At 41.2% G+C, this 72,089-nt stretch overlaps 2 long non-coding RNA genes across 4 annotated transcripts; one reads left to right on the forward strand and one right to left on the reverse strand.

The window, feature by feature from the left end:
• Positions 1-1,077: 1,077 nt before the first annotated feature.
• Positions 1,078-30,539, reverse strand: LOC130346891 (uncharacterized). Of its 3 annotated transcripts, none has more exons than XR_008885060.1 (5): positions 30,425-30,539; positions 22,683-22,761; positions 18,906-19,051; positions 4,760-4,791; positions 1,078-1,747 (listed from the first exon to the last, which is right to left on the reverse strand). It is a non-coding gene; the product is annotated as an uncharacterized LOC130346891 (long non-coding RNA). The 3 variants fall into 3 exon arrangements; XR_008884977.1 differs by lacking the exon at positions 30,425-30,539 and adding an exon at positions 28,509-28,574; XR_008885020.1 differs by lacking the exon at positions 30,425-30,539 and adding an exon at positions 28,456-28,545.
• A 14,015-nt stretch (positions 30,540-44,554) lies between these two features.
• LOC130300675 (uncharacterized) lies at positions 44,555-50,807 on the forward strand. The gene is made up of 3 exons (XR_008851517.1): positions 44,555-44,803; positions 49,470-49,583; positions 49,821-50,807. It is a non-coding gene; the product is annotated as an uncharacterized LOC130300675 (long non-coding RNA).
• Positions 50,808-72,089: the final 21,282 nt, after the last annotated feature.

Consider the following 72,089-nt stretch of genomic DNA (forward strand, 5'->3'; position numbering starts at 1 on the left):
ATTCATTGTTAAAGAGGTATTCCAGTATTAACATTTTTTTCTAGGCCTGGGAAATAAAAAATAAAACTTGCTTACACTGGTTCCCCACAGCTCGTTGCAGCTCCCTCCCGCCCTTCAATGCTTGGCTCTTCTCCTTGCTTTCAAAGATGAGATGTCTCAGCAGGACCTGTCACTCATCCAAGCACTGGCAACAGCAATGTTTTACCTTGGCCAGTGATTGGCCAAGGTCCTGCTCTGACCAGGAGAAGATTACCGGAAGGAGGTGCAACAGGAGCAATGGAGCAGCAGGGTAGGTATTATTTCTTTTTATTTTTTACCCTTGGTCCAGCTATATATGTTAATACTGGAATTTACTTTAGGTTCCACAGGCTTAGACTATTTTCTGATCATTCGCAAGACTCACAACTTTTGATACCTTTTAGCGTAATGAGGCCTTTATGGATGTGGAGTGTAAAGCTTAGGTCAATATAGTTGCCAGCAATTACTAAGCCTCTGGTCACCTTTAGGAACACATTTTAGCCTATATTGGTATTTTATAACAAATTAAAACATGTACTTAATGTTGGCCTTTGATTTGGCCATAGTTCTGCTCAGAAATATGTTCAGGAGATAAGAGATAGGAGCTGGAGACAGGTAGTCCTTCTGACGGATTTAACTCTGAATGGATAGTGGTGTGGTTGCACCTTGCCGAGGTTATCCAGCATCCACACCATTATCTATCAGACCGACACCACAGAGTATCGGGACAGATGCTCGGCAGCCCAGAGGAGAACGTATAGAGTGCATGCACTCAGAAAGCCCACATCAGTGTTGTGCCTGAGCTTGCACAACACTAGAAGGTGAGTGTGCTAATTCACACTTTTACTCGGCTCCATAATTTCTGTACGCGCATTTTTATATCCGTTGCGATCACCATCATTTATGGCACTTAGATAGCGCCCCCTTTGTTCCCTTTTTTTTTTTTCTTTTCTGCACATTAACTCTGAATGGAACAGAGCAGCCTTCACTATATGTAAAAACCTGCAAGCTGCAGAAGAAAAAATGTAGAAAATTTGAAAGCATTTTAATAAAGACCTACTAAATGTTTTTATACCAATATACTACAATGCAATAATAAAAACAAAATGCATTTAAAGGTGTCCATAGACTTTTAGCCTCTGTACTTAAATGTATAAAAAGTCCTGACAACTACAGTAATGAATAATTCTCAGAAAAATCACACTCTGTGGGAAGTCATGTCCCCAAAGTATGCCTTCTTTATAGACACAAACCTGGCTGGTACAGAATATTTGGGTAGAAAAGGTGGTTACTCTACCACCTCCGATATTAGTTCCTAGGGACCTCATGATCATTCTTAAGAAAAACCTATTAAAGCTTCATGTCAAGCATCGTAATGACCATGAATTTTCCAATCTATCATAAAGAATCCATCTTCTCTCTTCTCCTTTTGTACTTGAAGAAAAGCACATGGGCAACATGAACCCTTATATCTACATGTTATGGATCTCTCTGGTTGACTGACTCTTCTTCTTCCGTGAGTCTGCTGTGCTGTGCTTGGTCTCTTCAGCCAATCAATGCAAGCTGCTCTGTAATCCCCTCCTCTCTGTTTTCATGCTGCAGTCTGATAGGACAGGGGTGAGCACAGAGAAGTGCTTTAGCTGGGACAAGGAAGATGCTGCATCCAGACAGGATGATGTTCTGAGTAGTATGTGGCCCCCTCGTGGTCTTTTTATATAAGCCATGACTTCTATAAAAAGGAGAAAACTTTCTTATTAAGTGTATTATCAAGGTTAATGTTTTGCCAAGATGCACAATATATAAAACGTTTTTGAATCTGACAGTGCCTGTTTAAGGCAGATATGTGCTTCATAATATGGTGGACATGTACAGCAGTCCAGATCAGATGTACAGATATAAGTCCAGTTAAAATTTCCCCCCAAAAAACGATTACATATCAATAGACAAATAGGCACATTAAAGTCAGATGAATATGTAATGTCCGTTTTTGTATTTTTCCGTTTTAGGCCCTGTTCAGACTTTGTTTTTATGTATTATCTGTTTTCTGTGCTATTCTCCCTGGCTAGGGAATAGTTAATGGTATTAGCCAATGAGAACTCAGATAGGGCTATTTAAACCTGAGCTCTGCTACACTCTGTGCAGGTTATTAGTTCTACTCTGACTATGTTATTAGTTTTACCTTTGCTATGAATGTTTTAGTTTGTCTGTATGTCTGAGTTTTAACCATGGTTGATTATTGTTATGATAGATTTTGTTCTGCTTCGTTTTTAGTATATCTGTTGGATTATGTATGTCCTTTCTGCTTTAACCTTGTTATCTTAGTCTGTGTTCACACTGTGACTCTTGCTTGTACCATGTTCAGTATTTAGTACTCCTGTTTAGAGTCCTGACCCGTATTCCTTCATGTTTGGCACACGGTGGAGTGTGCTCGCTGGCTAGAAGTCTATTTGGCGTTTGTATTGATGTCCCTCCATGTTTGGAGTGGGGAGTCTAGTTTGTTCTTGGTTCAGTGTCCAGTGTTCTATGTCTCCTGACCTGTTTAGTGTTCATCTGTTCATTCCCTGCATCTTCCTGGTTTCTGCTGTATACATATTCCATATCTAGTCTTGTTCATTTATTCATATCTGCCGTTTATCTTGATACCGGTTTCTGAACTGTATGTTAGTACACTATATCCTGCCCTGTTTGTATATTTATATCCTTTCTGCTTTATCGGTTTTTTTTTGGTTGTTTTCCCGTTATTTTTCTGGCCTGTCCCCTGACAATATACACTATTATTTGTGTACCTTTATGCCTTGCACTTTAGTGCAGGTAGGGACTGGCACTGTGGTGGTCGATTTGCCGTTCAGGGCAGATGGGAAAGAAGGCAGGGAAAGTGTTTCTAGGGACAACTTAGGGCTCACTCTCCCTGTCCATCTCGTCGGTTATGACAGAATAGTTGCCGATATCTGGGACCTCCATCAATCACAACAAGAAGCTAGCCCATTGAGTTTTTAAAAACAGATATATTTGATCCTGAGCAGGACTGATTTAAATCTAGTGGTCTGGAGGCCAAGCTATGCCCTGGGACCTCTACCACCTTGATTAACCAGAGGTCTCTATTATTATCTACTCTGCCCGTCTACACCCTTCCCAGCATTTGCTAGTTACTCATTATAGGTAGTGCATATACTGCTCGACCGTACATCATAAGAACATAAAGATGCCCTGAGGATCTTATATAGTCCAGGGGGAGTATTGGTGATCATGCATTTATGTGGTTTCTCGCATGAAGTCTAAATAAGTCAGTGAAATGATTGTCTCCATAATTCTCCTTTATTTATACTGCATTAGATATTCAGGTGAGGTTCAGGTCCACACATTTAGGGCCCACACTAACCATCATTTGGCTCTTCAAGTCTTTTGCAGGTGTAGACCTCCTGTTGGCATTGGACAGAGCCTTATGTGTCATAAAAAGGACTGACCACTGGCAACTGAAGACCGAAACTTGCACATACTATATGGACAGGATACTACCTATGTATACCCTTTGAAAAATCTGAATAAAAGATTGGTTCCTATGGGCATGTACAGTATTGTTGGCACCTCATCAATATTAACCAATAAAGTTGGATTTTGTCTAATTGAAAGGCTTTGGTGTCTATAAACAATATATAGCCAGATTAACTTTTGAACAATTATTCGCTTAACCCCTTCCTATCCAAAATAAATAATGTATGGCCAACATATGTCTATCTGTAACGGGTCACGGCAGGTGGCGGATCCTCTGGGCCTGTGTGGATGATGGCGTAAGTCGTGCCAGGGAGCGCAGTCTAAGGCTACCCCTGGCACGACTTGTCCACACAGGTAACTGGGAGGTGGCATGGCACAGAAGGAGACTGGCAGGACGTGGTCAAGGTAGCAGAAGGGCAGGGCAGGCAGCACAGGTGTAGGATCAGGTAACGGGACCAGGATCAGGAAAACAGATATCAGGAACACAGTAACACAGTAGCTTTCTCTAGGGCACAAAGGCAACAAAGATCCGGCAGGGATACAAGGGAGGAGCAAGTACCTATAACAAGAGTACAGGTGAATACACTTAATTAAATGAGTACTGGCCCTTTAAATGTTAGAACTCTGCATGCACTTGCCCTAGGAGGCAGGGGCACATGCGCCGGGGCTGCGGGAAGAGAAAGACCAGGGAAGTAAATGAGGTGCTGGGATTCGCAATGTGTTCCGCAATGCGAATCTCAGCCCCGCCGGCAGCAGGGAGATAAGCAGAGAGCACTCAGGGCCGGCATGTCCGGACAGAGCGCAGGTGTTACACTATCTCTATACAATCGACTGGATGGATAGAAGCATATTGCTAATCATTAACATTGCTTTAAAGTGAATTATGTTCAGCTACAGCTAAAACAGTCATTGGAAAAAGTTAGATGAAAAAGGTCCAAGTACATAATGAATTTATCAGATTGGCCCAACAAATAATCATGATGTGGCACCATAGATTGGTTCTTAGATGGTCATGCTGACTTATCTTTTAAATTTGTGTTAGTAAAATAAATCTAGAAAAAGAAAGTAGGTATAATGAATACCAGAGCATGGTTGGGTTGTTGGGTTCCTGGCCAAAGTCTTGTACAGGAGAAAGGACGACAGGAGGTTCACAGTATAAAAGAAAAACTATAAAGTCTTAGTCAGAAAGTCTTAGTAAGTGCTAAAGCAATTTTACCATCCACTGAAATAAAAGAAAAACACGACTCACCACAGGAATGCTCACGAATGCAACGCCTTGTACTGGAATAAAAAGACAGAACCCAAGTTGTTATCCTAAACCCACTGATGGAATGTGAACTTCTGTACAATATAGGACGGGATATGGTGGCCACAATTCAGTCTAAAAATTGATGCCTCACATGTATAATGGGGCCAAATCTCATTTCCACTTGAAATGTTTAAATTTTATTGAAAATGCTGCTTTTAGGATGGTAATGGCATAAAACAGTACAGACCATTGTTACATATGGTGGTCTTAAACATTATATATGACTATGAAATCAAACTAAAATTGGAATGTAAATCATATGAAGAACATTGGCTAAATAGTCATCAAGACTTGAAGCTTTATTAAATACACTAGATTTCCAATAAACTTACTTGCTTGGCAAAACCAATATATCAGATTATTGAAACGCCGAATTACTGAAAGCATTTACCATCATGCCCACATGAGATGCTGCCATCCATGTCTCAAATAGTTACCCATAACTGCATGGATCTCTAAGTCTTTGGAATGTTGAATACACAGATCTTTGGGTCTTTGGAGAGTTGATTACTTAGATATTCAGGTCTTTGGAGAGTTGACTACTTGGATCTTCAGGTCTTTGGAGAGTTGACTACTTGGATCTTCAGGTCTTTGGAGAGTTGACTTGGATCTCCTGGTCTTTGGAAAGTTGACTACTTAGATATTCAGGTCTTTGGAGAGTTGACTACTTAGATCTACTGGTCTCTGGAGAGTTGACTACTTGGATCTACAGGCCTTTGTAGAGTTGACTATTTAGATCATCAGGTCTTTGGAGAGTTGACTACTTGAATTTTTAGGTCTTTGGAGAGTTGACTGCTTGGATCTACTGGTCTTTGGAGAGTATACTACTTGGATCTACTAGTCTTTGGAGAGTTGACTACTTAGATCTTCAGTTTTTTGGAGGATGACTACTTGGATCTTCAGGTCTTTGGAGCATTGACTACTTGGATATTCAGGTCTTTGGAGCGTTGACTACTTGGATCTACAGGTCTTTGGAGAGTTGACTACTTGGATCTTCTAATATTTTTATATTTCTGAGGAGGGTGGATGGGTTGATGCGGGATAGTTCAGTGCAGTTATTTAGTGCCAGGCAGACCAGTCAGGGTGTCACCCGATGCGGTACGCCCCCCCCCTCGCCGTCACTCTGTAACAACGCTACTGGTAATAAAGGGTAGATAAAGTACTTCAGCTATTAACATAAGGGAAAACTTTTCTGCTTTAAAAAAGCGGGTTTCCCGGGTTTTGCTTACATGCGATTTATTTATCAAGGTCGTGCGACTATTTGATAAATAGGTTGCATGTAAGCAAAAGTAAATAAAAAAAAAATGTCATATAAAAGCCATTCGTTTGAAAAGAATGATAAATCTCCTTCATCATTTATGCAGTGTGTAGTGGAAGTGCCTTGCTGTTCAGGCAATTGCCTGGAAGTATTTTTTTGGTCAGCATGTAGTTTTCATATTTTGGGAATCCTACTGTGTAGAATGGCTATTTGTGCACTCCTTGACAGTACACAATGGCCCTCATTTACTATCGCAAACATGACATTTTTTGTCAGGTTTTGCGCCAGATTCTGGCTCATTGTGCCAGAATTTGTGCCAGAATGTAAAAAACCCAGACTAACTCTCCATTTTGCTAAGAAACACCGAAAAGGGGTCTGTTCCCGTCATTTTCACAAAAACCCAACATATTTACTAAGGATTCCACAGAAAATTTTGTGGATTTCAGCTGAGGAAAACCCTACAGATCAGAGCAGGTGTAAAAAAAAAAAAAAAGCAAAATGTAGGGTAAGGTGCAAAATGTAAATAGTAAATACCGTGGAAAATAAATTGTAGGGAATTAAAACCCATAAGGAAACCTACACAACACTCTTAGTAAATAAGGGCCATTATGATGGAGCCACCAGAAGGTACTGAATAAGGAATCATCCAATTTAAGGCCAGCTACGGGAAGGACAAAGATAAATATTGGAGCTTGCTCTTGCACTGTAGACATATTATGAATTCCCTACATCTTCTTAGTTACCCAAGAAATAAATATTTACAGAATATGTTAGCAAATTTATAAATTACATTAATTTCTCTGTGAGTAAGAACGAAGCGATAACTGGAAGGGAACCATCTGTCATCTAGGAGCTTCTAAAAACTATAATTTAATGCTCTGTTTGTAAAGGAAAACATATAATGCTGAGCACAGGAATAATAACCAAGGATTCAGAGTATACACATTGTGTCACTATAGACGTGGATACATTCTGTGATCTACAGATACCTACCTAAGCTCTACATTGTCCTCAATGAAATATCCTTCAGATGATGGGATAGTTAAAGGGGTGCTCCGCTGCTCCAGCGAACGCTGGAGCCGGCGCTGGGAGCTCGTGACGCCATAGCCCCGCCCCCTCATGATATCATGCCCCGCCCCCTCAATGCAAGTCTATGGGAGGAGACGTGACAGCCGTCATGCCCCCTCCCATAGAATTGCATTGAGGGGGTGGGGTGTGACATCATGAGGGGCGTGACATTACAAGGGGCGGGGCTATGAAGTCACAAGCTCCTGGCGCTGGCTCCAGCGTTCTGAACAGTTTATTCCAAACGCTGAGCAGCGGAGTACCCCTTTAAGCTTTCTGTGTATGTAGCATATGTCTGTTTGAAGGGAAACTCTAGCTAAAGACAACTAAGGAGTCCTGCAGTCCTGGTGTTTTGTAAGCAGTGACAAAATGTGTCCAAATATGTTACGATGAGAGTAGCTAAGGAAGTTGGCAGGGCATGTGCCGTGAGTGCTAGGAGGGGTGGCAACATGCCAACAAGAGGCTATGTTCACACGGCAAAAATTCCACTGCTGCAGAGTCCCATTGATTTCAATAAGATTCTGCTGCACTGTGCACATGATGTTTCTAGCACGAAAATCCAGATTCCGGCGTCTACAGAAGAAACATTGAACCGTTCAATGTTTCTACAGATTCCGCTCAGAAAAGACGGCAAATTTCGAAGTGATCCTAGTGCCGCCGAACGAAGCAAATGTGTGGAATTACCGGCGATATTTTCCAGGCAGACATACCACCCATTTCCACCATGTGAACATGAACTTAGATGCAGGGCTAGGGCAGTAAAACTAAATACTTACCCAGTTAAAGAACCCCCAAACCGCTGTCTACAGATGAGTGACTCCTCCTTCTGGTAGTATGAAATCATTTACTTCCTTTTGAAGTAAAGTAATTAGAATATTTTTAAATATATATATTTTTTCCTAAGATTATTAAAATTTCTATGTATCCAAAGTGCAAAATCAGTAAAAGGGCCCCCACCTATTTAATCTCATTTATAATACTGGTGTCTTATGAAAAGGAAATCATTTTTGGGCACCTTCATGAACCTGGGCCGGGCTTGAGCAGCTGAATTTGGATCCTGTCTACAGTAGCTAGGTCCTTGATGGCAGCTGTTGACCAGCAATGCACTTAAAGGGGTACTCCGGTAGAAAAACATTTTTTTTTTTTTTTTCAAATCAACTGGTGCCAAAAAGTTAAACAGATTTGTAAATTACTTCTAATAAAAAATCGTAATCCTTCTAATACTTATCAGCTGCTGTATGCGCCACAGGAAGTTGTATTTCTTTCTTGAGTTCTTTTCAGTCTGACCACAGTGCTCTCTGCTGACACCTCTGTCCGTATCAGGAACTGTCCAGAGCAGGACAGGTTTGCTATGGGGATTTTGCTTTTACTCTGGACAGATCCTGACATGGACAGAAGTGTCAGCATAGAACAGTGTGGTCAGACTGAAAAAAAACTCCAGAAAGAAATACAACTTCCTGTGGAGTATACAGCAGCTGACAAGTACTGGAAGGATTGAGATTTTTATATGGAAGTAATTTACAAATCTGTTTAACTTTCTGGCACCAGTTGATTTAAAAAAAAATGTGTTTTCCACTCGAGTACCCCTTTAACCTCTTAAGGACCAAGGACATACCTGTACGTCCTGAGTCCTTTCCCTTTCTATAACACGGAACCACGTCATAGCGGGTCGGGCCCGGCCTCTAACAACAGACGGGACCCGTGGCTAATAACGCGCAGCACTGATCGCGGTGCCACGTGCTATTAACCCTTTAGACGCGGCGTTCAAAGTTGAACGCCGCGTCTAACGTGAAAGTAAAACAATGCCGGTTAGCTCAGGGGGCTGTTCGGGATCGCCGCGGCGTGGCGTCCCGAACAGCTGTGGGACACCAAGAGGGTCTCCTACCTTGCCTTATGGTGTCCGATCGCCGAATGACTGCTCAGTGCCTGAGATCCAGGCATGAGCATTCAAGCAGCAGAATCATTGATCACTGGTTTCCTATGAGAAACCACTGATCAATGTAAAAGATCAGTGTGTGCAGTGTTATAGGTCCCTATGGGAGCTATAACATTGCAAAAAAAAAGGAAAAAAAAAGGGAATAAAGATCATTTAACCCCTCCCCTAATAAAAGTTTGAATCACCCCCCTTTTCCCATTTAAAAAAACACAGTGTAAGTAAAAATAGAAATAAACATATGTGGTATCGCCGCATGCGGAAATGTCCGAATTATAAAAATATATAATTAATTAAACCGCACGGTCAATGGCGTACGCACAAAAAAATTCCAAAGTCCAAAATTGTGTATTTTTGGTCACTTTTTATATCATGAAAAAATGAATAAAAAGTGATCAACAAGTCCGATCAATACAAAAATGGTACTGCTAAAAATTTCAGATCACGGCGCAAAAAATTAGCCCTCATACCACCCCATATGCAGAAAAATAAAAAAGTTATAGGGGTCAGAAGATGACAATTTTAATCGTATAACTTTTCCTGCATGTAGTTATGATTTTTTTCAGAAGTACTGAAAAATCAAACCTATATAAGTAGGGAATCATTGTAATCGTATGGACCTTCAGAATAAAGGGAATGTGTCATTTTTACAGAAAAATGTACTACGTAGAAACGGAAGCCCCCAAAATTTAAAAAATTGTGTTTTTTTTTTCCATTTTGTCTCAATGATTTTTTTTTCCCGTTTCGCCGTAGATGTTATTACAAAGTAGAATTGGTGGTGCAAAAAATAAGCCATCATATGGATTTTTTGGTGCCAAATTGAAAGAGTTATGATTTTTTTAAGGTAAGGAGGAAAAAACGAAAGTGCAAAAACGGAAAAGCCCGTGGTCCTTAATGGGTTAAGCCCTAGACCAGTCTGCACTGGGAGGACAAGATGCAATGAAGAAGCGAGGACATGGAAGCAACAATTTCTCAGAGAAGTGGTAGCAACAATGGAGCTACTATTAGTGGGGAAGAAGAGACAGTGAGGTGCAGGTGTAAAGTGGGCTATTGGTAACTTGGTAAGAGTTTTGTTTACAGAATTTGGTAATTACCTATTTTTTTTAAGCAGCCATATTGAAAAAGTGACCACAGGAAGTGAAGTCATATTAAAGGGATGCTCATGGAAATACAGGACAGGGAATAAGAGTCTGTTTGCTGGGGGGTCAAACCGCTAGGACTCCCCTATGATCTTCTGTATAGAGCCCGGCTCTTGTCGCTCAACTTACCAAACTTGTGAGAGCTCTGGTCCCCACCTTTGGAAACCCCATCTCAGCTGGTGATTGGCTGAGCGGACAATCACATGAGCACATCTCTGAAGGTGGGGGCCTGAATGCTTAGGAGAGTAGCTGCTGAATGGTAAGTTCAGCCCGAGAGCTGGGCCCGGTGCAGATCCCTGGTGCTTCACTACTTTCTGGCCCATAATTTTTTTTTTTTTGTGTGGAAATCCATTTTAGATATGACCGTTTCATCAAGGGTGGGATAAGATCTAAATCCTTATCTAATACGTTCATTCTGCCATATCCAATGCATGAAATCCACTCACTTTGTTGGTGATTTATGCAGGATTTTCAGAATGACATCACACACGTTGATCCCGTCCATGCATGGAATTAGACTTGGTCTTAACTCCTGTCTGCGTCCATGAGCTTGTGAGAAAATGTGCAGAATGTCTTAAGGATCTCAGCATTCAAAGATGTAATATTATCGGAGCTCGCTGCAAATGTCATAAGGACAACATCACAGGGGGAAGCGCTTTAACAGCTGGGAGATACAACAGATGTTCCCCAGACAGGACTACTATAGGAAGATGCAGTTTATGCAGGTCATGTTTCATAGACACATAGAGCGTTGCTGCCAAATACTTAAGATACAACGTTTCAAATAGAAGTATGTCCTGCTGTGGATCAGAACCAACATTCTGCTGAAATTTACAACCTAATCTGTTTTCCATCTTGACCCGTGCACTTTGGTGAACTCTTGTTTCCTCTGTGATCTGTGTGACTACATTGATGCTGGCATGGCCATGAACTGGTACTCATAGCATATTATACAATGCCGTATGCTTAGAGATTAATTCTGTAATTCTTTGGCCCGCGGATCTAAAATGTCATGCATTTTCATGAATTATTGCTCTTTTTTCTCCTGGACTCAAAACTAAGAGCATACTGTTTGAGTAAAAAAGGATAGAATTCTGAGAAGCCTGAAGACTTCTACAGTCTTCAATTGGAGTGCTGCGGCACACTGGCATTCTACAAGAACCCGCCAGGTGTGCCATGAGAAGATGGTGACGGGATGTGCTGGGACACCTGGGGTGTATCCTGGCCAGGGGTCCAAGAGCATTCTACCTCTAAGGTTTTCGGGGGGTTCCAATTTCTAGTGATGCTGCCTGCAGCCATTAGAGTCCAGAAAAATGTAACTTTTTCTGGAACAAACACAAAACATCATTGTGAACGTCCAGTAGGTAGGAAAACGTCCTCTGACCGCTAGTGGCCACAGAAAGAAGCTGGAGATGACACTGATTACTGCAGTGAACTTGTCCTGGATCCCCAGACTAACGCTGCTTTCAGCTGTATATGTGGCTCACACACATACAGCAGAAAACCTCCTCTCAATTTAAGCCGCCTAGACTAAGAGGAGACATTACCTCTGCCCCTGCCACGTAGTGCAGGTGCTGATGACATCACTCATTGTCGCTTGCACTGTAAAGGCTGAGGAGATTGCTGCTTTTTTTATTTCAACTTGGAGGGGAGGGGCCCCCCACATACCTGGCTGCCTAACTACGTAGCCCACATACCTGGCTGCCTAACCACCTGGCCCACATACCTGGCTGCCTGACCACCTGGCCCACATACATGGCTGCCTGACCACTTGGCCCACATACCTGGCTGCCTGACCACCTGGCCCACATACCTGGTTGCCAAACCACCTGTCCCGCATACCTGGCTGCCTGACCACCTGGCCCACATACCTGGCTGCCTAACCACCTAGCCAACATACCTGGCCGCCTGACCACCTGGCCCACATACCTGGCTGCCTGACCACCTGGCCCACAAACCTGGCTGCCTAATCACCTGGCCCACATACCTGGCTGCCTAACTACCTAGCTAGCTACCTACATATCTGGCTACCTAACCATATAGTTAACTACCTACCTACCTGCCCTTTTCTGTGCAGGACACGGAGGAGGGCATTATAACAGTTCGGGGCCTATAGATGGGGAGATTATGTAGACGCGGGGACGCCACTGCAAAAATGCTGAGTCTAACATGTTTGCCCTGCAGATGTTAAGAGATTAGTTTTGGATAGAAGAAGTCGTCATGGCGGTCTGATCCGGTTGAAGAAATAAAAGAAAAGAGAACGCCGCCAATCAGAAAAGACGTCTGTGAGTGCCCTAGATGTAATTGTTATCACTTATATGGTGTATATATCCTGCATACAGATGTATCTACCTCTATATGGTCCTGTATATAATCACTCATATGGTATACATATCCTGTGTACAACTGGTCTCTATCTCTATATGGTCCTGTATATAATCACTTATATGATATACAGATCCTGTGTACAGCTTTTATCTACCACTATATGGACGCTGTATGGGGGAACACTGGTCTGCGTATAGTGGTTTTATTCAGTACATTATAGCGGTATTATCCAGTTATTTTGTGGTGGTATATATTTCCTCTATGTATACCGGTATTATTGGCCATGGAAAATTATCTTACCTACATGGCATGAGGAGGGATTTGCGTGGGATAGGGACGCGACATAGGTGTGACCAGGGGTGGAGTCTCACAGGGGGCCCTTGCTTTATTTGGTCCGGGGGCCCTGAGTGTACTCAGTCTGCCCGTTTACAAGGTTTTATGTTTTTTTCTCTCACATGAGATTTATTACCTATGTGCAATGTTATTCTACTTGTTAAAATGAAGAAAAAGAAATTTCAAAACAAAAAACTAATTAACATAAGGACAAACACTTGAAAGTGAGATGGGGAGGAGAGATTCCTAAGAAAGATTATATACAAAGATGTTTTTAAAAGACTTATTTAATCTGTTGTGAACTGCTGTTCATTTAGGGTTTTACTTATCTAATTTTAAATGGGCATTGTCAGATCCAAAAACGTTGTATATGTGATTACTGATGAAAAGGATTAGGCACTGAGTAAAATGTATGTATAAATATTACTATTTTTTGTGGGATCTGACAGGTACACTTTAAGACCTTCTTAGGACCAGATGTTGTTTTTAATATGTCCTGATACATAGGATTATAGAATTCAGAAGTGTACTTTCTTCTTCTTGTGACTGTATGTAACTTCTGCTAAAGAAGCTAGTCCTTAGACATCTGATTTATTCCTTAAAATACAGTCCAATGTTTTTTTCTTTTTGCAGTAATATTTTATGGGTCTTTCAAGTTCAGGCGGCACCTGGTAATGTCATTGACCACTCGGAATTTGGACGTGAAATGTGTTGAACTGAGGAAAACAAATTAACAATACGAACGAATCGGTATTGTTTCCACCAAGCATTTTCCTTCCATTACTCTCCGAGTTGATGGCAATTGTCTACAGATAGAAAACTACAGGGGAAAGTAAGGAAATGACTTAGTGTTAAAATAAAATCGACTTCATTGTAATTAATAAACCATGGAAAATGAATTGCCTCTAAAACAGATCTACTTTTCCTTCTGGAAGAAGCTGATTGTTTGATGCTCTACACATAAGGCTGCAAAAAAGTTCTGACCTGTTAATTTGGTTTTTTAACTTGCAGCTGGAGACAGGAATGTTAATTGAGTCATGAGATCATTGGTCCCTTTACTCAATGACCTCACTTTGATTACATCTCAAGGTGAAAGTCAACACCTCCGAAGAGTTAACCACTAAAGCAGAGATAAAGTGTTTAGTCTTCTAAAAAAAGGTTTCAGATGGGGCATCCATGCAAATTGTAGATATGCCCCCTACTCCAAAAATTTATTAAAATAAATAAAAAGTAATCAATATTTCACTGTTACATTCTTAATACAAAAATCTGTAAGGTCAAACAGCAGAAAAAAACAGAAGATTTAGTTTTTGGATAAAGTCGTGATGTTCTGCAGATCTCTACTTCTGTGCAGAACTGAAGGCTGAGTTGGCGTCCACTCTAGGGAGAGGGATCAGGAGAAAGAGATCCACCAACACTTCCCAAGTTTTGCTCCTACAGTATGTTCAACAATCCACAAATGCCTTCTGTATTTACAATACAACCTGTTAGGCTGGGTTCACATATGTTCGGCGTCCAGCATAGTTTCCCTCCACGTACACCGGAAGGAAAGTGATGCTAGAACGGATCCCGTTCATTTGAATGGGACAGTTCACAATCATCTAGCGTCTCAATTTTTTGAGACGCACCGTCCGGCGTCCAGAAACAATGGACGCCAGACGCTATACAACTGATGACAACTCATGCATGTTGTCATCAATTTTGGCATCAGTTGCGTCGAGATCTAGGCTGAGTTGACCTATGCCGGATGCCAGACATACGGGAGCCCAGCCTTACTGAAGAATGTATACAGGTAAGTCACGCTGCTCTATCCTCGGAGAAGCTCAGAAGATTTATTCAGGGTTTGTGGCTTTATTGTGGCCTTATAGCTTATCTATGCCAGATACCCCGATATCAGCCTGACAAGGAGATCATGTTAGGGGCTGACTTAGTCCAAAGGTAAGAATAGTCCTTCCTGTGACACTCAATGGTTTTGGCATCTTCTCTACCACTAAAGCTTGCATTGACACCGGATCTTCTTGGGTTATGATCTCTTTGGACTGATCATTTCACGAACAGATCCCTTATTCAAGAAGTTCTTGCACAGTACTGCACCTTACCTATTCAGATGCAGGTTTTAAGGAACTCTCCTTTCTGGTTCTACAATCTGTCACCCATCCAGTTTTGTTCAGCCTACCCTGACTCTGTTTACATAATCAGTCCACTGGTGACCTTTTTTTATTCAGAAATGCCCAAAAGTTGTCACACTTACTCCCTGTTCCTCTTGTACTCATACCCAGTATGTGGTAAAAGCTATAAAAAAAACCCTCTTATTTTCCATGCACACTGCACAGTTTCGACTCATACCTGAGTCTATCACAAGCAATTCACAGCGGTGCATCTGAAGAATAGAAATGTAATTAATTAAAGGGGTACTCCACTGCCCCAGCATTCGGAACATTTAGTTCTGAAAGTTGGGTGTGGGCGGTCGTGTCCTCATGGCCACGCCCCCTTAATTCATGTCTATGGGATGGGACGTACGCCCCCTCCCATAGACTTGCATTGAGGGGGCGTGGCCGTGACATCAGGACCCCGCAGCCCGCACCCAGCTTTCGGAACTAAATGTTCTGGGGCAGTGGAGTATCCTTTAAACAACTCAGCTTTCCAAACATTGTATCTCCAATTTCCCAGTGGGCAATGGTGGACTGGTTCTCAATGATTCCTCATTTTATATCTCTGCTGGGGCAACTGGCTAATAGGTTCTTTGGGAGATCTTCTGCATTTCTGGCCTTCTTTACCACATAGTCTTCAGTTGAAGAGTCCCGTTTGTGTCCAGGCTTTGGAGGTCTTCAAGGTATCAGCCCCAGACCACTTAGCAAACAAAATCAGTCCCTGGAACTATTTTTCTCTCTTCAACATAAAATGTCCAGACGGACTGTTACATATAAAAAAAATGCCCGGGATCGTCGCTCTTCATCGCCGTCATCACGTCGCTGCGCACACTGCTCCTATTGGATGACGGCGTGCACGGCGATGTAATGACAATGAAGGAGAGCAAGGGCCATACAGGGGATCCTGAAGAGGACAGTCCAGAGCGTCGGGGACAGGTGGGTGACACTCACCACAGCACATGGGGCACCTTAAACGGCTATCTGGTGGCAGCTGAAGCAGTCTGCACTGCCGGATAGCCGTTTATGCGATGGCCCAGGCATACAAAAGCATTGTATGTTGATGCAGCCTTCAACATGAGATGACCCCTGAGAGGCCATCGTATGTTGAAATTATCATATGTCGGGGCCATCGTAGGTCGGGGGGTCACTGTACATTATTTTGATTCCACTGAGTGCCGGATATCTTCATGCTGAATCCCCACCTCCAGACTTTTCTTATTTTCAGAATAGGCTGTCAATAATAGATTTGTAGGAGTCCAGCTTTCTGCACCCCCTTCGATCAGCTGTTTAAAGGGGCTGCGGCGCTCCTTGTGTTTACAGTCGCCTCTTCTGTGTTTACCTCTTCCCATCCATACAATGGCTGGATGACCCTTTTGCCAACCGCTGGAAAAGCTTGTCGTAGATGGTGCATGACTCACGTGTGTGCTAACATGTTTTGGGAGTTTGAGAGCTAAATATTGATGACTTCTAGGAAAAAATTAGACGTTAATCTGGAAACAAAGAAGTTTGAAGGCTTTTGGTTGAGCAGGGAAGACTGGCACGATTCTTTGGTTGTCAACACATTCCACAAGAGCCAGCGAGTCACACTCAGTTTACTTCTAATCTTTTCCATCCACAAATTCCTATGCCGAGGAGAGAACTTGTGGTAACTTCCCGGAGGCTGCCAGGCATCTGACATTCTCCTATTATAATAGACACCCTAAATTGACTTTGTGTAAACAAAACCATGGTTTATTGGATTAACAGGCACATGTCTTCAAGACTTACAACCCAGAATAGTTAAAACTTCAGGGGACTCACCAAAAGCACAATTTATGTCTTCAGACATAAAATGTCTCCAGAAGGGGGCGCACACATGTTTGAATAACAAAATGCTGTATCTTAATTATTTGACATGTCTTTTATGACATAATGTGCTATTGTCAAGTAAGTTTTGCTTTTTTTGCAGGGTGAGGGGTTAGTGCGTGGGTTGGGGTGTTTGTATGCCCCTTTGTTGACCTTTGTTACCAATAAGAGTCCATATTTTATTGAGTTATCTCAAATGTGTCAAAGGCAAATGTCTTGAAAACTATATCAGAATCTACATAACACCAACCCCGCCAAAGCGAAATTAAAGGGGTACTCCCGTGGAAAACTTTTTATTTTTTAAATCCACTGGTGCCAGAAAGTTAAACAGATTTGTAAATTAAACATTTGAGAGAGCATGGAAAATAAGCGGCACTCACCACAAACAGCTAGCGACAACTTCTTTATTTCTTAGGCGTGCAGTAAAACATGCAGGTGCAGGGAGAAAAGGACGCCGGGGAATCCGGCTGACTGGTCACAGCCGTATCGTGCTTCCGCACTTCGTCAGATGGTCTGACGAAGTGCGGAAGCACGATACGGCTGTGACCAGTCAGCCGGATTCCCCGGCGTTCTTGTCTCCCTGCACCTGCATGTTTTACTGCACGCCTAAGAAATAAAGAAGTTGTCGCTAGCTGTTTGTGGTGAGTGCCGCTTATTTTCCATGCTCTCTCAAATGTTTGATTCATGACTCTGTCCTGGCTGAGCACCCCACAAGCAGCGACATACATACACACCTGTTCCATCAAGAGCGAATATCAGGCTGCATGGTTGGCTGTGCCGAACGCTGTTTCTCACTACAAGCAGATTTGTAAATTACTTCTATTAAAAAATCTTAATCCTTCCAGTATTTTTTAGGGGCTATATACTACAGAAGAAATTCTTTTCTTTTTGGATTTCTCAGATGTCACGACCACAGTGCTCTCTGCTGACCTCTGCTGTACATTTATGGAACTGTCCAGAGCAGGAGAAAATCCCCATAACAAACATATGCTGCTCTGAACAGTTCCTAAAATGGACAGCAGAGGTCAGCAGAGAGCACTGTGGTCATGACATCAGAGAAATGCAAAAAGAAAAGCATTTCCTCTGTAGTATACTGCCCATAAAATGTATTGGAAGGATTAAGGTTTTTTAATAGAAGTAATTTACAAATCTGTTTAACTTTCTGGCATCAGTTGATTTAAACAAAAAAAAAAGTTTTCCACGGGAGTACCCCTTTAAGCTATGAAATAAAGTTGAAAATCCACACCTCTGTGGCTCAGCAACCGCTAGCATTTATGTTCACTGACCAAGCAAGAAGGTGTTAAAAAAGTTAAATATTCTGACCAATGAGCGTAGGTCAAATAAAAAAAAAAACACAAGTAACTTTTATGGTCACATGTAGTACCACTTCCTACGACTAAGGTTGACAAATTCTTAAAGGGGTACTCTAGTGGAAAACATTTTTTTTTTTAATCAACTGGTTCCAGAAAGTTAAACAGATTTGTAAGTGACTTCTATTAAAAAATATTTATCCTTCCAGTACTTTTTAGCAGCTGTATGCTACAGAGGAAATTCTTTTCTTTTTGAATTTCTTTTTTGTCTTGTCCACAGTGCTCTCTGCTGACACCTGATGACCGTATCAGGAACTGTCCAGAGCAGAAGAAAATCCTTATAGCAAACCTATGCTGCTCTGGGCAGTTCCTGACACGGACAGAGGTGACAGCAGAGAGCAACGTGGACAAGACAAAAAAGAAAAGCAAAGAATTTTCCCTGTAGCATACAGCTGCTAATAAGTACTCGAAGGATAAATATTTTTTTAATAGAAATAATTTACAAATCTGTTTAACTTTCTGGCACCAGTTGATTTAAAAAAAAAAAGTTTTCCACGAAGTACCCCTTTAACATAGACGTCAATGCAACATCGCCTCCAGCCCTCCACCCTAGCAAAGTATTCCTAACATTGCTATCTAAAATGTAATAACTTGTTACAGCATCATTTATAATTTGGAGAACAGGTGCTACAATCTCTTTATGTGACCTAGGAGGGAAGCCTTACCAAAGTGGATGTCAGGGAAGGAGATACCGGGTTCCTGGATCTTGTCTCTAGTAAATACCCCCCATTGTCTCTGTCCACAAGCGAAGCTCTTGGGTTACATCACGAAAACAACAGGATTCTATGCCCTATTAAAAGGTTTTGTCCACCTGTTGAGAGATGAGCGATAACAAAAGGATGGAGCCTAGAATACATTTTACGAGAGTGGGGACATGGCAAGGCTGTAAACACCTATTTGTTGACTGAGCAAATGTTTTCGGCATAGTCAGACTAATCCTGGCCGCATCTATGACTATATACAGTGTTGTGTGCCCAAGTTATCTTCTTAATTACTGGAGGCATTGTTTGTCCTGGATAGTACTATGGGTCATGACTGTGTAGGAGAATGAGCTAGGAAAGAAAGTGAACTTCCGCCTCCTAATTAGGATAAAATTCCCAAAAAATTTTCAAACGTATTAAAATCCAAGTGTAAGGTAACAAAAGATAAAAACACACGAACGAACGTCCCAAATTCTTTCAATTTTGATCGCCGCATCTAAAGAGTTAATGCCAGAACGGCGATGTCCAGCATTAGCCACAGGTCCTAGCTGCTGATAGCAGCCGGGACCGTGCGGGTATGATGCACGGTCCTGAGCTCGCTTCATAACCCTCCCGTGCCGCAGCGCCTGGTATACCCGGCGTTCTGCGGCAAGGGCTTAATTCATACAAACTTTGAATCCTCGTTTCACCCCTTCAGGGGTGGAATTTTAGAAAACTTTAAAACACATGTTTCTTTATTTATAATTGTTAGCCTAAAAACAAAGTTTCATGCTTCTAGCTTAAAAAATTAAGGACTTCCATTCAAACTTTCAACCCCTTTTTCGCCCCCTTAACGGTTGAATTTAAAAAAATCCTTTCTTATTCCTCATCTATGTCTTAAACATAACACCTGTGAAAAAATTCAGTTTTCTAGGTCCAAGGGTTTAGGCTGGGCGTTGAGTTAGTGAGTCAGGCCTTATATATATATATATATATATATATATATATATGTATAGATTAGCTGCATAGATTTGGTTCCTGAAGTAGAATATTAACGGGGTATTCTATAGAAAATAAAAATATTATATATATATATATATATATATATATATATATATAATAAACAAAGTATATATATATATATGTATATATATATATACTTATATACCTTCTTGCTACTTCCCCTATTCTTCCAGACCTGTTGCACATCTCTTGTTGTGTTTGGGGTTGCCACATTGCTGGTGCAGGACACTTCTGTTTAATCCACACCAAATAATACATTGGAATTAGTGTACACTTTCTGCCTATGCCCCTGGCAGCAGACACATTTTTTTTATTCTCTTATTTTTGTGAATGTGTTTGCACCCTTTATGTGTTTTGTTTGTTTGTTTCTTTGTTTTTGTATCTCTCAAGCACTATACTAGATTTATATATGTCTAAGGGGACTAATATTTTATCTCTGTAGATAAACCAACCAACCAAGTCCTCAAGGCTCACCAACATTCCATTTTTAAGTGGCTACAGCATTGATGGGACATAGTGAGGAGAATACACAATGATATCAGTGACTACAGGTGACGTCTTCTCTATAGTGAGGAGAATACACAATGATATCAGTGACTACAGGTGACTTCTTCTCTATAGTGAGGACAATACACAATGATATCAGTGATTACAGGTGACATCTTCTTTATAGTGAGGAAAATACACAATGATATCAGTGACTACAGGTGACGTCTTCTCTATAGTGAGGAGAATACACAATGATATCAGTGACTACAGGTGATGTATTCTGTATAGTGAGGAGACTACAAAATGATATTAGTGACTACAGGTGACGTCTTCTCTATAGTGAGGAGAATACACAATGATATCAGTGACTACAGGTGACGTCTTCTCTATAGTGAGAATACACAATGATATCAGTGACTACAGGTGACATCTTCTCTATAGTGAGGAGAATACACAATGATATCAGTGTGGAGAAAACAGAATGATATCAGTGACTACAGGTGACGTCTTCTCTATAGTGAGGAGAATACACAATGATATCAGTGATTACAGATGGCTTCTCTATAGTGAGGAGAATACACAATGATATCAGTGACTACAGGTGACATCTTCTCTATAGTGAGGAGAATGCACAATGATATCAGTGACTACAGGTGACATCTTCTCTATATTGAGGAGAATACAGAATGATATCAGTGACTACAGGTGACATCTTCTCTATAGTGAGGAAAATACACAATGATATCAGTGACTAAAGGTGACGTCTTCTCTATAGTGAGGAGAATACACAATGATATCAGTGATCATAGGTGACGTCTTCTCTATAGTGAGGAGAATATACAATGATATCAGTGACTACAGGGGACGTCTTCTCTATAGTGAGGAGAATATACAATGATATCAGTGATTACAGGTGACATCTTCCATATAGTGAGGAGAATACACAATGATATCAGTGACTACAGGTGACGTCTTCTCTATAGTGAGGAGAATACACAATTATATCAGTGACTACAGGTGACGTCTTCTCTATAGTGAGGAGAATACACAATGATATCAGTGACTACAGGTGACGTCTTCTCTATAGTGAGGAGAATACACAATGATATCAGTGACTACAGGTGACGTCTTCTCTATAGTGAGGAGAATACAAAATGATATCAGTGACTACAGGTGACATATTCTCTATAGTGAGAATACACAATATCAGTGACTACAGGTGACGTCTTCTCTATAGTGAGAATACACAATGATATCAGTGACTACAGGTGACGTCTTCTCTATAGTGAGAATACACAATGATATCAGTGACTACAAGTGACGTCTTCTCTATAGTGAGGAGAATACACAATGATATCAGTGACTACAGGTGACGTCTTCTCTATAGTGAGGAGAATACACAATGATATCAGTCACTACAGGTGACGTCTTCTCTATATTGAGGAGAATACAGAATGATATCAATGACTACAGGTGACGTCTTCTCTATAGTGAGGAGAATACACAATGATATCAGTGATTACCGGTGTTGTCTCCTCTATAGTGAGTAGAATACACAATGATATCAGTGATTACAGGTGTTGTATTCTCTATAGTGAGGAGAATAGACAATGATATCAGTCACTGCAGGTGCTGTCTTCTCTATAGTGAGGAGAATACACAATGATATCAGTCACTACAGGTGACGTCTTCTCTATAGTGAGGAGAATACACAATGATATCAATGACTACAGGTGACGTCTTCTCTATAGTGAGGAGAATACACAATGATATTAGTGATTACCGGTGTTGTCTCCTCTATAGTGAGTAGAATACACAATGATATCAGTGATTACAGGTGTTGTATTCTCTATAGTGAGGAGAATACAAAATGATATCAGTGACTGCAGGTGTTGTCTTCTCTATAGTGAGGAGAATAGACAATGATATCAGTCACTGCAGGTGATGTCTTCTCTCTAGTGAGGATAATACACAATGATATCAGTGACTAGAGGTGACATCTTCTTTATAGTGAGGAGAATACACAATGATATCAGTGACTACAGGTGATGTCTTCTCTATAGTGAGGAGAGTACACAATGATATCAGTGACTACAGGTGACGTCTTCTCTATAGTGAGGAGAATACACAATGAAATCAGTGACTACAGGTGACGTCTTCTCTATAGTGAGGAGAATACACAATGATATCAGTGACTACAGGTGACGTCTTCTCTACAGTCTTCCCTTATCTAATTCAGATGATACTTACCACCAGGTCCAGCTAAATCTTTTCTCTGCAGAACTTGACGCCCAGATGGTTCCTCACTTTGTCAGCGGTGTCTGATCCTCTATATGAAAATGATAATTACTATAATGCTGCCACACACTACGCTCTCTGAATATAATACTGCCACACACTTTATCCTCTGAATAGAATACTATCCCACACTGTACCCTCAAAATATGTAATACTACTACACAATGCGCTCTCTGAATATAAACCTGGCACACACTGTACTCTCTGAATAGAATACTACTGCACACTGCGCTCTCTGAATATGATTTTACTGCACACTGCGCTCTCTGAATATGATACTACTGCACACTGCGCTCTCTGAATATAATTTTACTGCACACTGCGCTCTCTGAATGTGATACTACTGCACACTGCGCTCTCTGAATATGATACTACTGCGCTCTCTGAATATGATACTACTGCACACTGCGCTCTCCGAATATGATACTAATGCACACTGCGCTCTCTGAATATGATACTACTGCACACTGCGCTCTCTGAATATGATACTACTGCCTATTGTACCCTCTGAATATGATACTACTGCACACTGCGCTCTCTGAATATGATACTACTGCACTTTGTACCCTCTGAATATAATACTACCATACACTGTACCTTAAGAATATAATACCACACACTATACCCTCTGAGTATAATACTGCCACACATTGTATCCTCTGTATATAACACTACCACATACTGTACTCTCTGAATATGATACTATTACACACAGCATATAACCTTGCCATACAGTAAACCTTATATGATACATCATACCTCTGAAATGCAAAATACTCTGTGCCCCTCACATATAGTAATAATGCCTCCTGCACTGTGCCCCCTACATATTAAATATAACAATGCCCAGTGATGTCAGAGTACAGTGAAAAAACACCCAATGATGTCACAATACAGGGATAATACAGCCAGTGATGTCACAACACAGGGATAATACAGCAAATGATGTCATAGTAGAAGGATTATACACCGAATGACGTTACAGTACTGGGATAATACTCAGTGATGTCACAATACAGGGATAATACACACAGTGATGTCACAATACAGGGATAATACAGCCAATGATGTCACAGTAGAAGGATTATACACCGAATGATGTTACAGTACTGGGATAATAAACAGTGATGTCACAATACAGGGATAATACAGCCAATGATGTCACAGTACAAGGATTATACACCGAATTATGTTACAGTACTGGGATAATACACAGTGATGTCACAATACAGGGATGATACAGACAATGATATTACAGTACAAGGATAATACACACAATGATGTCACAATACAGGAGTAATACACACAGTGATGTCACATTACAGGGATAATACACACAGTGATGTCACCGTAAGGGAATAATACACACAGTGATGTCACCGTAAGGGAATAATACACACAGTGATGTCACAGTACAGGGATAATACACACAATGATGTCACAGTACAGGGGTAATATACACAGTGATGTCATAGTACAGGGATAATACACACAGTGATGTCACCGTAAGGGAATAATGCACACAGTGATGTCACCGTAGGGGAATAATACACACAGTGATGTCACCTTAGGGGAAAAATACACACAGTGATGTCACCGTAGGGTAATAATACACACAGTGATGTCCCCGTAGGGGAATAATACACACAGTGATGTCACCGTAGGGGAATAATACACACAGTGATGTCACAATACAGGGATAATATACACAATGATGTCACAGTACAGGGATAATACACACAGTGATGTCACAGTACTGGGATAATAAACACAGTGATGTCACAGTACAGCGATAATACACACAGTGATGTCACAGTACTGGGATAATAAACACATTGATGTCACAGTACAGGGATAATAAACACAGTGATGTCACAGTACAGGGATAATACACACAGTGATGTCACAGTACAGGGATAATACACACAGTGATGTCACAGTACAGGGATAACACACACAGTGATGTCACAATACAGGGATAATACACACAGTGATGTCATAGTACAGGGATAATACACACAGTGATGTCATAGGACAGGGATAATACACACAGTGATGTCACAGTACAGGGATAACACACACAGTGATGTCACAGTACAGGGATACTACACACAGTGATGTCACAGTACAAGTATAAGACACACAGTGATGTCACAGTACAAGGATAATACACACAGTGATGTCATAGTACAGGGATAATACACACAGTGATGTCATAGGACAGGGATAATACACACAGTGATGTCATAGTACAGGTATAATACACACAGTGATGTCACAGTACAGAGACAATACGCACAGTGATTTCACAGTACATGGATTATAAACACAGTGATGTCACGGTACAGGGATAATACACACAGTGATGTCACAGTACAGGGATAATACACACAGTGATGTCACAGTACAGGGATAATACACACAGTGATGTCACACTACAGGGATAATACACAGTAATGTCACGGTACAGGGATAATACACACAGTGATGTCACGGTACAGGGATAATACACACAGTGATGTCACAGTACAGGGATAATACACACAGTGATGTCACAGTATAGAGATAATACACAGTGATGTCACAGTATAGAGATAATACACAGTGATGTCACAGTACAGGGATAATACACACAGTGATGTCACAGTACAGGGATAACACACACAGTGATGTCACAGTACAGGGGTACTATACACAGTGATGTCACAGTACAAGTATAAGACACACAGTGATGTCACAGTACAGGGATAATACACACAGTGATGTCACAGTACAGGGATAATACACACAGTGATGTCACAGTACAGGGATAACACACACAGTGATGTCACAGTACAGGGATAATACACACAATGGTATAACAGTACAGGGATAATACACACAGTGACGTCACAATACATGGATAATACACACAGTGATGTCATAGTACAGGGATAATACACACAGTGATGTCATAGTACAGGTATAATACACACAGTGATGGCCCAGTACAGGAATAACACACACAGTGATGTCACAGTACAGGGATACTACACACAGCAATGTCACAGTACAAGTATAAGACACACAGTGATGTCACAGTACAGAGATAATACACACAGTGATGTCACAGTATAGAGACAATACACAGAGTGATGTCACAGTATAGAGACAATACACACAGTGATGTTACAGTACCTGGATTAAAAACACAGTGATGTCAGGGTACAGGGATAATACACACAGTGATGTCACAGTACAGGGATAATACACACAGTGATGTCACAGTATAGAGATAATACACAGTGATGTCACAGTACAGGGATACTACACACAGTGATGTCACAGTACAGGGATAATACACACAATGGTATAACAGTACAGGGATAATACACACAGTGACGTCACAATACATGGATAATACACACAGTGATGTCATAGTACAGGGATAATACACACAGTGATGTCATAGTACAGGTATAATACACACAGTGATGGCCCAGTACAGGGATAACACACACAGTGATGTCACAGTACAGGGATACTACACACAGCAATGTCACAATACAAGTATAAGACACACAGTGATGTCACAGTACAGAGATAATACACACAATGGTGTAACAGTACAGGGATAATACACACAGTGATGTCAAAGTACAGGGATAATACACACAGTGATGTCACAGTATAGAGACAATACACAGAGTGATGTCACAGTATAGAGACAATACACACAGTGATGTTACAGTACCTGGATTAAAAACACAGTGATGTCAGGGTACAGGGATAATACACACAGTGATGTCACAGTACAGGGATAATACACACAGTGATGTCACAGTATAGAGATAATACACAGTGATGTCCCAGTACAGGGATAATACACACAGGGATGTCACAGTACAGGGATAACACACACAGTGATGTCACAGTATAGAGATAATACACAGTGATGTCACAATACAGGGATAATACACACAGTGATGTTACAGTACAGGGATAATACACAGTGATGTCACAGTATAGGGATAATACACAGTGATGTCACAGTACAGGGATAATACACACAGTGATGTCACAGTACAGGGATAATACACACAGTGATGTCACAGTACAGGGATAATACACACAGTGATGTCACAGTACAGGGATAATACACAAAGTGATGTCAAGGGACAGGGATAATACACACAGTGATGTCACAGTATAGAGATAATATGCATAGTGATGTCACAGTACTGGGAAAATTCACAGTGATGTCACAGTACAGGGATAATACACACAGTGATGTCACAGTACAGGGATAATACACACAGTGATGTCACAGTACAGGGATAATACACACAGTGATGTCACAATACAGGGATAATACACACAGTGATGTCACAGTATAGAGACAATACACACAGTGATGTCATAGTACATGGATTATAAACACAGTGATGTCACAGTACAGGGATAATACACACAGTGATGTCACAGTACAGGGATAATACACACAGTGATGTCACAGTACTGGGATAATACACAGTGATGTCACAGTACTGGGATAATACACAGTGATGTCACAGTACAGGGATAATACACACAGTGATGTCACAGTACAGGGATAATACACACAGTGATGTCACAATACAGGGATAATACACACAGTGATGTCATAGTACAGGGATAATGCACACAGTGATGTCATAGGACAGATATAATACACACAGTTACATAGTTACATAGTTAGTACGGTCGAAAAAAGACATATGTCCATCAAGTCCAACCAGGGAATTAAGGGGTAGGGGTGTGGCGCGATATTGAGGAAGGGATGGGATTTTATATTTCTTCATAAGCATTAATGTTATTTTGTTCCAGGAATGTATCTAATCCTGTTTTAAAGCTGTTAATTGTTCCTTCTGTGACCAGTTCCTGAGGTAGACCGTTCCATAAATTCACAGTCCTCACGGTAAAGAAGGTGTGTCGCCCCTTTAGACTAAACCTTTTCTTCTCCAGACGGAGGGAGTGCCCCCTCGTCCTTTGGGGGGTTTAACCTGGAACAGTTTTTCTCCATATTTTTTGTATGGGCCATTAATTTACTTATATACGTTTATCATATCCCCCCTTAAACGTCTCTTCTCAAGACTAAACAATTGTAACTCCTTTAATCGCTCCTCATAGCTAAGATGTTCCATGCCCCATATTAGTTTAGTCGCGCGTCTCTGCACCCTTTCCAACTCCGCAGTGTCCCTTTTATGGACAGGTGCCCAAAACTGAACAGCATATTCCAGGTGAGGCCGTACCAATGCTTTATAGTGATGTCACAGTATAGAGATAATATGCATAGTGATGTCACAGTACTGGGATAATACACAGTGATGTCACAGTACAGAGATAATACACACAGTGATGTCACAGTATACAGATAATATGCATAGTGATGTCACAGTACTGGGATAATACACAGTGATGTCACAGTACAGAGATAATACACACAGTGATGTCACAGTATACAGATAATATGCATAGTGATGTCACAGTACTGGGATAATACACACAGTGATGTCACAGTACAGGGATAATACACAGTGATGTCACAGTACAGGGATAATACGCACAGTGATGTCACAGTACAGGGATAATACGCACAGTGATGTCACAGTACAGGGATAATACGCACAGTGAAATCGCAGTACAAGGATAATAAACAGTACAGGGTTAATATGCAAGTATAGAACAGTACAGGGTTAGAACTCACAATGTGGTGGGGTGAGGATTGGCAGGGGTCAGGGACAGTATTTATAGTGTTACCTATGTAACCTGCCTGTCAGCCATCATCCACTGTTCACTGCACTCTGGTCCTTCCTCTGACCCCAGCAGGCCTCCGTATGAGTCTGTGATCACATGACCAGCAGTGGGAGGAGCTGAGCTGGAGGCCGAGATCGCTGTGTGTATGGCAGTGGTTTCCAAGCAGGTGCATACAGATATAGCAAAACTACAACTCCCAGCATGTCCGGACAGCTTTTGGCTATCTGGGCATGCTGGGAGCTGTGGTTATCAACAGCTGGATGGACACTGGTTGGGAAACACTGCTGTACGGAGGCAGTGAAGGGGTCCATATATATATATGTATATATATATATATATATATATATATATATATATGTATACATACAGTGATCCCCCAACATACGATGGTAATCCGTTCCAAATGGACCATCGTTTGTTGAAACCATCGTATGTTGAGGGATCCGTGCAATGTAAAGTATAGGACAGTGGTCTACAACCTGCGGACCCCCAGATGTTGCAAAACTACAACACCCAGCATGGGGCATGCTGGGAGTTGTAGTTTTGCAGCATCTGGAGGTCCGCAGGTTGTAGACCACTGTTAGACGAAGTTGTACTCACCTGTCCCTGCTGCTCCGGACCGTCACCGCTCGTCACCGCTGCCCTGGACGTCGCTGTCCATCGATGTCGCTGCGTCCCCGAGGCGTTCCCGGCGCACCGGCAAGGCCTCTGCTTCCCCGGAATCCTCACTCTCCGTCACCGCCATCACGTCGCTACGCACCCCGCTCCTATTGGATGATGGGATGGAGTGCGCGGCGACATGATGACGACGATGGAGAGCGCCGACGATGCAGGGGATCCCGAAGAGGACACGCCGGAGCCCCGAGGACAGGTAAGTGATCGTCAGCGGAGCACACGGTGCACCGTAACCGGCTATCCGGTGTCAGCTGAAGCAGTCTGCGCTGCCGGATAGTCGTTTATGCGATGGCCCCGACATACAAAAGCATCGTATGTTGATGCTGCCTTCAACATGCGATGGCGGGGGGTCACTGTATATATATATATATATATATATATATATATATATATATATATATATATATATATAATATTCACCCTCCCCTGGTTCTCCACTCATGGCAGAGCTGATAATGATGCGCACAGTCATGAAGCCACTGCGGAGCCAGTCACAGGGGCGGGGGTGTTCAGGGGGCCAGGATTGCCGCCCCCAAGAAAAGTGCGCTATAGGAAGAACCGGCCCTGGCTGCCGCGCAGCTTTAGCGTGGGGCTAATGGGCTAGCTGCTTTGGGCACCCAGGAATGAGAGGGTCTAGGGCAGCTGCCCCTTTTGCCCCATGTTAAAGAGGCCCTGATTGGATGGCGCCTTTTCCCAACAGCAATTATAAGATCTCTCCCCAGATGTCCAATGGGATTTAGATCTGGACTCATTGCTGCTACTTCAGAACTCTCCAGCGCTTTGTTGTCATCCATTTCTGGGGGCTTTTTGACGTATGTTTGGGGTCACTGTCCTGCTAGAAGACCCAATATCTCGGACACAAACCCAGCTTTCTGACAATGGGCTGTACAGTGCAACCCAAAATCCGTTGGTAATCCCCGCCCCCTCCCATAGACTTGCATTGAGGGGGCGGGGCTATGACTTCATAAGCTCCTGACAACGGCTCCAGCGTTCGGAACAGTTTGTTCCAAACGCTGAGCAGCAGAGTACCCCTTTAAACGAGCTGTAGGAACAGGATCTATCTGCTTCTATGGTCAAAACAAAAATACTCCATAGCACTGAACTTTCCAGGCAGACATTGGGAGTTAGACTTCCTAAATTTCAAGGAGCCGGTGGAACGGGGGGGGGGGGGGGGGGGGGGGGAGCATCTGGTGCTAGTTAAGTGTGTTTGTAGGACGGCCAATGAACACTGCTCAGTGTCTCACCTTTCATTCCACCGCAGTACGGAGGTAAAGTGTACGGAATAAATGCTCTTCAGATTGATTCAACGTGAAATATCAGATCATTGCCCAAAATGCCTCCCCATGGCCTCACATCTTCTGAGAAGTCAAACAGCAAGACACGGCTTTGGTAGAGGGAAAAATCTCACTTTCGATTACACCTCTACACAATGACAGGAAATGAGATCATGTTCAGCAATTACGATGTAGTGTGCACCAGAGCCGTAGTCATATGTCTTAAACAAACCATAAGAATAACAATTGTCAGTCTAAAAAGGAAATAGAGGAAGCTGTCAGCTTGATGGAGATCACCTTTATGTGCTGTCACTTTACATTGTATACTGTCTGCTGGGTGTTTAGGATATCAGAAAAATGATGCTAATAATAATTTAGAATACCTTTAAACTCTTAGGACTTGGTCTATGGTATGTGCATGTGTGTAATGTGTGTGTATATATATATACTGTGTATAAATGTGTGTGTGTATACTGTGTGTAATGTGTGTGTATATATACGTTGTGTAATGTGTGTTTATATATACTGTGTGTAATGTGTAATGTATATGTACAGTGGGGATCAACAGTTTGGGCACCCCAGGTAAAAATTTGTATTAATGTGCATAAAGAAGCCAAGGAAAGATGGAAAAATCTCCAAAAGGCATCAAATTACATATTAGACATTCTTATAATATGTCAACAAAAATTTGAATTTATTTCCATCATTTACACTTTCAAAATAACAGAAAACAAAAAAATGGCGCCTGAAAAAGTTTGGGCACCCTGCAGAATTTATAGCATGCACTGCCCCCTTTGCAAAGCCGAGACCTGCCAGTGTCATGGATTGTTCTCAATCATCATCTGGGAAGACCAGGTGATGTCAATCTCAAAAGGTTTTAAATGCCCAGACTCATCTGACCTTGCCCCAACAATCCGCACCATGGGTCCTTCTAAGCAGTTGTCTAGAAATCTGAAACTGAAAATAGTTGACGCTCACAAAGCTGGAGAAGGTTATAAGAAGATAGCAAAATGTTTTCAGATGTCAATATCCTCTGTTGGGAATGTAATTAAGAAATGGCCGTCATCAGGAACAGTGGAAGTTAAAGCAAGATCTGGAAGACCAAGAAAAATATCAGGCAGAACAGCTCGCAGGATTGTGAGAAAAACAATACAGAACCCACGTTTGACTGCACAATCCCTCCAGAAAGATCTGGCAGACACTAGAGTTGTGGTACACTATTCCACTATAAAGAGATACTTGTACAAATATGGTCTTCATGGAAGAGTCATCAGAAGAAAACCTCTTCTACGTCCTTACCACAAAAATCAGCGTTTGAACTTTGCAAATGAACATATAAACAAGCCTGATGCATTTTGGAAACAAGTTCTGTGGACTGATGAGGTTAAAATTGAACTTTTTGGCCGGAATGAGCAAAGGTACGTTTGGAGAAGAAGGGGAACAGAATTTAATGAAAAGAACATCTGTCCAACTGTTAAGCATGGGGGTGGATCAATCATGCTTTGGGGTTGTATTGAAGCCAGTGGCACAGGGAACATCTCACGAGTAGAAGGAAAAATGGATTCAATAAAATTTCAGCAAATTTTGGATGCTAACTTGATGCCATCTGTGAAAAAGCTGAAGTTAAAGAGAGGATGACTTCTACAAATGGATAATGATCCTAAACACACCTCGAAATCCACGGGGGATTACATCAAGAGGCGTAAACTGAAGGTTTTGCCATGGCCTTCACAATCTCCTGACCTCAACATAATTGAAAATCTATGGATAGACCTTAAAAGAGCAGTGCATGACAGACAGCCCAGAAATCTCAAAGAACTGGAAGACTTTTGTAAGGAAGAATGGGCAAAGATACCTCAAACAAGAATTGAAAGACTCTTGGCTGGCTCCAAAAAGCGTTTACAAGCTGTGATACTTGCCAAAGGGGGCAGTACAAGATATGAACTCTGCAGGGTGCCCACATTTTTTGCAGACGCCATTTTTTTGTTTTTTGTTATTTTGAAAGTGTAAATGATGGAAATAAAATCTAACTTTTGGTGACATATTATAAGAATGTCTAATCTGTAATTTGATGCCTTTTGGAGATTTTTCCATTTTTCCTTGGCTTCTTTATACACATTAATATAAATTTTTACCTGGGGTACCCAAACTTTTGATCCCCACTGTATATATACTGTGTATGCATGTGTGTATACTGTACAACACAATGGGCATACTTTTAAACCCTAACCCCTACATGCAGTATAACCCCTTTAAGGAGTCTGGGACTTCTATTACTTTACAGGCTCTGGGGTCCATATTCATTTTTTTAGGAGGGTCAGTAATCTGTATTGCTTTAAGTGGTCTGTATTTGTGTAGGTACTTGGTAGTCAGCCTTATCTTGATCATTTCAATCATAAGGGCCCCCCAACATATGGGGCCACATTTTTTTTTTTTTTAATATAGGTCTAACATTCTGTCTTAAAGGGGTAGTCCACTGGCCAGTGTTTGGAACTAAACGTTCCCAAAACTGTTTTCCTGCTGCGGGGTTCGGCCATGCCCCTCGTGATGTCATGGTCACGCCCAATGCAAGTCTACGGGAGGGGGCGTGACTCCAGCAGCACGAAAACAGCGTATGTACAGAATGCCTCCTCCCACATGCAGATGACTCCTCCCACATCCTTCCATTACTTGTACTGGGAATGCTGGGGGATGGGGGTAAGAGCCAAGCTCTGAGCCTACAGATCATATCTATAGTGATATTATACTAAAATATGAGGATTTTTTTTCCAGTTTTGGATATTTCCTTTAAGTGGTTTACATCTGACCAGACCATTCATAACATATTACGGCAAGTCATGAACAATATTTATTCAGTGGAAACCACATGAATGCGACCAGTTTGTTTTCTTTCAGGAAACACGCGTAGTACATCATCCTAATTTTTGGGCTGTCCAGCAGCTGAAATGACTCTCTCTCTCTGGTACTGGAGGGGCGAGGGCTCCGGGTCTCTGGGGTGTCCTGTCCTACACATGTACAGGAAATTGAATGCAGAAATGATTGCATATTAGGCTGTTAAGGAAGTGACAGGGCTATAAAGCAGATCTTTCATTGCCACCATTAGAAACATTCCTATTGCAGCGGGTCACAATTTAACAGTGACTTCATGTCGCAATTATACGCGGAGTAGTCGAAAATAAGTATTTTTTTTTGTAAGGGGGAAGGGAGATGGTTTCAAACGTAGAATGCACTGTGTATTTTAGCTTTATATTCTCTAAAGAGTTAATCCATTCTCCAGAGTGGAGAGCACCTAACAAGAGTGTCTCCTTCTGTGGAGGACTCAATTATTTATGCGGAAACTGTGGTCTGCATTGCAGCAGAAAATGCCGGTGCGTTCAGGCGCTCTCCTCGCAAGTGTTGATCAATCCAAGGTTGGTTACAAATCAAATCCAAAATGGGAAATGATATATAGGCAAAAGGATTTTATTTAACATAAAAGAATAAAATGAGGATAGTGAAAAAGGCCGTAACATGGGGGATGGGACAACGCGTTTCGAAGGGCGTGATCCCTTCTTCGTCAGGTCCAATGGTTATGCAGATGGAGATGTCGTCATTTATACCAGGAGGAGTGCCTGTCGTCTGGTCCCGGCTCGCCTCCAGTTGTTGGCGGACCCCCAGATGCTCAGTCTTATTACGATTTATGTTTTGCAGATTGACAGGAGATGGACTTCAAATCCTCACCATTCCCTCTTCATGCGCTGTCCTTTCAGTTCCCGCTCTTTTCACAGCGCTTGCCTCAATCAGGCAAGCGCTGTGAAAAGAGCGGGAACTGATCATTGTGGATCACAGCAGAAAATCACTGATCAGCTTTTCTGGAGAACCTTCCTACAAAATGTGACTGAGAAAAAGCCGACAACCCCTTAAAGTGGTATTCCAGGAAAACTAAAAAATGTTATACCAATATACTACAATGCGTTAATAAAAACAAAATGCATTTTTTTCCAGGAAAAAAAATTATAAATTTCATATCAACTGGCTCCAGAAAGTTAAACAGATTTGTAAATTACTTCTATTAAAAAATCTTAATCCTTCCAATAGCTATCAGCTGCTGAAGTTGAGTTGTTCTTTTCTGTCTGGCAACAGTGCTCTCTGCTGACATCTCTGCTTGTCTCGGGAACTGCACAGAGTAGAAGAGGTTTGCTATGGGGATTTGCTTCTACTCTGGACAGTTCCCGAGACACGTGTCATCAGAGAGCACTTAGAAAAGAACAACTCAACTTCAGCAGCTCATAAGTACTGAAAAGATTAATATTTTTTAATAGAAGTAATTTACAAATCTGTTTAACTTTCTGGAGCCAAACAGCAAACAATGCCTGCTTTGGAAATGTTCTAATATGGTGTCATCAATAAAGGCATGCCCTTAAAGTTTCCCTGTCCTTTGGGAAATGTTTTGACATGTAGAAAGATATCAAAAGTTGTGATTGGTTGGGGACTGGGTTCTGAGACCCTCGCTGATTGCCAGAACAAGCAGGGAGAAGTGCTTAGCCAAGCATTTCTATCCTTGTCTTGCTGTCCTCCTCGTCTTGCTGTAGGAAATGGGCTACATAGACTTATTACAGAATCTGTCTCCTGCAGCTTAATAGGGGAAAGCAGCAAAGGCAGGAAGGGAAGCGCTTAGCTGTGCGCTTCTCCCTGTTCTTTCTAGTGATTGGTGGGGGTCTCAACACCCAGATCCTGATGGCTGTATGTGTGTACATGTCTCTTGGGAAGCAAATGGCACCATAATGAATTATGGGAAGCAGACCATATGGCGTAGGTAGTGTCATTCTCTGGACAATGTTCTGCTGGAAAACCTTGGGTACTGGAATTCATGGGGTTGTAACTGTGAAATGTACCACCTACTTACCCACAAGATAGGTAAAAAGTCTATGATCAGAGGGGGTCCGACTGATAGGATCCCCCAAAATCTCAAGAATGCACTCACGCTTGCACATCACTGCATTCGCTCTTTAAAGGGGTACTCAGCTGCCCCAGCATTCGGAACATTTTGTTCCAAAAGCTTAAAGCAGGGGTTGTGACATCACGGCCACAGCCCCTCGCGACGGCCGTCACACCCCCTCCCTTAGACTTGCATTGAGGGGGCATGGCGTGACATCGCGAGGGGCGTGGCCGTGATGTCACAACCCCCGCCGCCCGCTCCAAGCATTCTAAATGAACGCTGGGTGCTGCACAGAGATCGCGGGGTTCTGCAGCTGGGGCATCTTATACCCTATCCTTTTGATAGTGGACAGGATGTCTAGGGGAGGAGTACCCCTTTAAGGGAACTGCAGGGAGATAGCCAAACCCTTTACTTGGCTTTATCCAGCAGCTCCTATAGGGAATGCATAGAGTGGAGGTGTGCACACATGACCACAGATCCAATTTGACAGGAGACTCGGGACCCCATTCTTTTGAATGCGGGGAATCCTATAAGTTGGAATTTACCCGACAATCTCATCCGCCCTGAACCCCACCCACCCACGCTATCTCAACGGTACACAATATTCCATGTATTTATTATAGATGCAATGGAGCTATAGAAAATCAGGGTGCCAAATTTTTGTCTAAAGTCAATGGTAACACAGTGGCCCTAATTTACTAAGAGTGGATTGTAGGTTTCTTTGTGGGTTTTAATTCCCTACAATTTATTTTCCACGGTATTTACTAAGGTTTCCCTACATTTTGCACATTTCCCTACACTTTGCTTTTATTATACATGTTCTGATCTGTAGGGTTTTCCTCAGCTGATATCCACCACATTTCATGTGGAAACCTTAGTAGATATGTTGGGTTTTTGTGAAAATGTCGAAAAAACGCCCCTTTTCCCCGTAGCCACGCCCCTTTTTCGGGGTTTTCTTAGCAAAATGAAGAGTTTGTCAGGGTTTTTCCAATTCTGGCGCAAATTCTGGCGCCAAATCTGGGCAAACAGAATCTGGTGAACAACCCGACAGAGCATGTTGGGTTTCCAGTAGTAAATGAGGGCCAGAATGTAGTAAGCTCCCAAGCTCCCCTAGTGATGACTGCCGGAATTTAACCAGCCATGATGACATTTTGAGCTTTGAATTAGAAAAACGGACTGAATAATTACTAACTATTTCCCAGATTAACGTGAATATATTTCTTAATGATATTGCCCACTTTGGTGTCTTAGTCTCTTATATCCGCGGAGTTAATATCAAAACAATACCGGGACAATTCCTGTTCAGGTGCCTTGTGATCTACAAGGATTGTGAGGATTATACCTCAAAGTGGAAGGAGACAATGGAGGTTACGTTGTGTCTCAGTCACCTGACCTGACATTTACAAAGCTGCCTGTGTCTATACAGCCATTGTTCTTTTGATTTGTGGCGGAGAACACTCCCTTGCTGGTTCTTTAATATTTTCAGGTCTTACTATATAACTAGTTGGGAGTTAGATTTTATGAAAAGACTTCAAAGCCTCCAAGACCCGAGGAACTGTACACAAACTTAATAGTATCATTGTACTCACAGATTGTAATTTTGCTCTTATAAAATAAGCCTCCAAGTTATAGTATTCAGTTCTATGTCATATAAAGGAGATTTCCATTCATTTTTATTAAGGTGGAGTAACAATTTTACACATCGAGTTTGCATTTTATTTGCTGACCACAGTGAGAGATTCCTGCTAGTTCTGGCCACACGTTATTCTCTGGTCGGTCAACACAATTGGCAAATAAGTGACATCCACTCACACTACGATAAGTTTCTTACATAACTAGAAATATTTTCACTCCTTCCATATATATATACAGTGACCCCCCCCCCGACCTACGATGGCCCCGACATACGATCATTTCATCATACAATGGCCTCTCAGAGGCAGCATCAACATACGATGCTTTTGTATGTCAGAGCCATCGCATAAACGGCTATCCGGCAGCGCAGACTGCTTCAGCTGCCACTGGATAGCCGTTTACGGTGCCCCGTGTGCTCCGGTGATGGTCTCCTACCTGTCCTCGGGACTCCGGCGCGTCCTCTTCGGGATACCCTGCATCGTCGGCGCTCTTCATCGTCGTCATCATGTCGCCGCGCACACCGTCCCATCATCCAATAGGAGTGGCGTGCGTAGCGACGTGATGACGGCGACGTGAGAGCGACGTACCCGGCCGCAAAGACATTCCGGAGAGGCGGGAACACCACGGGGACATGGCGACAGCGATGGACAGCGACATCCAGGGCAGCAGTGACGGGTCCGGAGCGGCGGGGACAGGTGAGTATAGCTTCCTATACTTTACATTGCACGGATCCCTCAACATACGAGGGTTTCAACAAAGGATGGTCCATTTGGAACGGATTACCATCGTATGTTGAGGGACCACTGTATAGCACAGTTTGAAAGCACTTAGCATTCCATTGCATACAATACTTGTACAGCATTCTGTTAACCGACACATGTTATTGGGCTCCCGACTTTACTGCCAGAATTGGAGTGCAGCAGTTAAAGGGGTACTCAGGTGGAAAACTTATTATTTTTTTTTTTTAAATCAACTGTTGCCTGAAAGTTTAACAGATTTGTAAATGACTTCTATCAAAAAATCTTAATCCTTCCAGTACTTATTAGCTGCTGAAAACTACAGAGGGAATTATTTTCTTTTTAGAACACAGAGCTCTCTGCTGACATCACGAGCACAGTGCTCTCTGCTGACATCTCTGTCCATTTTAAGAACTGTCCAGAGTAGGAAAAAATACCCATAGCAATAGACAGTTCCTAAAATGGAGAGAGATGTCAGCTGAGAGCACTGTGCTCATGATTCAGCAGAGAGCTCTGTGTTCCAAACGGAAAATAATTTCCTCTGTAGTATTCTGCAGCTAATATGGACTGGAAGGATTGAGATTTTTTAATAGAAGTCATTTACAAATCTGTTTAACTTTCTGGCACCAGTTGATTTAAAAAATAAAAGGTTTCCACCGGAGTACCCCTTTAACATTTTAGATGCTGTGGTCAGTATGATCGCAACATCTAGCAGGGTGACAGAGGACGTGAGCTCCTTTTGTTCCTCATTTGCACCGATGAGTTAAAGTGGGACCGGCTATGCCTGACAGGCCTAATACATTGCAGAGTCCAGCCCCCTTGTGGGACAATGAAACGAAAGTAAAAATAAAAAGTAAATAAATGTGAAAAAACACAATAAATAAAATACACTACACAATCCCCCTATCCCCCATAATACATGATAAGGGGGTTTATCAAGATTGGAGTCTCACATGCCAGTCTAAATACCCCCCTGCACATATCCCTGCCCTGTCTGTGTGACGTATAGGGCAGGGATATGTGCAGCCCTGAACTGAATAACACACTCTAACCCTGCCTTTTGGGATGACCATCTCCTTAAAGGGGTACTCCAGTGGGAAAAAAAATTTTGTTAAATCAACTGGTGCCAGAAAGTTAAACAAATTTGTAAATGACTTATATTTAAAAATCGTAATCCTTCCGGTACTTATAAGCTGCTGTATATTACAGAAAAGGTTTTTTCTTTTTAATTTCTTTTCTGTCTGGCCACAGTGCTTTCTGCTGACACCTCTGTCCATGTCAGGAACTGTCCAGAGCAGGATAGGTTTGCTATGGGGATTTTCTCCTGCTCTGGACAGTTCCTGACATGGACAGAGGTGTCAGCAGAGAGCACTGTGGTCAGACAGAAAAGAAAGAAAAGAACTTCCTGTGGAATACACAGCAGCTGATAAGTATTGGAAGGATTAAGATTATTAAATAGAAGCCATTTACAAATCTATAGTGCAAAGAAAGAAATATTGTCCGCACTCACCATGCCAATCAGACGTGTTCGCTTTATTGAGAACTTGCAGATTCCATAAAAAGCAAATATCAAAAGACACCCCAGTGCAGGGAGGGGGAGCTGCTCCGGGCAAGGAGTCTAGGAGCGGCTGACAGCCGCTACTAGACTCCTTGCCCGGAGCAGCTCCCCCTCCATACACTCGGGTGTCTTTTGATATTTGCTTTTTATGGAACCTGCAAGTTCTCAATAAAGCGAACACGTCTGATTGGCATGGTGAGTGCGGACAATATTTATTTCTTTGCACTATATATACAAGAGACTGTCTTTTCTGCATGTCCAGCACCGCCTATCAAGCCGCACACCCGAGACTGCAACATTGTGTCAGCTGCATAGTGGTTCTCTAGCAGTGCCCACCCTATTTTTCTCTCCAGATATATTCATTTACAAATCTGTTTAAATTTCTGGCAATAGTTGATTGAAAAAAAAATACCCCTTTAAAGGGGTACTCCGCCCCTAGACATCTTCGGGACCCCTAGAGATCGCCGGGGTCCCGCTGCTGGGGACCCCGGGGATCGCTGCTGCAGCTCCCCGCTATCATTACTGCGCAGAGCGAGATCGCTCTGCACGTAATGACGGGCAATACAGGGGCCGGAGCATTGTTATGTCAAGGCTCCGCCCCTCATGACGTCACAACCCGCCCCCGTCAATACAAGTCTATGGGAAGGGGGCGTGGCGGTTGTCACGCCCCCTGCCATAGACTAGCATTAAGGGGATGGGCCGTGATGTCATGAGCGGCGGAGCCATGACGTCACGCTGCTCCGGCCCCTGTATCACCCGTCATTACGCACAGAGCGAACTCGCTCTGTGCAGTAATGATGGCGGGGTGCCGCAGCGGCGATCCCCGGGGTCCCCAGCAGTGGGACCCCGGAAATCTGACATCTTATCCCCTATCCTTTGGATAGGGGATAAGATGCCAGGGGCGGAGTACCCCTTTAATAGGGTGGCCCAAACCAGGGTGACAAACCCTACACTTCTAATGTGCAGAACGTAGTGATGTCAAAATAATACAGCAAACACAGTCAGGAAAAAGGGTCAGAACACAAAAGGGTTAACAAGCAACAGCTCATTAAAAAGACAGACAGAGAATGCACTTACAAACAAAGCAAACGTCGGACAAGCCATGTCAGAAATCAAGATGGAGCAAAGGTACAAAACACAATAAGCAAAGGCATTGTCAGAAAACAAGCAAAGGGTCAAATCAAGAGAACAAAAAAGCACAGAATCAGCAATCTAAAAAATGTGTCAGTAAACAGGCAGGAGGTCAGAGAAATGTATGAGACAATGGCAGACCAAAAGCTGGTGAATGAGGAGAAATTGTAATCATCAGCAGGGCTGGGATACACTGCTGGGACCTAAAAACCCTGCCTGTGGCAGTGTACACTGACCGATGTATGAGACAATATATAAGGCAAGTATAAGCCATCATCAATTCGGTGAGCAGGGGTGAAATCCCCCCCTTCAGCTGAAACCATGCCCCTCCCCGGGAAGGCAGGACTATTCGGCAAATAATTGCAAAATGTTTGTGCAAAGCTGGATCTTGTGCAGAAATGATGCAATTATTTGCTGCTTTTTTGGCTGTTTTAGGGATGATAAATCCCCCTGATGTCTTTAAAAAAACAAATATATACATATTTGGTATTGCATCATCTGTAAAGAAACACTGGATGGGAAAAACTGCTTCAGGCTCTATCAACACCCCTGGTATGGAATAGGCCACATTGAAGTCAACTGTGAGATTACATGCATGCAACTTAAAGGGGTTGTCCCCTTTGGATAAGCAAATCAAAACTTAGTGATCAGTTGCAAAAATCTGTGGAGAAACCTTGCAGCAAATGTTCAATTTCCCAGCAGTGCCCCCTCAGGATAAAGGAAGTAATACACATTGTTCATTTAAATCAATTGTTCAATATTTGTCTATGTCTGTGTTTCCCAACCAGGGGGCCTCCAGGTGTTTCAACACAACAGCTCACAGCATGCCTAGACAGCCAAAGGCATGCTGGGAGTTCCTGAATGGAGGTCATCTCTAATAGGGTATATGAAAACGGGTTATCTAGACTTTTCTAGATTTGCTTTGGACTTGATAAAGGGAGGAATCTCGAAAGCTTGTCTCTACAAAATGCTGCTAGTCCAATAAAAAAGGTATTACAAGATACTGCAACATTTTATGATTTGCATCTGCATCACTGGACTAATACGGCTACTCAAATTTACTATATATATATATATATATATATATATATATATATATATATATATATATATAGAAAGTCCAAACAGGTGAGATTAGCACTCTGCATGGCAGGCAGGACGGTTGCTGTGCCTGCCCATGATGAGCACTGCCCCACAGATCCTGACGCCTGATCCTGAGTTCATGGTAGGTACTCTTTAAGTTTAACTATAGACACATTACCTAAGTGTGTTAATAAAAAGAGGGAGCTACCTGTGGGACTATATTGGGGGGTTCACTATATTTTGGGGTTCACCATGTTGTGGGGATTTAAGGTGTACTAAGGGTCGCCATTACAAATAACTCTAATGCAAGTGTAAACCCTTTCTTCTATTAACACTATATCTAGGAGTGCTTTAAAGGGGTTTCCACCCTCAGACATCTGGCATCCCATGCGATCTCCATGCAGCACCCTACATTCTGAAAGTTATTTTCAGAACGCTGGGTTTGGGTGGCTGTGACATCAATGCCGGGTGCTGCACGAAAATCGCGGAGGGTCCTAGTGGTGGGACCCCCACGATCAGTCATTTAACCCCTATCCTTTGGAAGAAGAGAGCATCCAGGAGCCATTGCACCTGTGCAGAATCAAGGCAGGTAAGTATATTTGCTTTTTATGTTTAAAATGAAAAATTTTCTGCCAGATCCCGGCTATAGGGAAAACTCCAGACTACACAGCCAGACTGATGTTATAGGGCGGGTTGCAGACTACACAGGGAGACTGCTGTTATAGGGGGATCTCCAGACTACACCTCCAGACCTCTGTTATAGGGGGAGCTCTGGTCTACACAGTCATACTGACATTATAGGGGGAGTTGCAGACTACACTGTCAAACTCCTTTTTTAGAGGGAGCTCCAGACTACACAGCCAGACTGCTGTTATAGGTGGAGATCCATATTATACAGCCAGACTGTTGTTTAATGGGGAGTTCCAAACCACAAAGCTAGACTGCTGTTATATGGGGAGAGACCACACAGCTAGACTGCTGTTATAGGGGGAGTTTTAGACCACACAGCCAGACTGCTATTATAGGGAAAGCCCCAGACTACACAGCCATATGAATGTTATATGGGGAGCTCCAGCCTACAAAGCCAGATAAATGTTATATGGGAGCTCCAGCCTTCAAAACCAGATAAATGTTAACAGGGAGGGGGGTCCAGACTACACAGCCAGATGAATGTTATATGGGGAACTCCAGCCTACAAAACTAGACAATTGTTAATCGAGATTACACCAGACTACACAGACAGAATTCTGTAAAAGGCGGAGCTTCAGACTAGTCAGCCAGACTTCTGTTACAAGGGTTGCTTCAGACTACACAGCCTTTCAGCTGTTATAAGGGCATCTCCAGATTACACATCCAAACTTCTGCTATAGGGGGAGCTTCAGACTACACAGCCAGACTGTTATTAAAGGGGAAGCCCCAGACTACAGCCAGGCGAATGTTATAAATGGAGCTCCAGCCAACAAAGCCGGATGATTGTTATATGGGGAGCTCTAGCCTACAAAAACAGATAAATGTTAATATGGAGGGGGGTCCAGACTACACAGCTAACATTCTATAAAGGTGGGAACTCCAGACTACACAGCCAGACTTCTGTTATAAGGGGAGCTCCAGATTACACAACCAGACTTCTGTTATAGGGGGAGCTCCAGACAACACAGCCAGACTGCTGTTATAGGGGGAGCTCCAGCTAACACATCCACACTGCTGTTATAGAGGGAGCTCCAGACAACACAGCCAGACTGCTGTTACAAGGGTTGCTTCAGAATACACAGCCTTTCAGCTGTTATAAGGGCATCTCCAGATTACACATCCAAACTTCTGCTATAGGGGGAGCTTCAGACTACACAGCCAGACTGCTGTTATAGGGGGGCCTTTAGACTACACAGCCAGACTGTTATTAAAGGGGAAGCCCCAGACTACAGCCAGGTGAATGTTATATATGGAGCTCCAGCCAACAAAGCCGGATGATTGTTATATGGGGAGCTCTAGCCTACAAAAACAGATAAATGTTAAATTGTGGGGGGTGGTTCCAGACTACACAGCTAATATTCTATAAAGGTGGGAACTCCAGACTACACAGCCAGACTTCTGTTATAGGGGGAGCTCCAGACTACACAACCAGACTTCTGTTATAGGGGGAGCTCCAGACAACACAGCCAGACTGCTGTTATAGGGGGAGCTCCAAATAACACAGCCACACTGCTGTTATAGAGGGAGCTCCAGACAACACAGCCAGACTGCTGTTATAGGGGGAGCTCCAGACAACACAGCCACATTGCTGATATAGAGGGAGCTCCAGACAACACAGCCAGACTGCTGTTATAGGGGGAGCTCCAGACAACACAGCCAGACTGCTGTTAAGGGGGAGCTCCAGACAACACAGCCAGACTGCTGTTATAGGGGGAGCTCCAGACAACACAGCCAGACTGCTGTTATAAGGGGAGCTTCAGACTACACAGCCAGACTTCTGTAAAAGGGAAAGCTTCAGCCTACACAGCCAGATTTCTGTTAAAGGGGGAGCTCCAGACTCTACAGCCAGACTGTTATGAAGGGGGATCCAGACTACACATCATCTGTTATAGGGGGTTCTCAGGAGTACAAAGCAAGCGCAAAGTGCGGCAACCTATGAACAACAGTGAGTTAACATTACACCTCATTGGACACTTTTAGAAACCTGAACAGTGTTTTGACTTATCCTTTGACAAAATGAAAAAAATCAATTTTGCGTTAATTAAACTATATGAAAATAATTAAGAATAATGATAATAATTTCACGGACTTTCTGCAGGTCTTGATAGTAAATGAAGGGTAATCAGGGTCTATCAACAATTCTTTCCCCCTCTACCAGCATTAAATCTTCTGAGACCTTGCAGAATTCATGTTATGTGCCTGTACCCCGATCTCCCGATGACTCCGTAATAGGAAGATTACTTCTAAGAAGCCATTACTAATAAGAACATCACAAGGATACTTTAGTGCATTCAAAGGCATACTTCCTTGTGTTTATGAAGTATGGGATCATTATAATTAAGAAGCTATTTTATCTTACACACGCATGGGGAGAAAATAACAAGTAGCATTCACTAAATCATAGAGATCCAGATATCTGGCACATCAGAACTATCCTCAGTCCTTCACTGGTCTCTGCCTTAATGTCAAATGCCGCAGAAAGACAGCTGAAGCCTACAGGCCACCGACTTTGATCTCTGTGTAGAGCCAGCTCAGGCTTCGGAAAATGAGATGAGACATTTAGAAGACCCTTTAAAGCAGGAGCAATTATCTCTAAGGTAAAAACTACATATAAAATATATTCTATACAATATGTTTTATTTTTATCCTTTTTTTTCCCCCTAAATTTTCATAGCATTTTTATATTTCCAAAATGACTGAATATGAAATATGCAATCCTGTGTGCATTGGAATGGTGTTTATCACGTATTGATCTTATAATTGTCCCTTTTTTATTCTAGTTGTCTTATTTTTGTTTTGTCTAATTAAGGTTATGTTCACACAGCACACAGTGTATGTTCAGATCTATTATATTGTAAAAAAAAAAATACATTCGTAAAATTATGGAGATTTTGCGTCCTCAATTTTAACATTAATTTGCTCTTTGTTAGTCTACAGGAAAGTGGTTGTCTGTGCACATTATATGTAAAAATCCGCAGAGATAAGTGATGTGTCCCCTGTATATTTATTTATATGTCTTGTGTGCACAAACAATCCCTTCCCCCATAGACTTACAAAGAGCAGACTTCTGCGATTTTACAGTGAGGTGTGTCTGAAAATACACTTTTTGACCATAGTCTTAGGTTTATTTTTTATTTTATACCTAAAAATGACCTTCCTGGAGGATACTTCTTATTTACTTACTTTATTTATTTATTTGTCATTTATGATTTAATTATTTATTAATTTATTTACTTATTGATTTATGTATTTATTTACTTATTTGTATTGTTTAATATTTGTATTAGTTTATTTATTTACTCATTTATTTGTTTACTTGTTTAATTACTTATTTGTATTGTTTAATATTTGTATTAGTTAATTATTTATTTATTCATTTAGCTATTTATTGATTTTTTTACTTACTTTATTTATTTAATTGTCATTTATGATTTATTGATTTATTAATTAATTTACTTATTGATTTATGTATTTATTTACTTATTTGTATTGTTTAATATCTGTCTTAGTTTATTTATTTACTTATTTATTTGTTTACTTATTTATTTACTTATTTGTATTGTTTAATATTTGTATTAGTTATTTATTTATTTATTCATTTTGCTATTTATTTATTTACTTATTTATTTTATTTACTTATTTGTATTGTTTAGTATAGTTACATCCTTATCTGTAGTCTATCGTCCTATAGCTATACAATTCATGGCCCAATTTAATGTCCATTCTCCACATATGTTGTTTTAACCCCTGCATATTTTGTGAGATAGAACCTGTGTTTTCTCCTTGTGAGCTCAGAAATGCTTATGACTTGATAAAGGGAGGAATCCCAAAAGCTTGTCTCTACAAAATCTTGTTAGTCCAATAAAAAGGTATTACAAGATACTGCAACTACCGATGATTTTGCATTTTGGTATATATATATATATTTAAGAATTTATTATTTTAATCTGTATTTTTATTTATGCATATATTATGTAAATCCTTATTAGGCTGGGTTCACACTGCGTTTTTCAACTACGGTTCCCGCATACATTTTCATTAGTGAAAATGTATGGAACGGTATTGAGAACCGTATTCATAGGCAAAGCATTGCAAACCGTATGCACCCTGATGCATACGGTTGCGTACGGTTTGCTTTCAATACGTTTTTAAACAGTACTCCAAACCGTGTTTGACCAGCCATCAAACCGTATTGCAACCGCATACCTTTTTTTTTTTTTAACATGGACGTCAATGGGAAACGCACATGTATACGGTTCCTTACAGCAAAACCGTATGCGTTTTTTCTTTGCACATGCGCATTTGCATCCTAAAGTCCCCACCCAAGACCCCTCGCATTAAAAATGGACAGAATTTTCAAAAAGTATGTTTTTTTTTTAAAATAAAAACGACCAGAACAGTATGAACTTTTAAAAACAGTATACTGTTTAAAAACGCATACGGTTTACTTTTTCCCATAATGTTCCATCCGTTTTTTTCCCATACGGTTTTTGATAGAAAACGTATGCGGGAACCGTAGTTGAAAAACGTAGTGTGAACCCAGCCTTATTAGTGTTATAAGTAGCTGAATTAACTTTATATTTTCTATTTATTTTCAGTATTTCTATATATGTATTACTGTGAATCAACCTTTATTAAAATAATAGCATTTATTAAAATCCTTTTGTATGATACAGAAATAAAAGGGATGTCAATTTAATATCATTTCGTTTTTTCTTATGTAAATATTCAATTTCTTACTAAGTAAAAACAAAATATGGAAGTGATTATTGTTTTATTTATAGCTATTTCAAAGATGCTTTTTCACATTATTAATTTATATATTATATTTATTTTTCAGCTTTTTTGATTTTACACTGCATTATTTATTGTAATAGAATTATTTTTCAGCTTTTTTTTTTACATTATTACATTATATATTATATTTATTTTTCAGCTTTTTTGTTTTTACATTACATTATGTATTATAACAATATTATTTTTCAGCTTTTTTTTACATTATTACATTATATATTATATTTATTTTTCAGCTTTTTCTGTTTTTACATTACATTATGTATTATAACAAAATTATTTTTCAGCTTTTTTGTTTTTTTTTTACATTATTACATTATTTTTTACAATAGATTTTTTTTTCAGCTTTTCATTTTTCACATGGTAGCAGCACAGGCTGATAAAACTAGTATTATTTAACCTGTTCTGAATCTAATTCATAACATTCCTTCATGTCAGTTCTTAGGGGGAATTCAAGGTTTCATTCCAGGAGACAATCTTGTGGTTAGTCATACGTTCAATTTAAACATCCACCAGATGTTCTTTTCCGCTTTAGACAGTGTTTAAAAAGTAAAAAAAAAAAAAAAAAGTCAAAAATCTCATGTTCTGGACAGTCAGTGAAGTCAAAGATTACTTTTAAAACACTTCCAGAAAAAAAGGATTAATAAGCAGTACAATAAACTATCTCACACCGTAAGAGATCAAACGAAAATCTGACCAACGCAGTCTGGCGACAGGGACTTTTATTATTGAACTACCGTTTAATAGCTTGTTCTGCCTCTCCTAAATGTTATTTATTAAAGCAGAATTATAAGTTGTCTTGATTTATGTTGGAACATGGTGCATATTCGAACAAAAAAAAATCGCTGTACGCAAATTTTTTTTTTTGCTGACTCAAAGCATTTCGATAAACCTCTGAATAAAAATTTGAAAAAAAAAAAAATTGGACAAAAAATGCTTCACAGAAATAAGAATTTACTACTTGGGAGCATAACCCAAACTCATTAATAATGGAAAAAAATATTGGATTGAAAGTTGCCATCTATGGAAGGATATGGTGTTTTAACCCCTTCCTTTCCTTGAGATAATAGTATATGCCTTAGGAAGGTAAAAGGGGTACTCCGGAGGTAAAATAATGTTTTTTTATTCAACTGGTACCAAAAAAAGTTAAACATATTTGTAAATTACTTCTACTCAAAAATCATAATCCTTACAGTACTTATCAGCTCATCAGGAGGTTGTGTAGTTGTTTCCATGTCAAGAATTATCCAGAGCAGGACAGCTTTGCTATGGGGATTTGCTCCTGTTCTGGACAGTTCCTAACATGGACAGAAGTGTCTGGTCTGACTGGAAAGAACTTCACAACTTCCTCTGGAGCATACAGCAGCCGATAAGTACTGGAAGAATTAATTAAGATTTTTCAATAGAAGTAATTTACAAATCTGTATAACTTTCTGGCAGCAGTTCATTTGAAAACATTTTGTTTCCTCCGGGTACCCCTTTAAGGCACCTCGATAAACTACTACATCAAAATGAACGAGTGGGCACAGCCACTGTGCTGGGGTCATCACTGGCAAGGGGACACCAGTTCTGGAGTGAGGACTCCTTGGTGTCACTATGAAGGTAACCTTGGACCTGACACAAATTACCATATCTGTCTCCTGTATAAGCCTGTTAGAGCCTTATGTGTGCTATGCCCCACAGATGCCTGGGAATATTTCAGTGCACAGGAACAATAAATTGGCATACATAAGTACAGTAAGGGTAAAAACAAGTAAAATGGATACAAAATTAAAAAGGCTATATTCATATCATGCAAAAAAAAAAATATTCATATTTTTTTTACTTGCATATTTTCACTGTAATTGGCAAAAAAGGAAGGGCAACTTTTTTAATAACGGATAAGGCCGGGTTCACATTAGCGCTGAACTCTTTCAGAGTCCTTTCTACTGACCAACAATGGACCTGGACAGCCTGTTGCCTAACAGACACAGAAGGCCCTGACGGATCCCAATGATTTTTTATGAGATCCGTGGGGTTTTTGTCAGGTGTTGTTTTGTAGGAGTTGAGCAGAGAAAAATAGACTGCTTGCCATATTTTTCTCTCTGCTTAAATCCCATAATTTGAACAGACTTAACTCCTCTGAACGGAACGCAACACTAATGTGAACTCCGCCTTAAAGAGGTACTCCACTGGCTATAGACTTGCATTGAGGGGGGTGGCCTGATGGCACAAGGGGGCATGGCTGACCCCCACAGCACGCACACAGCGTTCGGAACGAAATGTTCCCAACGCTGGCCAGTGGAGTACCCCTTTAATAGATGTATGAAATTAAACAGGTAAACAAAAATATGCCCCTATTTTTTATGCAGTGTGAACATAGCTGATACCCCTGTCAACTGATGTTTATAAAAACAATAAGAATGAATTAATAAATGTCAGTGATTTGCTTCTTTGGTGTTTGTAGTCACTCACTCACTCCTCTCATAGACTTGCATTGAGGTGATGGGGCGTGATGTCACATGGGGGCGGAGTCCTGATGTCACGGACTTCCATTCCCGTGGTCGCGACCGAGACCTTCCAGCGCTTCCGGACAAGAAACAGGTGGGTGCCGCATGCAACATTGCGGGGGTCCCCAGCGGCGGGACCCCCGCGATCAGACATCTTATCCCCTATCCTTTGGATAGGGGATAAGATGTCTAGGGTGGGAGTACCCCTTTCAATCCTCCACAGATGTGCTACCCTATTGGTTGGTTGCTTTGCTGATATAGTGTCCCTGCTGCAGAATTTTTATTTGCTCATTACTTCAGCTTACCACATTTTTTACTTGCTTTCTTCTAGATAAAGTCGACTCCCAGAGAGGGAAATCTGGCTCCAAGAGGAAGCATCTTGTTTCCTATGAGTGTGACATCAGCCAAAAGAGTCGGTGAGGTGCAGGCCTTTTCGACCTTCAAACCATATACAAAGTTCCTTCAGGATCAGGACCTTCTGAGGTTCATTCCAACCTTTGTGCTGAAGATGCCTTCTTTCAGGAATCTGAATTAAAAGGTCCCAACAAGTGCTAAACACTCTTGATGTGTCAAGATGCCTCTGGATCTATATGGATAGATTATCCTATTTGTCGGTAATCGGTAACCTACTATTAGTAGGTGTATTAAGGAAGCGATTAGGGAAGCCGATGTCGCACAGTCTATCCCAGACTTCGTAAGAGCCCATTCATCTAGGGCTGTAGCGACTTCATTCTCAGAAAAAAGCTTGCTCTCTTTGGAATTCATCTGCAGCGCAGTCTTGTTGAGCACCGAGTCTACTTTTATCTCCCATTATAGGCTTGATGCTAGGATGTCTGATTATTTGCCCATAGGGCAAACTGTACTAAGTTCTGTCAGGCAGGAGAGTCCTCCAATAAGGGTCCTTTTCTTGCTAACTCCCCATTTGTGCTGCTGGTAGGATGTAAGGGAATTGTTAATTTCTAACAATAATTTGTTGTCCCTTAGTCCTAACAGCAGCACACAAATATCCCACCCTAGTTTTTGGTTTACTTGTTATGACACAGTGAGCTGGGGGTGATCTCTCTCTCTCTATAAAGGGTCATATTTACTTTAATTCTATTGTTACTACTTGGGCTCATTAACATTTCCGTCATCTTACCCATCCATGGGTAGTTAACCCCATCTGTGCTGCTGTTAGGACTAAAAAAAATATTGTTAAAATGATCAATTTTTCTTTCACAGTTAATACAGGACTGTACAATTAAGACTTATTCCTTATTTTCCTCCTTTCCAGTAGTATATATCATTATTTGATACCATTTATTACCTTTTGTACTACTGGCATTAAATAGTTACTTTCAACTGGTTACATGTTTCAAACCTTGCACATTTTTCATTGTTTATTTATTTATTTATTTCATTGGTTTTATATGTAAATTCAAACTATAAATTACACCAAGGTTGACGAGGGCCCTAGGGCAATCATTTGTTGTATTAAAAAGTATATAATAAATAGCAAAACTTTCTTTATAGATTGGAAGCAGTTTAACCCCTTAAGGACGCAGGACGTAAATGTACGTCCTGATGAGGTGGTACTTAACGCACCAGGACGTACATTTACGTCCTGTGCATAACTGCGGGCATCGGAGCGATGCCCGTGTCATGCGCGGCTGATCCCGGCTGCTGATCGCAGCCAGGGACCCGCCGGCAATGGCCGACGCCCGCGATCTCGCGGGCGTCCGCCATTAACCCCTCAGGTGCCGGGATCAATACAGATCCCGGCATCTGCGGCAGTGCGCGATTTGAATGAATGATCGGATCGCCCGCAGCGCTGCTGCGGTGATTAGATCATTCATAACGCCGCACGGAGGTCCCCTCTCCTTCCTCCGTCCGGCATCTCCTACTCCGGTCTGTGATCGAGCAGACCAGAGCAGAAGATCACCGAAAACACTGATCTGTTCTATGTCCTATACATAGAACAGATCAGTATTAGCAATCATGGTATTGCTATGAATAGTCCCCTATGGGGACTATTCAAGTGTAAAAAAAAATGTAAAAAAATGTAAAAGTAAAAGTAAAAAAAAGTGAAAAATCCCCTCCCCCAATAAAAAAGTAAAACGTCAGTTTTTTCCTATTTTACCCCCAAAAAGCGTAAATTTTTTTTTATGGACATATTTGGTATCGCCGCGTGCGTAAATGTCCAAACTATTAAAATAAAATGTTAATGATCCCGTACGGTGAACAGTGTGAACGAAAAAAAAAAAAAGTCCAAAATTCCTACTTTTTTAATACATTTTATTAAAAAAAAATGATAAAAAATGTATTAAAAGTTTTTTATATGCAAATGTGGTATCAAAAAAAAGTACAGATCATGTCGCAAAAATTGAGCCCCCATACCGCCACTTATACGGAAAAATAAAAAAGTTAGAGGTCATCAAAATAAAGGGATTATAAACGTACTAATTTGGTTAAAAAGTTTGTGATTTTTTTTAAGCGCAACAATAATATAAAAGTATGTAATAATGGGTATCATTTTAATCGTATTGACCCTCAGAATAAAGAACACATGTCATTTTTACCATAAATTGTACGGCGTGAAAACGAAACCTTCCAAAATTAGCAAAATTGCGTTTTTTGTTTTAATTTCCCCACAAAAATAGTGTTTTTTGGTTGCGCCATTCATTTTAAGATATAATGAGTGATGTCATTACAAAGGACAACTGGTCGTGCAAAAAACAAGCCCTCATACTAGTCTGTGGATGAAAATATAAAAGAGTTATGATTTTTAGAAGGCGAGGAGGAAAAAATGAAAACGTAAAAATTTTATTGTCTGAGTCCTTAAGGCCAAAATGGGCTGAGTCCTTAAGGGGTTAATTATCAGACATTCATTAGTACGTCTCTGATGTATCAAAACCTGTGCAGAGAAAAAATGGTACAGTTGCCCATAGCAACCAATTAGATTGTTTCTTTTATTTTTAGAGGATTTTTTAAAAAGAAATTAAAGAAACAATCCAATTAGTTGTTATGGGAAACTGCTCCACTTTTCTTCTGCACAGGTTCGAATCCATTTCCCCTTATATTTCCATATCTATTCTTCTATGCTTTTAACTAAAGATAATTTATATCTGTCTCACTATTGTTTTTTATTGCTTTTTTTACTTGTTTACACTTCTTTCTCATGCATTGAGTACATTCCCTGCTATCATAAAAGTAGAAAAATAGAATACAGCACTAGACTAGTCCACCAATCCCGTATTCAAATATATCCAAAAGTTACAGTCCACAGCACAAAAAGATGGATCCCCCACATGCAACATTTTAGCTCAATGTAAGTCTTTCTCAAGCATAGATAGAATGAATACAAAAGATCTATATATACATAAATATACACATTCATTGGACAATAAACAAGTGTTCACAATTAAAAATCAGCACTTCACACGTTTGTTGGATTTTTCATTTATTGGTGTATTTTCCTCTTTTTTTTTTTTTTTTTTTAAATCTTTTTAGATCACTTATTCCACCTGGTAGTTTAACTTGGTCACCTCCAACTCTCTTATTAATAATGATTAATGATGAATGGTTCCTGGTTTTATTCTATCTGGCCAGGTAGGTTAGTGGATAGGACCCGTACCATTTGAGAAACCTTGGCATTGGTGTGCAGGCTCAGGTATATCCTTCATATAAGGATATACTGGCTAATGTCTCAATTTTACATCAGTTTTGAGGGTTAGCTAATGTCATTGTTTACATTAACCACAGTTGTGAAACCACATTGTGATCCATGGGTGCAGGTCCTCCACTCCAACGTAGGTGCACAACTGCACTTGGGGTTGAGCACCTTGTATAACCTTAGATCACATCAATGTAAGTGTTTTTTTTAATAATGATTTTTGCAATAAAAATATTGAGACATGTTGAATGTACTGGATTAAAGGGTTACTCCGCTCCCCAACGTCCGGAACTCAATGTACCCAACTTCCGTGTTCACGCCCGCCATAAATTGACCATATATGATATGCATTTTGTCCCTTTTTTGGTTGTATATATGCTTTTTTTATTATAATTTTTATAATTGTAGGTGTTTTTCTGTACATACAAGGTGTAGGTAGGTAGGTGTTTTTCTGTAATATAAGTCTGTAGTAAGCCTGATAATTGGCTTGGGCTGGGATGTCAGGCTATATTACACAAGAACCCATGATAACAGTAGTGATTTATATTAGGTAATTTTCTACGAAGTTACTCGTTGTACTGCGCATGATACACAGCTGCATGCAGCCGCAGAATACTTAGCAAGCATTGTGATTAGAGATGAGTGAACTTACAGTAAATTCGATTCGTCACGAACTTCTCGGCTCGGCAGTTGATGACTTATCCTGCATAAATTAGTTCAGCTTTCAGGTGCTCCCGTGGGCTGGAAAAGGTGGATACAGTCCTAGGAGACTCTTTCCTAGGACTGTATCCACCTTTTCCAGCCCACCGGAGCACCGGAAAGCTGAACTCATTTATGCCGGATAAGCCATCAACTGCCGAGCCGAGAAGTTCGTGACGAATCGAATTTACTGTAAGTTCGCTCATCTCTAATTGTGATGGCATGGGCATGAATCTCCGGCGGCTCGGCGCACTGACCTATCAGAATGATGGGAAGTAACATTGCGCACCTGCACATCATGTCTGTTTACAAACAGGCACTAAGGATTTCTATACTATCAAAATGTAGGTATCTGTATACAGTGGTCCCTCAACATACGATGGTAATCTGTTCCAAACGGACCATCGTTTGTTGAAACCATCGTATGTTGAGGGATCCGTGCAATGTAAAGTATAGGACAGTGGTTTACAACCTGTGGACCTCCAGATGTTGCAAAACTACAACACCCAGCATGCCCGGACAGCCAACGGCTGTCCGGGCATGCTGGGAGTTGTAGTTTTGCAACATCTGGAGGTCCGCAGGTTGAAGACCACTGTTAGAGGAAGTTGTACTCACCTGTCCCCGCCGCTCCGGACCGTCACCGCTCTTCACCGCTTCCCGGGATGTCGCCGTCCATCGCTGTCGCCGCGTCCCCGAGGTGTCCCCGACGCTCCAGCAAGGCCTCTCCTTCCCCGGCATCCTCACTCTCCATCGCCGCCATCACGTTGCTACGCACGCCGCTCCTATTGGATGACGGGACGGTGTGCGCAGCGATGTGATGACGACGATGGAGAGGGCTGACGATGCAGGGGATCCCGAAGAGGATGCGCCTGAGCCCGAGGACAGGTAAGTGATCGTCAGCGGACCACACGGGGCACCGTAAACGGCTATCCGGTGGTAGCTGAAGCAGTCTGCGCTGCTGGATAGCCGTTTATGCGATGACCCCGACATACAAAAGCATCGTATGTTGATGCTGCCTTCAACATGCGATGGTCTCTGAGAGGCCATCGTATGTTGAAATGATCGTATCTCGGGGCCATCGTAGGTCGGGCGGTCACTGTATTTTCTAGGAGCGATCTTGACAGTAACGATGGGTGGAGGTGACATGGATCACGGGCATCCTAAAGTTGTTAGGTTTTAATAGTATGATCCTTTATTTTAGAGGTATTTCATGTTTTATGTTACCATGGTAGTGGTTAGCATAGCCAATGGAAATCTGGGGGAGGGTGAAGTACCAATTTTTTATTGTGAACACTTGTTTATTGTCCAATGAATGTGTTTTTGCATGTATACATAGATCTTTTGTATTCATTTTTTCTATGCTTGAAAGGCTTACTTTGAGCCGAAATGTTCCACGTGGGGAACCAATAAATCACAGCTCTACATATAAGAATACAGAGTCGGCCATCTTTTTGTGCTGTGGCATGTAACGTTTGGATTCCCTGCTATCATAGTTTGATGTATAAATATTAGACTCATAACTCCTGTTTTCTATCTTGCAGAACACTGATAACACTGTTTAAGAAATCTTAGTTTCTTATCCAATGATTATACACCAGCAATTGTACTACATTGTGACCATTTGCTGTCTTCTTGCTTGCGATCCTATTGCCTACTGTATATATACTATATATACACATCATACTATCTCCCAGAAAGTTCATAATCTGATTAAACTTTACATCTATCTATCTATCTATCTATCTATCTATCTATCTCATATCTATCTATCTATCTATCTATCTCATATCTATCTATCTATCTATCTATCTCCTATCTATCTATCTATCTATCTATCTATCTATCTCATATCTATCTATCTATCTATCTATCTCATATCTATCTATCTATCTCATATCCATCTATCTCATATCTATCTATCTATCTATCTATCTATCTATCTATCTCTATCTATCTATCTCATATCTATCTATCTATCTATCTATCTATCTAAAAACTACTGACACTTATTAATTTATGGAATAAAACCTTGGATTGTTTTTGAGAAAACGTGTGCTGTGGATATCTGTTTTTCTCTATCTATCTATCTATATATCTATCTCATATCTATCTATCTCATATCTATCTCATATCTATCTATCTATCTATCTATCTCATATCTATCTATCTCATATCTATCTATCTCATATCTATCTATCTATCTATCTCATATCTATCTATCTATCTCATATCTATCTCGTATCTATCTATCTATCTCATATCTATCTATCTATCTCATATCTATCTATCTATCTCATATCTATCTCATATCTATCTCATATCTATCTATCTCATATCTATCTATCTCATATCTATCTCATATCTATCTATCTCATATCTATCTTATATCTATCTATCTCATATCTATCGCATATCTATCTATCTCATATCTATCTCATATCTATCTATCTCATATCTATCTCATATATATCTCATATCTATCTCACATCTATCTATCTCATATCTATGTCATATCTTTCTCATATCTATCTCATATCTATCTATCTCATATCTATCTATCTCAAATCTATCTCATATCTATCTATCTCATATCTATCTATCTATCTATCTATCTCCTATCTATCTATCTCATATCTATCTCATATCTATCTATCTCATATCTATCTTATATCTATCTATCTCATATCTATCTCATATCTATCTATCTCATATCTATCTATCTATCTCATATCTATCTATCTCATATCTATCTAATATCTATCTATCTCATATCTATCTCATATCTATCTCATATCTATCTCATATCTATCTCATATCTATCTCATATCTATCTATCTCATATCTATCTATCTCATATCTATCTCATATCTATCTATCTCATATCCATCTATCTCATATCTATGTCATATCTTTCTCATATCCATCTCATATCTATCTATCTCATATCTATCTATCTCAAATCTATCTCATATCTAGTGTTGAGCGGCATAGGCCATATTCGAATTCGCGAATATTCGCGAATATATGGACGAATAATCGTCATATTCGCGAATATTCGCGCATGCGAAAATTTACATATGCGAAAATTTGCATATACAAAAATTAACACATGCGAAAAATTAGCATATGCGAAAATTAGCATATGCAAATTTTCGCATGTGCGAAAATTTGCACACCAGTCTCACACAGTACTATTAGAGCTTTCTTACACCACATAAGCTGGAAGCAGAGAGGGATGATCACTGTGATGTGTACTGTGAAAAAAATAAAAAATAAAAATAAAAAAAAAGAATATTCGTAATTACGAATATATAGCGCTATATTCGCGAATATTCGCGAATTCGCGAATATACGATATTCGCGAATAAAATTCGAATTGCGAATATTCGCGAGCAACACTACTCATATCTATCTATCTCATATCTATCTATCTATCTATCTCATATCTATCTATCTACTGTATCTATCTATCTATCTCATATCTATCTATCTATCTATCTATCTATCTCATATCTATCTCATATCTATCTCATATCTATCTATCTATCTATCTATCTCATATCTATCTCATATCTATCTATCCCATATCTATCTCATATCTATCTCATTTCTATCTATCTATCTATCACATATCTATCTATCTCATATATATCTAATATCTATCTATCTCATATCTATCTTATATCTATCTATTGACTATCTATCTTATATCTATCTATTATACAATTTATGAATAAATGCTGATTGAAAATAAACATTGCTGCATCTTTAGTCTTTCTTGGATTTGGAAAGCAGTGCACAAGCCGTCACTTTGGGTCATCAGAAACACGATCAGGCCGGGGCTCGCGTCCATAATACTGACCCATAAATATGAATGTAAGGTGCTTGTAGGAATCCTGCCTCCAGATGAATGCACAGAAAAAGTATAAAATAAAAGATAATAATAATCATCATAAAACATTAAGGCAGTACAGATGGTATCACTGTATAGGGCCGGGCATATAAAGCGTAATAGCAAATCAACATGCTGTATTAGTGAATGACTTAATGTGCAGACAGATGAAATGATAAATGAAGAAATATCCACGGAGACATTTAATAAAATTAGTCAAAAAATTATAGATGTGAAAGGGACATAATATATGTCACGATGCCGGCTGGCAGGTAGTGGACCCTCTGTGCCAGAGAGGGATTGGCGTGGACCGTGCTAGTGGACCGGTTCTAAGCCACTACTGGTTTTCACCAGAGCCCGCCGCAAAGCGGGATGGTCTTGCTGCGGCGGTAGTGACCAGGTCGTATCCACTAGCAACGGCTCACCTCTCTGGCTGCTGAAGATAGGCGCGGTACAAGGGAGTAGGCAGAAGCAAGGTCGGACGTAGCAGAAGGTCGGGGCAGGCAGCAAGGATCGTAGTCAGGGGCAACGGCAGAAGGTCTGGAAACACAGGCAAGGAACACACAAGGAACGCTTTCACTGGCACTAAGGCAACAAGATCCGGCAAGGGAGTGCAGGGGAAGTGACTAGATATAGGGAAGTGCACAGGAGGGAGCCAATTAAGCTAATTGGGAAGATTGGGCCAGGCACCATCATTGGTGCACTGGCCCTTTAAATCGCAGAGACCCGGCGCGCGCGCGCCCTAGGGAGCGGGGCCGCGCGCGCCGGGACAGGACCGAGGGAGAGCGAGTCAGGTAAGGGGACCGGGGTGCGCATCGCGAGCGGGCGCTACCCGCATCGCGAATCGCACCCCGGCTGAAGGCGGGACCGCAGCGCACCCGGTCAGTGGATCTGACCGGGGCGCTGCAACAACGAAGATGAGGCGAGCGCTCCGGGGAGGAACGGGGACCCGGAGCGCTCGGCGTAACAGTACCCCCCCCCTTGGGTCTCCCCCTCTTCTTGGGGCCAAAGAACCTGAGAAAGAAAAACTCAATTTTTTCGTGATGAGGTCCGATGCAAATTAGGAGGGGTTCTGTGTGGAAACGTACGAGACAGTCCAATCTTTTATTGTAAAAACAATAGATGTAGAGGGGTCTGGCGAGACTGGTCACAGGAACGTAGAACCTGTTGATGAGAGAGGCCAAAAAAAATTTTCCTGCAGATCCGGAATCCAAGAAGAGCATAGTAGAGAAGGAGAAGGTAGAGGCAGATATCCGCACAGGCACAGTAAGGCGTGGAGAAGCAGAGTTGACATCAAGAACTGTGTCACCTTTGTGCGGAGTCAGCGTACGTCTTTCCAGGCGGGGAGGACGGATAGGACAATCCTTCAGGAAGAGTTCGGTACCGGCATAGTACAGGCAAAGATTCTCCATGCGGCGTAGTGTCCTCTCTTGAGGTGTCAAGCAAGACCGGTCAACTTGCATAGCCTCCGCGGCGGGAAGCACAGGAACAGATTGCAGAGGACCAGAGGGGAGAGGAGCCGGAGAGAAAAAACGCTTCGTGCGAACAAAGTCCATATCCAGGCGGAGCTCCAGACGCCATCCGGAAGAACGCATGTCAATGCGAGTGGCAAGGTGAATGAGTTCATGTAGGTCAGCAGGAGTCTCTCGTGCGGCCAGAACATCTTTAATGTTGCTGGATAGGCCTTTTTTAAAGGTCGCGCAGAGAACCTCACTATTCCAAGACAACTCGTAAGCAAGAGTACGGAACTGAATGGCGTACTCGCCAACGGAAGAAACACCCTGGGCCAGGTTCAGCAGGGCAATCTCGGCTGAAGAAGCTCGGGCAGGTTCCTCAAAGACACTTCGAATTTCCGAGAAGAAGGAGTGTACAGAGGCAGTGACGGGGTCATTGCGGTCCCAGAGCGGTGCGGCCCATGACAGGGCTTTTCCAGACAGAAGGCTGACTACGAAAGCCACCTTAGACCTTTCAGTAGGAAACTGGTCCGACATCATCTCCAAGTGCTGGGAACATTGCGAAAGAAAGCCACGGCAATACTTAGAGTCCCCATTAAATTTGTCCGGCAAGGACAGGCAGAGGCTAGGAGTGGCCACTCGCTGCGGAGGAGGTGCAGGAGCTGGCGGAGGAGAAGATTGCTGGAGAAGTTGCGACTGAAGTTGGTGCGAAATGGTGGACATTTCCGACAGCTGACGGGTTAGAAGGGCGATCAGTCGGGCTTGCTGGGCGGCCACCGTGGTGAGGTCAGCGACAACTGACAGAGGAACTTCAGCGGGATCCATGGCCGGATCTACTGTCACGATGCCGGCTGGCAGGTAGTGGACCCTCTGTGCCAGAGAGGGATTGGCGTGGACCGTGCTAGTGGACCGGTTCTAAGCCACTACTGGTTTTCACCAGAGCCCGCCGCAAAGCGGGATGGTCTTGCTGCGGCGGTAGTGACCAGGTCGTATCCACTAGCAACGGCTCACCTCTCTGGCTGCTGAAGATAGGCGCGGTACAAGGGAGTAGGCAGAAGCAAGGTCGGACGTAGCAGAAGGTCGGGGCAGGCAGCAAGGATCGTAGTCAGGGGCAACGGCAGAAGGTCTGGAAACACAGGCAAGGAACACACAAGGAACGCTTTCACTGGCACTAAGGCAACAAGATCCGGCAAGGGAGTGCAGGGGAAGTGACTAGATATAGGGAAGTGCACAGGAGGGAGCCAATTAAGCTAATTGGGAAGATTGGGCCAGGCACCATCATTGGTGCACTGGCCCTTTAAATCGCAGAGACCCGGCGCGCGCGCGCCCTAGGGAGCGGGGCCGCGCGCGCCGGGACAGGACCGAGGGAGAGCGAGTCAGGTACGGGGACCGGGGTGCGCATCGCGAGCGGGCGCTACCCGCATCGCGAATCGCACCCCGGCTGAAGGCGGGACCGCAGCGCACCCGGTCAGTGGATCTGACCGGGGCGCTGCAACAACGAAGATGAGGCGAGCGCTCCGGGGAGGAACGGGGACCCGGAGCGCTCGGCGTAACAATATAATAATAGACACAAGCTAAAAAGCACATTGAACATGTGTGTAAGAACACATTGAGGGCTTAACTATTTCTATATTAGTAATATTCATTTTAATAAAATAATTTTTAATTAAGTTTAAAAGTTTAATATTATTTGTATCATCATTATGTCAATTATGTGATAAAATCATTATTAAACATAACTTAGGTAAAAAAAAAAAAATTTCAAATATATTTTTATTAATTTTCATAACAACATACATAACACTGTTCTCGGGTGAACGCAGTCACCTTAGACTAAAAAAGTTTTTTGAGTAGGTAAAATGGAATAAAACAACAATAAACAACAAATATAAAGAAAATAACAGACAGACAGCGAATCATGTCCATCACTATAGCGAATCAAGCCACAATAACTTAGGTAATTTTAATACAATAAATATGTGGTAGATAGATAAATAAATATGAGCTAGATAGATATGAGATAGATAGATATGAGATAGATAGATAGATAGGAGATAGATAGATAGATATATAGATAGATAGGAAATAGATATGAGATAGATAGATAGGTAGATATGAGATTGATAGATAATAGATAGATAGATATGAGATAGATATGAGATAGATAGATAAATATGAGATTGATAGATAGGAGATAGATATGAGATAGATAGATAGATAGATAGATAGATAGATATGAGATCGATATGAGATAGATATGAGATAGATAGATAAATATGAGATTGATAGATAGGAGATAGATATGAGATAGATAGATAGATATGAGATAGATAGATATGATAGATAGATAGATAGATATGAGATAGATAGATATGATAGATAGATATGAGATAGATAGGAGATAGATAGATAGATAGATATGAGATAGATAGATATGATATAGATAGATAGATATGATAGATAGATATGAGATAGATAGAAATGAAAAAGATAGATAGACATATAGATATGAGATAGATAGATAGATAGGAAATAGATATGAGATAGATAGATAGATATGAGAGATAGATATATAAATATGAGATTGATAGATAGGAGATAGATATGAGATAGATAGATATGATAGATATGAGATAGATAGATAGATAGATATGAGATAGATAGATATGATAGATAGATATGAGATAGATAGATAGATAGATATGAGATAGATAGATAGATAGAAAGGAAATAGATATTTAGACATATAGATAGGAGATAGATATGAGATAGATAGATAGATATGAAATAGATACATAGATAGATATGAGATAGATAGATAGGAAATAGATATTTAGACATATAGATAGGAGATAGATATGAGATAGATAGATAGATATGAAATAGATAGATAGATAGATATGAGATAGATAGATAGATAGGAGATATATAGATATGAGATAGATATGAAATAGATACATAGATAGATAGATATGAGATATATAGATATGAGATAGATATGAAATAGATACATAGATAGATAGATATGAGATATATAGATATGAGATAGATATGAAATAGATACATAGATAGATAGATATGAGATAGATAGGATATATATATATATATATATATATATAGGATCCAACAATAACGCAGCACTCCAAAGAACGGTGAAAAAAGTGTTGATTTATTCCTGTCACATCAGTACAAGCAACGTTTCTGCTCCTATGGAGCCATTTTCAAGCTTAGTGTCACACATCAGTAGGGGGTTTAAATACCCATGTGCATTAAACATCATACAAATTTCAATTAAGTGCTCATTACATAAAAACATTAAAATTTTATAAACAGTGTGTACATACATCTTCCATTGTGTATATATCATAGATCTTCAGTGCATATTTCATATATTAAAGTGCAAATTAGTGCATATTAGTGCATATAAGTGTTTTAAAACATAGCAGCGCTCGAAATTGAATGCTCCACTAACATTATGTTGATACATAGCAGCTGTATGATATAATTATACATATATAATATAATGAAATGGGGAGTTTGACTCTTACCCGCTCTGTACTTGTTTAATGGCGTCCAGTGTTTTTACCCACGCCACTGGACGCCATTAAACAAGTACAGAGCGGGTAAGAGTCAAACTCCCCATTTCATTATATTATATATGTATAATTATATCATACAGCTGCTATATATTAACATAATGTTAGTGGAGCATTCAATTTCGAGCGCTGCTATGTTTTAAAACACTTATATGCACTAATATGCACTAATTTGCACTTTAATATATGAAATATGCACTGAAGATCTATGATATATACACAATGGAAGATGTATGTACACACTGTTTATAAAATGTTAATGTTTTTATGTAATGAGCACTTAATTGAAATTTGTATGATGTTTAATGCACATGGGTATTTAAACCCCCTACTGATGTGTGACACTAAGCTTGAAAATGGCTCCATAGGAGCAGAAACGTTGCTTGTACTGATGTGACAGGAATAAATCAACACTTTTTTCACCGTTCTTTGGAGTGCTGCGTTATTGTTGGATCCTATTTAAACTGAGGACTTTTGGTCAAGAAGTTTTTTGGACGCTGGCACCCACACATTGAGGCTGAGTAGTGCTGCAATACTTTTTTGGCTTCTATATATATATATATATATATATATATATATATATATATATATATATATATATATATGATAAATACAGATAGCTAGTTAGAGATATAGATGATAAGTAGATAGAACAAGTGGATAGATATGGGCTAAGTAGACAGTATATAAACATATATTAACAGTAATGTACGGTAATAATTCTAGAATATGATGTATAATTAATCTGAATTCATTATATAATATTATAATTTTTTTTATTGAATGAAATGAAATAAAATAAAACCCATCATCTTCTGATCTAATTGTTCTATACCAGTAAGAAGATCAGTCTGGAGATACTTCAGATGCCATAAAACCCATAGTAACAGGAGTTTATGCACCATGCGATGAACATTTTCTAGATCACAAACTGTGAATACTTCATATTTGGAGGGCAATATTACTTATGCCCATGGGTAATATTTGACAAATATCCTGATACCTTTCATGTGTGATATATGTGGCATCATCGTAATGTGACTACATGAATCATGGTAATGGGATATGTGACACATTTGAGGGTCCTGTGATAAGCACATGGATATTCTATTTTGCGGTTAGCAGCTGTCAGTCTTCATACTGTCGCATACTGACTTGCTTGGCACAGGTTAAAGAACCCACCCAGAACCAGCTAGAATGCTGGATTGGTTATTTTTCAGCTACGGGCAATGTGTATGTAAGGATAATGGGTATAAATCAGTGTTTGCCAACCAGGGTGCCTCCAGCTGTTGCAAAACTACAACTCCCAGCATGCCCGGACAGCCGAAGGCTGTCCGGGCATGCTGGGAGTTGTAGTTTTGCAACAGCTGGAGAAACCCTAGTTGGGAAACACTGGTATAAATCATTACAATTGTTAAAGAGAAGATCTTCGAAACATAGCAGAAATAATTTCCAACCCCCCAACCTAGTCCATATTATGTACTTATATTGCCCCCATATACCCTGAGTCATATAGGTAGGTCAAGTATTGTTATATATATTGATAGATCTGTTACAGATCATTCCAAATTGGGTTCAGAAGAACCATAGTTGCAGGTGTAAGGCCCAGGAGAGGCTGCAGGTGGTATCTGTGCAGCAGCATGCATGGCACAGGCAGGGCCGTATTTACAGCTTCTGGTCACTAGGGGTCAATACAGGGCCGGCTCTGCCTATAGGCAAAATAGGCAGCTGCCTAGAGCGCCATCTTGATGGGTGGGTGCCGCTCTTCCTGCCACAAGGAAGTTAGACATCCAACATCCAAACCACTCTCTCAGCCAGCAGCATGAGGAGGAGATATGTTACAGTGTGTCACCCCAGTAGTAAGCTAATTACATGAGGAGGGGGTTTGTTACAGTGTGTCAGCCCAGAAGTAAGCTAATTACATGAGGAGGGGGTTTGTTACAGTGTGTCACCCCAGTAGTAAGGAGATTACATGAGGAAGAGGTTTGTTACAGTGTGTCACCCCAGTAGTAAGCTAATTACATGAGGAGGGGGTTTGTTACAGTGTGTCAGCCCAGTACTAAGCTAATTACATGAGGAGGGGGTTTGTTACAGTGTGTCACCCCAGTACTAAGCTAATTACATGAGGAGGGGGCTTGTTAAAGTGTGTCACCCCAGTAGTAAGGCGGGGCGTATCAAAGGGCAGGCCAATGGGCGGAGTCAAGGGGGCGGCAAAATTGGCTTTTGCCTAGGGTGACAAAAATCCTTTCACCAGCCCTGGCTGAATACGCCCCATTAGGGTGATTCCACTTGCAGCCAAAATGAAACTAAATATAGACGAGTATCAACTAGAACTAGTGTGAACAGTGACAAACTTGGACAGGAACCTTATGACTAAGGCTCATCCTTGAGCCGAAACACGCCACCTGTGTTTGCTGTATCCACGTTTCCTGGGTTTTAACCAATAAAGTGAATTCGTTGGACCTACATTGCGCTGGACATCCGATTTTCTTTCCATACCTGTTTGGCGCTGCCCGCGCCAGTACGTGCGCACGGTGCTTGAGGAAGAGAGCTGGACTCACATCTACACACCTAGTTTGTCACGAGGTCTCAGTATTTACATGCAAGTGAAAAGAGAGGACTGAGGAGATGGCACGGTATCGGCAGGTACAATACCATATCTTTGGAAACTTACCAGGGCACTCCCTATGTATACGGACAAGTTTTTCGTAGGGAACGGTAGTATTAACAATCCATATCCTTGCTGTACACTTTTGGGTTTTCCTATCAATCCACCCTAGTGATACAAATTGGTGAGAAACACTACCGAGATAGCAAAGACTTCAAGGCTTCATAAATGAGCAATAACCCAACTTGAAGCGCCTAAAATATCACCTTTATTCTAAGTTATGGTCAAACACACCAAAATATTATACAGTGTAAATCCAACACCAGTTAAAATGGTTCCTGTCCAAGTATCATAATATGACAGCAACTCAATAGGGTAATATACATTGAGTTACCAATATGCACAAGGTCTGAACAAACCCCACACTTGAAAATATGAGAAACAAAGGTTCATTTGAACCAGGCCAACCTTCCACAATTAGGATACCTAAAAAAAGCATATCCCACTCATGTGCAATCGTCCCCTCCCAACACATTTCTGTCAATACTATAGGTCAAATACAAGTGACGACGTCATCAGGGGAGTAGATGAAACGGGGATCATGTGCAAAATATACGGAGTTCCCACTAGTCACTGGGAATGACCGTTCATCTAGCAAACTAGCATAACAACAGATAAAAGAGACATCACTGCATAATGTAGGCAAGTGTTATCTGTAGTGCAGGCAAGTGTGCAGTAACCAGCCACAATGGCGGCAATTCGCGGTCATGAGATCTAAGGAGCAGTCCTGTGAGTTGCAGTCATATTATGATACTTGGACAGGAGCAATTTTAACTGGTGTTGGATTTACACTGTATAATATTTTGGTGTGTTTTATAATAACTTTTTATACTTGGATTACTTGGAATAATGGTTATATTTTAGGCACTACGAGTTGGGTTATGGCTCAATCTACCCTAGTGCAATGGTCTATCTAGCCATAAACAAATTATCACAGAGATGCTAAATCCATTGTTTCTCATTGAGTAGGCCAAATAAAGATCACAGGCCCAAAAGGAAGAGATTCACAGGCAGTCCCAAACCATGTTCCAAAATCGGCCAGTTATTTGAGACATTTAGGACAGGTAGGGGCTGAGATTCAACTCAATGCTTAAAGGCGTATTCCGTCTTTATACATCTTATCCCCTATCAAAAGGATAGGGGGTAAGTTTTATGATCGCATGAGTCCTGCCGCTGGGACCCCCGTGATCTTGGTGCAGCCTCCCGGCATTCTGTGCTGGCGCTGCCTCCGAGACGGAGATGTGACATCACGGTCACGCCCCCTCGTGATGTGACATCATGAGGGGGTGTGGCCGTGACATCACTTCTCGGAGGCTGTACTGAGATCATGGGGGTCCCAGCAGCGGGACCCCTGCAATCATACATCTAATTCCCTATCCTTTGGATAGGGGATAAGATGTATAAAGCCGGAAAACCCCTTAAACTTGAATTTAGAGACCTAATTTTTGCTAATACAAAAAATCCCCCCACTATTATATGGCACCACCAGCATGAACCGTTAAGTAGAGGTTTGATGGACCTTTGAACTTATTGAGTTCAATCCAAGTTTTGACTGTACCATTGGCATGGTGCTACTTACATTAACATTTCTAAGACCAGATAATGTTTTTCCAATCCTTACTTATCCAGTTTTAGTGATCCCGTGCCCACCGTAATCTTAACTCACTCAACATGGACTTTTTTAGGTCTGCTGGGGTGGAGGGGGTATGGCAGGAGAGGGTTGGAATTTATGACCATATTAGACATGTTTTGTTCCCCGTGACAAACCCCATATAACAATGTGGTAAAACAGACCACAAAAAGTTTACACAGGGCACATACTAAATTAGAAATGTTGACGTTTCTGTGCCCTCTTGGTCAATGATGGTCAGATATCTCAGCAGAGACTCCAACTATTTAGGTCATACCTCAATTAACAAATGACTTTCCATTCTCCTTTTCCATCTACTTGCTATTAAGTCCTTTTGTCCCTGAGGTCCCAACGTCATGGAAAAGCAGTTCCGATAAGTCTGACCGATCACCGACAGGTGGGAATACATCAGATTTTTAGAGTATGTGATGCGTGTTCTGTGCACTTTTATTTACATGTTTGCCTTGCTTCTTTGGTGTAGCTATGACACCGGAGCCCCAGGATTATTGACATTATTCCATCTTTAGTAATTAATGTCCTGGATAACAGGGCGTGTCGTTCTCCAGCAAGGTCATTGCATGACAAGCCGACTAAAGTATCAGTAATCCATGAATGTCCCTGCAAATGCCAATGATGCCACAAGTGGAGGATCAGCCTCTTCATTTGCAAATAACTTCAGCTATTGAGAACAAGGAGTTACGATCAGGGTTCAGGGTTGCGGTGACATAAAAAATGATCATCATTGTGGTCTACAGAGAACGTTATTCCATTGGGTCAAAGGAATGTACCCTTCCTCAATGAGTAGTGCAACCGGGAGAACATTTCATCAATCCAGAGAGTACATGAAGTTGGGCTTTCTAGTCTTGCTTGTAAAAAGGTTGTTGGGACTAGAAAACCCATCTTTATATACTTTCTTAAGGAAATTAATAGATGTAATAGTGTGTTGAGGAACCTTGTCCCTTAACTAGTATAAGACAGTGGTTGCAATGAGTGATTCTTGCTCTTGAGGACCTTTTCTGTCCTGCATTGCATAGACAAACCATTGATTTGAATAGATACTGCGTAATGCTTAGTTGTTCTTACGGTGGTGCTGCCGAAAAATTTTACCCTTACTGGCCATTCCTCTGCTGGACGGAAGCCACACCACTGCCTCCTTCTATCTCCATGGTCACCACATTTATCCAGATGGTGGATCAAGAAGATCACTCGGCATAGGATAAGCTTCATTGGCACCAAGGAGACCCCTACTTAATGCAACTATGGATGAAACATCCATCGCTTATGTAAAGGATTTTTCTGATGGTGAACCACACAGATATACATATACATCGCATCGCATCTGTATATACTGCACAAGGCTAATCTGAAAACAAAAAGTTCTTTCAGCTCACCTCCTCCACGGTCTGCGCGGACTTCAAGCCTGGCCTGGCTTCATACGTGTCAGCAATTGAAGAAAGAAGTAGTCCAGCAGTACCTTTAAAATGTTGAATTTTATTATTTTCTTTTCTTTAAAATGAAGAGCACACTCCAAACATCACCACCATGCCGGCAGGCAACTCACACGGACGCGTTTCGAATGCAGACGCGCATGCGTTCGAAACGCGTCCATGTGAGTTGCCTGCCGGCATGGTGATGGTGTTTGGAGTGTGCTCTTCATTTTAAAGAAAATAATAAAATTCAACATTTTAAAGGTACTGCTGGACTACTTCTTTCTTCAATTGTTGACAAGGCTAATCTACAGGGATATATCTCATATCAACTAGCTCAATTTTTGGCATCCTATACGTATTCTCCTGACTACCACAACATTATTATAAGTGGACAAACTTTGGGACACTTATCTGGGGTCTCTTGGTATACTCACCAATGTTCATGTTCATATCAACACCTCCAAGTGTTGGATTTATGTGTACAAATATCATGAGTGTATTGTGATTATGTGATGACCAATTGTCAATATATATATATATATATATATATATATATATGTATCACATATACTTTACCACAGGGTAATTCTTTTTGGAGGACATTGTCACTCAGTAGTGTCGTTAGTCATATTGCCTCCTCCTGTCATTTTGCACCTAGAACTCTCTCCGCATCCAGTATCACAGGGTAATGTAGGAGGTTCCGGGTGCAGGTAGGCCCTCACAAGGAAGGCCTCCCTGCAGTAACAGGTAGGGGGGGGTCCTATGACCAGCAAGGTCAGTAACTTAGAGAAGAACACTGCTAAGTCATCTTTACTTGGTTACCCATTTATGTACTTACTGGTTACCACTGTTACCACTGTATGTATATACCAATCGTTGTTATTATTTATTTGTATTTTGCCATTGTTCACAACTGCATTTTTCGTGTTTTTTTTTTTTTTTTTGGTATTAAGATTGAATACAAGCTATGTTTTAGACTTCTGTGTTTTTCCTATACTCCTCTGAAGAAGAGGAGTGTAGCCCTTCAAAATGCGTTGTGAACAATTTTACCAATAAACTTAGCAATCCCGTTTTATTTGTCAGGACTGCGCTCCTTGAATACCATCCCTGACCGGCGCTGAACAAAGGTACCTAGCTTTCCCATGTGGTCTGACCACCTCCTCTGGATTATCACATTCACCCGCAGTTGAGCTCTTTTTGCAGGAGACTACCTAGCTGCCAGTAGGACCCTCTGAGGACGATCGGCACCCCGACTAGCATCCTGGTTTATTACATGCAAGGGACAGTGTTGCGCCTGTAGCTCAACATCACCAGGTAAGTGCATAACACACTACACCTATCATACAGTCAACTACGTTGGATAACGGCACGTAGAGCGCCGACCTGTGTCTTTTTTTCTTCTTTTACATAGCAAGCGTTGACTGCTACAGGACATGCTGGAAGTTGTATGTTCCCCTCTATTTAAGAAAAAAAAAAAATTCAGATACTTCATTGCTCTCCGCATTATTTCCATTCCCCCTTTCCATTCTTTGAAAGTTGAGGACTATGGTTACAAATTTGGCATGTTTGATACATTGTTATTTAGATCGGGCAGGAAACTTGGTGTATTTGCAGGCGACAAATGTACCGTCACCTATATAAAGAGATAAGACACCATGATGAAGGAAGTGAAATAGTGTGACTGGTGCTGTATGTGGGCACAATCCATCTTTGCTCTCAGTACTCCCTCTATCAGCAGAAAAGTGAACTACATCAACTACTCTAGGGATGTCTATGAGACACTTCAAACTACAGTGGTCCCTCAAGTTACAATATTAATTGGTTCCGGGACGACCATTGTAGGTTGAAACCATTGTATGCTGAGACCAGAACTCTATGGAAACCTGGTAATTGGTTCTGAAGCCCCAAAATGTCATCCAAAAAAATAGGAAAAAGTGAGGATTAAAGAAAAATAAGTAGATAACTAATATAGATAAAGCAAATCCTTACATATAAAAGTAAGAAAGATCTGCTGGGAGCTGTAAATCACTGTCTATGTCAGTGTTTCCCAACCAAGGTGCCCCCAGCTGTTGCAAAACTACAACTCCCAGCATGCCCGGACAGCCGTTGGCTGTCCGGGCATGCTGGGAGTTGTAGTTTTGCAACAGCTGGAGGCACCCTGGTTGGGAAACACTGGTCTATGTAGAGGACAGGAGCTTCTTCAGGGTCCTATACAGTACACATAGTGTCTCAAATGGAGCCGCCCTCACCTGGTGTCCAAAGGAGCAGCTAACCCTGGCACAGGTAAGGAGTAGTACAGAACTTGTAATTCCTCCCTGTACTGTAGGGGGCGCTACCAGACACCAGTCAGTGCATGCACTTCAGTAATAGAGGTGATTTACCAGTGAAATGCCCATTCTGATTGGTCAGTTCCTCCAGTTGTGACAGGTATCACAGATCTGGACTGTCTGTACATTGTATGTCGAGTCTGGTTTCAAGTTACAATGGTCCAGAAAAGACCAATGTATGTTGAAACTATTGTATGTTGAGGCCATTGTAAGTTGAGGGATCACTGTATTTTATTTTAATAAATAATCCAGTTATCACATCACATTTACGTTACATGTGTATGTGTAAAGTCTCTATATTTGACTCCCTCTAGTCTTTAATTCCAATATTATAAGTGTATCTAGAGGTTGATATAGGTCCGGAGGGCTGGGGGGACCAGTTTACAGTTTTCTCCAATAGACAGAAGGAATAAGAACATTAGGGAGAAGGGAGGTGGAAACAAGACAAAGGGATTCATGAGTATCAGTAGTAGGGTGGGTGTCATGAAAGGAGCCCCTCTGCAAATATTCCTATAGGGCCCCATCTTCGGTAAGCACCACTTTCATGTTCCTAAACAGTAGATTTATAGTGGGACCCTCTACAGTATATTATGATTTATTACTATTTGATGTTCATAAACTTATTTTGGAACATTTTGGCCCTCATTTACTAACATGATTCCGACTCTTTTTGTTGGGTTTTGCGCCTAAATTCTGTCGCACGTTCCGTGCGACAGAAAATACCCGACAGAATCTGAATCACTCAGAGTGAAAAAAAAAACCCTACAAAATGGGCGTTGTTTTTGGAAAAAGGGGTGTGTTCCCTACATTTCAGCCAAAATCACTTGTCTTTTCCTAAAACCACTCTGAAATTCATGTGAATTATCTGGGAAGAAAACCCGACACTTTAAAGCATGTATAAAGTTTCAGAAATCGGAGTAAATTCTCTGGCTGTTTGCTCCTTTGCCCGCCTCGTATTTTTCAAGCAATTCTTACTTGTAATTGTAATTTTTTTTTGCCCAATTAAATTTTTAAGCAAGGTTCTAGCTTGCCACAAGATCTCCATAGACCACAATGGGCCCATTGATTTCAATGGCCAAAAAAATCACAATGTTATAGATCTAGCCCATTCATTCCTATACACCACCAATAGACCCTGGAGGCTGACGTCATCATCAGCCTCCAATGGCATTCAGACCCGGCAAACTTCAAATGTTTAATGGGTTAATGTATTCATGGAAAATGTATATGTAAAGTACTGTATCCACACACT

This window comes from Hyla sarda, chromosome 1 (assembly GCF_029499605.1).
Source record: "Hyla sarda isolate aHylSar1 chromosome 1, aHylSar1.hap1, whole genome shotgun sequence".
NCBI lineage: Eukaryota > Metazoa > Chordata > Amphibia > Anura > Hylidae > Hyla > Hyla sarda.